At 40.5% G+C, this 72089-nt stretch overlaps 2 protein-coding genes across 2 annotated transcripts; one reads left to right on the top strand and one right to left on the bottom strand.

Moving 5' to 3' along the window:
* The first annotated feature begins 41781 nt into the window (after positions 1-41781).
* On the top strand, positions 41782-44523 carry LOC136668955 (serine protease 1-like). The gene is made up of 5 exons (XM_066646727.1): positions 41782-41903; positions 42085-42277; positions 42923-43164; positions 43670-43815; positions 44005-44523. The coding sequence occupies exons 1-5, from the start codon at positions 41861-41863 to the stop codon at positions 44200-44202; spliced, it is 822 nt and encodes a 273-aa protein (XP_066502824.1). The 5' UTR covers positions 41782-41860; the 3' UTR covers positions 44203-44523.
* Positions 44524-55789: 11266 nt separating this feature from the next.
* On the bottom strand, positions 55790-60240 carry LOC136668823 (kallikrein 1-related peptidase b9-like). Its single transcript, XM_066646542.1, has 6 exons — positions 60171-60240; positions 59442-59504; positions 58453-58657; positions 57419-57663; positions 56744-56865; positions 55790-56217 (listed from the first exon to the last, which is right to left on the bottom strand). Exons 1-6 carry the CDS (start codon positions 60223-60225, stop codon positions 56077-56079), a joined length of 831 nt encoding a protein of 276 aa, XP_066502639.1. The 5' UTR covers positions 60226-60240; the 3' UTR covers positions 55790-56076.
* Positions 60241-72089: the final 11849 nt, after the last annotated feature.

Here is a 72089-nt window from a genome sequence, read left to right as displayed (position 1 = left end):
AGTTTGTCAAACTTTAAACCTTTAACAGGTTCTTCACTCTCACACCTCTTTGATGACATTGGTTTATGATATTGCACTGTCAGTTCTAGTAATAGGTTCTATATAATGTAAACAGTGCCATACATACAAGTCTGAGAACTTGTTACTGATGCTCCATCACAGACAGGTGTCACAAAACACTCATGGAAAATTGATCTTCAAAACCATATTTGTGAAGGATGTGCCAGCAATGTCTTAGTTTCTGGCTCCTCAAAGTGCAAAAGTGCAATACTCTGATATAACATTCACACTCACATCTGTAAACGGATGCATTTATGGACTTTGTAGTTTGTCTGGGACTCAAAGTTGTATTCACTGTTCATCACCAATTTTTGATTCCCTGCTGATTTTATGTAAGGTGCTGTTTCTGCTGAGGAATTTTTTTAATCTCTTGTGGGAATCTCCTGTGTTGTCAACATATATCTGTGGCTTTTATTACACCTCCCCTCACCAGGTTTAATTACAACGCAACCAACACTACACAAAGTTCTCTGACAAACTGAAACCAGGCTGAGTGTTAGTCCAGGACCTGCTTTGATTTGGGCATTGTTGTATTCCATTGACAGGTTAGAAATGACTTTATTTATTATATTTATTATATTATGCTCCGGTTTCCTCCCATGATCCAAAAAAGAAAAAAAAACCAACAAAAAAACACATTTTGGCAGGTGGATTTGTGACCCAGAATTGTCTGTAGGTGAGAGTGTGTCACCTTGTGAAGGACTGGTGCCTCCTCCAGGGTGTGCTCCTGCCTTGTGTCCAGTGATTCTGGGTAGGTTCTGGATCCACTGCGACCCTGAACTGGATATGCGGTTACAGACAATGAATGAATAAATGAAGCCTGTCAAACCATTTTGGGCATCGCTGGGCAAATCTCCGTGCTTCTCGATTATACTGAGCTTCTTCCTTAAACATTAAAGCACGGTGCTTTGGGTCACAGCTTTATCACATTATCTTTAGCTTTGTTGTGGAAGAAATGTTTTACATTTTTAAACTATGAAAAAATTTAAGATTGTGGGTCAAATGACAGAAAGGCAATTCTCTGTAGAAGAGAACCAGAGGCACGTCGTAATGGGAAACGACTCAAATACATTTATTATTGGTTTGAAAGACACCTCGAAATGATTGGGAGTGAATGGAGGGCTACACTTGAATGATGGCACACTTTGGAAGGCAAGTCCTGGGAGCCCGACACAGACAGAGGGAGAAGACCACACTCCTCACAGTCTCATGGTGCTCATTTGGTTTTGGGAGTGTGTTGAAATACAGCAGCTCAGCAGCTAAACTGTCTTGTGAGATCCAATAGTGAAATCAAAACTGCTCTGTCAACGAACAATCCCAGATGAAGATCTTGGGGTTTCTGAGATTTCACAAGCTTTCTCTGATTTTCAGCTGATCACTGCACAACTGACTGAGTACTTCAGGGTCAAAACTGTTTCCATTAGTGTCAAATGGCTTGCGCATCTTACAGTAATAATAATAATAATAATAATAATAATAATAATAATAATTAAAAATTGCATTTCAATTATGAGTTTTACTTCATGAATTATTAATGAATCACCCAGTCGGCATCATCACATTTTCACAGCTGGGTTTTCGTGAGACGTACACACATGCCAACCACAGCCAACAGAAGTGCTGTGTTTCTGTTCCCATGTGAAAATCAGAGAGCATCTTGCCAGAGACGTTTCCCATGGACAACGTTTTAAAAATCTGTTTAAGCATCATTTCCGAAGACAACTAATTAATTAAACAAAAAATATACAGTATTCATTTCTTTAACACTAGTGTATTTTGTACAGTTAATGTATAAAGAGGATGTTTAAAGATGTGATATAGACGTCAAATATGTTATAGATCCAGGCTTTGATACATTGACCAACATTAGGTCATTTTTTTCATTTTCTTTAAGGCCTTGTTGTTAGCATCATGTCTGACTCCCTTGATAGAAGCTGCATTGTTTCTATATATATCGTCACAGTCCAGAGAAATTCATGAGTCTCCATGTTTGTGGATGTTTAGTTTACCACGTCATTTGAACACAGCAGCTGTTTGTCACACTGTGTGAAAATTACATGATGAATGGACCAATAGAAACGCTCAAATTACCAAAATTACAAAAGCTGTAAAACGTTTAATTACATTTAATTACTCAGACACAGTTTAGACTGTTCTGTGCCGACATACATTTTAAAATCTATTTATCTCAGCAGTAAGAATGTATTTACTCTTTAAAGAAAACCCTAATATTAGAATTAAGTCATGATGCTGTGTGTGTGTGTGAATGTGCTGTTTAACCCTTTCCACATCATTCCTTGTGACAGTCCAGTAGTATGAGGTTATCATCCAATCCGTAGTTTTATTCATCTTCTTCTTTTCCGCTTTTCCATTTCAGGGTCACGGTCCCTAGTTTTAGAGGTTATTAAATCAAGTGTGCTGTTAGTTTAACAAATACATACAATCAACACTTTGTTCTTCACACTCACTCACAACACAGCTACTACTGTTTAGAACCAAAATACTTCCACTTTTACGGTGTTTATTGTAATTGCAAAAATATGATACAAGCACCATCCTTAATAATAATTTTTATTTAATTTTAATAATAATAATACACTGTAAAAAATGTCGATGAATTTTACAGTGGAAAACTGTAAAACCATGACAGTAAATGACTGTTAGCTCTAAAAGGTTTGAAAACAGTTTCTGTAACATTGAAATACCGTAAATATTTTTATCAGCCAAAATGCAGTTTTTTACATCTCTTTACTGTAAAATATACATTATTTCTCTGTTAAACACACAAACCATTAGAGACTGTACAAGTGTCCAAGGACTGGGAGGAGCAGAGACTCATTAGGAAGCTCCCAGCATGCTTTGCTTCTCCATATTTTCTGTGATTTTTTAGAGTTTCTTTGTTTTTTTCTGTCTTTGAGACTGATTTTGGGTTGCATTGGGGTGATCACTGTGTGTGTGTGTGTTTCTGTGCATATTATGTCGAGACGTGTATTGGTCAGGAAAGTTCACTATCAGCCTGTGTTCCGCGTGTGGCGCCCAGATACCGAACATTTCTTTAGTCCTTTCAGCAATATCTCCTTTTAAGGGCTGAATACAGGATGCAGTTTGGCTTTATCTAAATACGGCTACATCTCAGTCTCCTTTCTCTAATTTGTCACACAATTTACATGTAAATTTTATGGCAAAACAATGTTTCTTTGTATCTGTTTTTTTTAACAGAAATGTACTGTAAACAAAACAGTCCTTAAATGTAAAACTTATGATTGACAAAAAAGTGACCGTATATTTTACGGTAAAATTCTGGCAACCACAGATTTTTTTTACAGTGTATATAATCTTAAATGACTAGGATTTTTGCACAGTACTGTAGTTTAGTCCTAACCCAGACCCAGATGAGATCTGTTAGATCTAGTTTAGACCTCTTATCTCAGAACGAGATTAGACTAAGAAGTGGTTTGAACTCGTCTTTCCTGGATTACAAAACTTCATGTCCAAATATTCCCATGAATTCAGCTCAGAGTAGTTTTATCCTGTGCCCACGTTTTTGTTGACCACACAGATTCCCCTTTCTCACTTTCTGTTTTTCTTTCACATGGCATCCATACCTACTTAAGGCGGATCTGGATGCTCACAGGCCCAGTTCTCTGCTGTTAGTGCTTGGCTACACCTTGCAAAATGGCACTTGGGGGATTGAGAGAACTACTGAAAGGAAACCCTCTGAGCAGCACCATGCTCATGAACCTCATTCTTGTGATTTTGGAGAAACTGGTGGAGTACGACTTTGTGTGTCCTTGTAGACACACATACACAGAGCTTTACTTTGCTCTGTACTTTACGATGCCCATGGTCATTGCCATCATGTTTGGAATCTTCCTTCTGAAGGAAGAGTTCTGGTCAGATCTGGAACAACGTAGCGTGAAGGGTAGTTTAAAAATATCGATCCTTAAAGGTCTGGCTTTTTTAATTCCACCCATAGTGTGGGTGGCCCTCTTCGTGAGTGATGGGAGATACGTGGCTTGTTTAGAAACGGTGTTGGTGGTCGACCATGCGGACAGCAGCCCACTGCCTCTGTGGGAGTGGTGTACCAAAAATGTAACAAATCTGACAGAGGAAAAAATTAACACACGGAAAGTATTTTACCATTCTAAGGTAAGATATTTCTGCTTGAGTCTGGCTGATGGTAGTGTGTTTAAACAGAGGCAGAGTGTGAGCTTACCCAGGAACATTACAGGATCACAAACACGGCAGCCATTTTGAAGCCTGAATCTCTGTATCTAACTCTAAATTAACTCTACACAGCTATGATTGCAAAATATTTTAGTTAAAATATTGTGAATCTGTAAATAATTTTACACATTTCCTCTAACACTAGAGCTAAATAACTAATATAGGATGATATTTTTTTTTTTTTTTTTTTTTTTTTTAACAGCTTAGCGAAGTGTATAATTGTAATAGAATAGGAAAAGTTCATTTGTAATATATTGTAAGAAATGTTTTGTACATATTACTGATTTTTAATCTGCACAATACAACGAGAAAATGTCATTACATTAATATTTAAATAAAGCAGAAATGAATGAAAGAAAATACACTGAAGTCTTGTGTCCTTGGTTTAGAAGTTTCACTATACAGATACAGTCTGAGGTTAAAACAGAAAAACACAGCCATAACCACACAAGGAGGGAGGTGAAAGGAGGGATGAGAAAGTGAAAGAGAGGCAGGAGCTCCAGTGATAACAGCAGTGAAAGAGAAAGTGAAAGTGTCCCATGATTACGCTCAGTGCTGCCACTAGATTTAGTTGGATTTTTGTTTTTGATGCAAATGGTAAATACCTCAAATAAAACAAAGAACTTGACACAAAGATTAAATCAGAAAAAACAAAAACACACACACAAACACTGCACAGAAACAAAAAAAAAACTGAGAACTAAACATAAAACCAACACAGAGACAAACCAGTAAATGAAGTCAGGATTGAGACAAAGAATAGAAAGTAAATAGGGGACACAGCAAGAATGGACTAACACTTGTAGTGACTTGGGCACAGAAGAAAAATTTGGAAGTTGTTTTCCCTCTAGGATCACATCCAGTGATGTTCTGGTCCACACAGACGCTTATGATCTGTAAAGACACACGCACACACACACAGCCTAAGCAGCACCTTGGGAACAAGGGTAAGGTGCCTTGCTCAGGCCCCTCAGCTGTGGGTGTTGATGCATAAGACAGTACCGTTCCTTTATTCCCTTGCCACAAGTTTCCTCCCAGTCAAGGGGACTGAACCAACAACCTTCTGTTCCCAATGCATGTGCCCATAAATTATTTGTTCAATGCATATAATTCGAACTTGACTATGGTTCTGCTGTTTAAGCATGAAAATCTGGGTATGGACAATGAGGGAAAAACCACCCAGGTACATCACAGAATCACAAACATGACAGCCATTTTGAACCCTGAATTTCTCTGTCTCTAATTGTAAATAAACTCTACATAGCCACGAATGTAAAATCTTTGAGTTAAAATATTGTCATTGTGGGGATCTTGGGGTTACGGGTTCTAGTCCCACAACTAGCACATCATTTAAGGTGAAACTTAAATTCTGAATAAGAAACAGTAATTAGCCAACTACAGCATCGTGGTTGAATGTTGGTTCGATTGGAGACAGAATCGATTGTTTATCCTTTGTATGCAGGATGTGTACTCGTATTTTTTTACTCGTATTTTGGCATCTGAATTTGTCCTATCGAATTTGAGCAACTTCTAAATATATTGTTTGTATTTTTTTAAGCTTGAAATTTTTTTTATCTGAATTTATTAAAGTTGTTCTTGAAAATTCAAGAGTTCAATTAATTAATTGCGAAGCAATTGCGAATTCATAATTGCAAAGCAAAATATTCAGAGGTGGAAGTCTGAAGACATAAATTCAAAAGCAGCAAAATTCAGTTGCATAATTTAAGTGCAAAAAAATGCAGTGTTACAAATTCAGGTGGTAATATTTCAAAATCTGATGAGACATATTTGCTTCCATACATTACATTACACCAAAAACGAGCATTGAGATTGAGAATGTATTTTAACTTACTTAGCTAGTACTTTGTATTCTTAATGTGTTTAAGCATTTTTATTTCTTTTTTTATTTCTAATTCTGAGGGAAGCCGTTCTGTGTGACATAAAACCCCACAATAATGCTCACATCGTCTTGTAACATATGCCATCAAACCACATAATTACTGAAATTAAAATACTCATATAAGAGCAATTGTCATATAATTTAAATGTTTTTTTATGTCAGGGGAAAAAGGAGCTACCTAAAGTTAAACAGATTAACCTAGCTAAAGTTTGTCGTTTGAGAAAAAAAAGATTTAATATTAGCACAGATGTAACATATAGTAATTGATAGAAAAATGTACAAACCGGATTTCAAAAAAGTTGGGACACTAAAATTGTGAATAAAAACTGAATACAATGATGTGGAGATGGCAAATGTCAATATTTTAATCATAATAAAACATAGATGACAGATCAAATGTTTAATCTGAGTAAATGTAACATTTTAAAGGAAAAATATGTTGATTCAAAATTTCACAGTGTCAACAAATCCCAAAAAAGTTGGGACAAGTAGCAATAAGTGGCTGGAAAAAGGAAATTGAGCAGATAACGAACAGCTGGAAGACCAATTAACACTAATTAGGTCAATTGACCACATGATTGAGTATAAAAAGAGCTTCTCAGAGTGTCAGTGTCTCTCTGAAGCCAAGATGGTAAGAGGATCACCAATTCCACCATTGTTGTGCAGAAAGATAGTGCAGCGATACCAGAATGGTGTTACCCAGCGTAAAATAGCAAACACTTTTAAGTTATCATCATCAACCATGCATAACATCATCAAAAGATTCAGAGAATCTGAAACAATTGCTGTGTGTAAGAGTCAAGGCCGTAAAACTGTACTGGATGCTCGTGATCTCCGGGCCCTTAAGTGTCACTGCACCTCAAACAGGAATGCCACTGTCAAGGAAATAACAGAATGGGCTCAGGAATACTTCCAGAAAGCATTGTCAGTGAACACAATCCACCGTGCCATCCGCCGTTGCCAGCTGAAACTCTACAGTGCAAAGAGGAAGCCATTTCTAAGCAAGCTACACAAGCTCAGACGTTTGCACTGGGCCAGGGTTCTTTTAAAATGGAGTCTGGCAAAATGGAAGACTGTTCTGTGGTCAGATGAGTCACGATTTGAAGTACTTTATGGAACACTGGTACGCCATGTCATCCGGACCAGAGAGGACAAGGATAACCCAAGGTGTTATCAATGCTCCGTTCAGAAGCCTGCATCACTGATGGTATGGGGTTACATGAGTGCTTGTGGCATGGGCAGCTTGCATGTCTGGAAAGGCACCATTAATGCAGAGAACTATGTTCAGGTTCTAGAACAACATATGCTCCCATCTAGACGTCATCTCTTTCAGGGAAGACCCTGCATTTTTCAACAAGATAATGCCAGACCACATTCTGCAGCAATCACTACATCATGGCTACGTAGGAGAAGGATCCGGGGACTGAAATGGCAGCCTGCAGTCCAGATCTTTCACCTATAGAGAACATTTGGTGCATCATAAAGAGGAAGGTGCGACAAAGAAGGCCCAAGACGATTGAACAGTTAGAGGCCTGCATTAGACATGAATGGGAGAGCATTCCTTTTTCTAAACTTGAGAAACTGGTCTCCTCTGTCCCCAGACGTCTATTGAGTGCTGTAAGAAGAAGGGGGTGTTGCCACACAGTGGTAAAAAAATGGCCTTGTTCCAACTTTTTTGGGATTTGTTGACGCCATAAAATTTTGAAACATTTTTCCCTTAAAATGATACATTCTCTCAGTTTAATCTTTTGATCTGTGATTTGTCTTCTATTCTGAATAAAATATTGAATGTTGGCACCTCCACATCATTGCATTCAGTTTTTATTCACAATTTGTTTAATGTCCCAACTTTTTTGGAATCCGGTTTGTACATAACATTAACGATGTAAACTACAGTTGGGCGATACAAAAATACTTAAGTATTTAAATTTAACCTTATATTTTTAAATACATATGTGATGAAGCTGTTCCCTGAGGCCGGTGAAAGCTGCTTGTGCACCGCGAACACAGAAAAGAGCACGAATCTTCATCGTCCTCATCCAGAATTAATTAATTTTAAAGTTGTCATTCCAGTCCAGTCATCTTCAATAACAATTTCCTCCCTTCAGCACAACATGTTAACTGCACTGTCTCCATATTAACCGTATTTATCATAATTTCTGTCATTTGTGTCTCAGTCATTACATCAATTTTCTAAAATATTACAATATTAACAAAGCTTACCTATAACTATATGGCATTTAACAAGTTAAAATAATGATTCTGTTTATTTGACATTTTTTACATCGTTTTCCAGACAGTTACAAGCATTGTCTTTTCAGTGTAGTGTGCTAACTGCAATGGCAATCGCCTCGCCAGCCGACAGTGCCAACGTGCAGTCGGAATTGTGCCAGATGCAGGGTGCCGCATTCACGCAAAATCACAGCCAGCCGACAGTACCAAGGTGCAGCCAGAATTGGGCCAGGTTCAGGGTGCCACATTCATATTTGCATTCATATTCATGTTTATTCACATACAATTAATATGAAGTATTTAATAAAATGCTCTGATCAGTTTAGTGTGCTAACTGCAATAGCTATCACCTCGCCAGCCGATAGTGCCAACGTGCAGTCGGAATTGGGCCAGATGCAGGGTACCACATTCATGCAGAGTCATAGCCAGTTGACAGTGCCAATGTGCAGTTGGAATTGGGCCAGATGCAGGGTGAGACGGCACGCTTCACGCTGAGGTGGCAGCCAGCCGACAGCACCGAGCCTGAGCCAGAATCGGCCCAGATCTATCTTGCTAGCTGGGATTATGCCTTCCTACTTGTACTTGTTACTGCAATGTGGATTTAAGTTTTTTTTTTTTTAATGGCTCATACATTTAAAAAAAAAAATTACGTGCAGTTAATAAAGAAGTAAATGTTGTTAATTCAAGCTTATTATATCTTATTAGCGATACAGAACACTTCTTTAACAAATTTCAATCTGTAAGTATAGCAATATAAATATCTGGATTTATAGACATCGATAAAGTAGTTAAGATAGTTTGAGTTGTTACTCAGTATTGGCATATAATTGAACATGAAATACCAGTAATGGATGGGAAAAAGTGGTATTTTTCCCAGTGCATCCCTAGCAACCATTATTTATCTTGGTTGGCAACCACTGATCCATAGGCATTACTTTAATGTGAGCCCACCTTTGCAGCTGTAATGGCTTCAAATCTTCTGGGAAGGCTTTTCACAAGGTTTAGGAGTGCGTTTATGGGACCATTCTACCAGAAGCACATTTGTGAGGTCAGACACAAATCTCTGTTCTAATTCATTCCAAAGGTGTTCTGTCAGGTTGAGATGCAAGCCAATCAATTTCTTCCTCACCAAACTCACTCATCCATATCTTTATGGACCTTGCTTTGTGCACTGGTGCGCAGTCATGTTGGAACAGGAAGGGGCCATCCTCAAACTGTTCCCACAGATTTGGCAACATGAAATTATCAAAAATCTTTTGGTATTCTGAGGAATTAAGTGTTCCTGTTACTGAAACCAAGGGGCAGAGCCCAACTCCTTAGAAACAACCCTACACCATAATCCCCACCAAATTTTACACTTGCCGTCAAACAAGTACCCTTTTCCTGGCAACCGCCAAACCCAGATGGAGAAGTGTGATTCGTCACTTCAGAGAACATGTCTAGCTGGTGGCGGTGTGCTTTATGCCACTGCATCTGACACTTTGTGCTTTGTGATGTAAAGCTTGGATGCAGCTGCTTTGCCATGGAAACACATTCCATGAATCTACATAAAGTTTGAAGGTCTTTAACAATTGACTCTACAGAAATTTGGTGACCTATGCACATAATGCACCTCAGCATCTGCTGACCCCAAATTTTATGTGGCTTATGTCTTAGAGTTGCTGTCATTCCCAGTCACTTCCACGTTGTTATAATACCACTAAAGGTTAACTGTGGAATATTTAGTAGTGAGGAAATTTCATGACGACTTGTTGCACAGGTGGCATCCTATCACTGTACCATGCTGGAATTCACAGAGCTCCTGAGAGTGAACCATTCTTTAAAAAATGCTTGTAGAAGCAGTCTGCATGTCTAGGTGCTTGTTTTTATACACCTGTGGCCAAAGAAGTAAAAGAAAACAGTTCAAAACAAAAACCAGTTATTTGGATGGGTTCAGAATATAGTGCATATAATACTGGGTAATTTTACTCAATATATAAATTAGTCTTAATATTTTTGTCTCATTTGTTTGAATTAGTTTTCTTTATCTGTTTTTAGGACTTCTGATAAATGTGTTTGTGTGTACGTTTTCACCAACGATACCTTCTTTCACATTCACACAACACACTATTAAAAATAGGTTGCAGTGTAGGCGTTAGTTTCAAATTCGATAAAGATAGCTATTCTATTCTATTTCTATTAACCCGTTAGGGGTCCCCAGGTACTGCTGGAGTGATTTTAAGGTGCCTGAATATCGTGCAGTTCTCAGTAGAGCAGCAAGTTCCCCCTGCAAAGTAGGTGGTAGATGACAAAAAAAAGTTGCCTGCCAGGCATATTGTTTCTCTGGCAAAATTAGAAAATGCTTGCATTGTGGCAACATGACCACTCGTGGCTCTCAATAACCTTGATTTTCACAGTGGACAAGCCGATGACAAAAGAATTTTGCTTCTGCTTATTCCTCTTGATCGCTCTGCAAACACTGCAGTGCATTATACCATTGGAATGATTAGGCCTATTCCCATGGCTCCCCAGAATCTTATCTGAGCCACCTCACACTGAATTTACTTATCCTCTTAGCAGTAATAGCTAGCTATCCTTGCTACAGCTAGGCTGAGGCGTAATGATTGTTGCTTCTGGTTCGATAACATTGGTGGTAGCTTACTAATGTTGTCTTCAAATTACACAAAAATGCCTCTTTTTATAATTAATAATGTAATGTGCAATTATTTGTCATTGTACAACGTACAATTAAATGTGTCTTCTGCATTTAACCCATCTGTGGCAGTGAACACACACACGTGTACTAGGGGTTGTAAACTCACCCAGAGGTGGAGCCCAGGGAACATTTTAGGGGTTCAGTGCATTGCTCAAGGGCACTTCAGCCATGGATGTTCCCACCGGTCCTCGGGATCAAACTGGCAACCTTCCAGTACCAAGCCTGGTCTTTTAACCATTAGGCCAAGGCTGTATTATTTCTGCAACAATATGAAAAATGTAGTATCAAACTAACTAAACAACTTTATTATTACCTTCAGTCAGACATTGGTTCAGACTGTGTGTTCATGTTCTGCTTGTTAGCAGGTTTGTTCGTTTGTTCCTGAGGTGCCCAAAAAGCCTCAAGCAGTTTATCCACCCATATTCCATGACGAGGCTCACAGGTTCTATAATAGTGCTGTTTGAAATGGGTGACTCCACAGGAAATTTCCAGTGTTCAGTGTGATGGGAAAATGCAGATTAACACCAATAAGTAATGGTTAATGATAACTAATGATTTATATTAATGACACAATATATTCAGGGAGTACTGGTATTGATTAATCTTGATTAATTCTTACTAAATTATGTAGGCCTTAGTGCTTGTGTGCTTGAAGGGACTTATTTCATTGTGTGGATACGGTGACCTGTGGGAGGAAGGTGTTGAACAGATTAGAAGAAAGGCAGTCAACAACTGAAGGACATCTCTCACCATTTTTCCTGGCAGTAATAAAATTGGAGATAATGAGGCACCAATAAGGGAATGTTTGGGTTGATGGAACGAGACATGATGTAATAATGCCCATGATGGTGTACATAACAGGGGCCCTATATATTGTTTGGCTCTGTTCAATAAAGACGAGAGATAAGAGAGAATTCTTGACTGCATGTCTTTATTCCTCTGGTCTCCCCAAAGAATTCTTTGAGCATCGATCTTCCTTCCTGGTGATACTTAGAGATTTATTAAAAGTAAAATTCTAATTGTGGTAAATAACAAATGTCTTCACAGTTATATTGGAGCAGAGTAAGTACATTATTGTTTGGTGTGTCTGTGTGTGTGTTTGTACTAAGATTGGCTGGGATAACATAAATGCATCTTCATCATCATCATCATCATCTTTTCCGCGTGTCCATTTCAGGATCACCATGGCAACAGGGCGAGAAAAGAAGCCCAGACGTCTCTTTCCCCCGCAACTTATACAAGCTCCTCCTGGTTTCCCAGACATTCCCAGGCCAGCCGGGAGATATAAGTCTACCCTGGGGCCTCCTTCCAGTTAGACGTGTCTAGTATACCTCCAGTGAGAGGTGTCCAGGTGGCATCCTTATCAGATGCCCAAACCACCTCAACTGACTCAACGCAAATGCAGTGACTCTTCTTTGAGCTCCTCCCTAATCACAGAGCTCCTGACTCGATCACGGAGAGTACGCCCAGGAACCCATTGGAGAAAGCTCATTTTGGCCACTTGTATCCGCGATCTCGTTCTATCGGTCATTACCCAGAGCTCATGACCATTGGTGAGAGTGTGTATGTAGACCGACTGGTTAATTGAGAGCTTTGCTTTATGGCTCAGCTCTCTCTTCACCACGACGGTGAATCATTCATTCATTCATTATCTGTAACCGCTTATCCAATTCAGGGTCACGGTGGACCCAGAGCCTACCTGGAATCATTGGGCACAAGTCCTTCACAGGGCAACACAGACACACACACACATTCACTCACACACTCACACGGACACTGTTGAGTCGCCAATCCACCTACCAACGTGTGTTTTTGTACTGTGGGAGGAAACCGGAGCACCCGGAGGAAACCCACGCGGACACGGGGGAGAACACACCAGCTCCTCACAGACAGTCTCCCGGAGCGGGAATCGAACCCTGGAGCTGTGTGACTGCGACACTACCTGCTGCACCACCGTGCCACCCACAAGGCCAGAATCTTGTACAGGGTACACAGGGGCTGGATCAGGGCAACACCTAGAGAGGTCAGGACATCTCAAAGCATGTGAGAGACAGGAGAAAGAAAACCAGACAAAGGGAACAAATAAAAATAGAGGTTAATAGGGTCTTGGTAAAGAATGGGCAAAATTGTCCTGCGAAAAAAGCTTCCACGGGTCAGACAAAAGAACCCAGCAACAGACAGCGTGCTGCCGGTTACCAGAAAGCTAACTAAAAAAGCTGTAGCTATGGTAGTATGACAGGGTTAATACAGAACAGTGATAATATGAAAACCAGCCCGAACACTAATAGAGAAGGAGTAACCTGAAAGTGAATGATTAACCAAAAGCTTGTTTGGAAAGGTAGGTTTTTAATCTAGATTTAAAGATTGAGAGTGTGTCTGAGCCACGAACAGTAACCGGAAGGTTATTGCAGAGTTGAGGAGCTTTGCGAGAAAAGGTCCTTCCTCCTGCAGTGTTTTTCTTAATGCGAGGAACAAAGAGTAGATGGGCATCCTGTGAACAAAGTGTACATGACGGGCGATAAGGTATGAGAAGTTCAGTAAGATACTGCGGGCCTAAACCATTTAGAGATTTATAAGCTAAGAGGAGTATTTTATAGTCAATGTGAAATTTTACGGGTAGCCAATGTAGGGAGGAGAGAACTGGGGTGATATGGTCGAATTTTTTAGCTCTAGTGAGCACCCTGGCTGCTGCATTTTGAACTAACTGAAGCTTGTGTAACGCTTTGCACGAGCTCCCTGCCAGGAGCGCATTGCAGTAGTCTAGTTATAAAAGCATGCACTAGTTTCTCTACATCGCGTAGGTGGAAGAAGGCGGTTTTGACTGTATTGTATATGTGGGTATCAAATGTGAGAGTGGAATCAAGGGCTACCCCTAAGTTTTTAATGATGGTATTGTGTCTTACTGTTGAATTATTAAGATTAATAGCAGCATTTCTGAGTGAATGTTTCTGAGTATCTGTACCTAGTAACAAGACCTCAGTTTTATCAGAATTTTACATCATCCAGCCTTTAATTTCAGTTAGACATGCTATTATTTTACGTAGACAAGCAACATCATTAGGTTTGGCTGATATATACAGTAGGGCGGCACGGTGGTGCAGCAGGTAGTGTCGCAGTCACAGAGCTCCAGGGTCCTGGAGGTTGTGTGTTTGTTTCCTGCTCCGGATGACTGTCTGTGAGGAGTTAGTGTGTTCTCCCCGTGTCCGCATGGGTTTCCTCCGGGTGCTCCAAAAAACACACGTTGGTAGGTGGATTGGCAACTCAAAAGTGTCCGTAGGTGTGAGTGAATGTGTGTGTGTGTCTGTGTTGCCCTGTGAAGGACTGGCGCCCCCTCCAGGGTGTATTCCCACCTTTGTGCCCAATTATTCCAGGTAGGCTCTGGACCCACCGCGACCCTGAACTGGATAAGCAGTTACAGATAATGAATGAATGAATGATATATACAGTTGTGTGTCATCAGCGTAACAGTGGAATTGAATACCATGCTTACAGATTAGTCTACCCAGTGGCAGCATGTAGAGTGTGAACAATACAGGGCCAAGCACTGATCCTTGTGGAAAACCATGTTTAACTTAAGTATGATTACAGGATTAATTATTCAGATAAACATCTAAATAGGACCTGAACCAAGAGAGGGCAGATCCTTTTATTTCTACCTACCAGATTTTCCAGCCTATCAAGAAGCATCACATGATATATGGTATCAAACGCTGCACTAAGGTCAAGCAGCACCAGAACAGAGATATAGCCCTTATGTATAAGGAGTAAGTCATTATTTACTCTTGTTAGAGCCGTTTCTGTGCTGTGATTTGGTCTAAATACAGACTGAAAAATGTCATGAATGTCATTGTTTTGTAGGTAAGAGCACAACTGCTGTGACACGACTTTTTCTAGAATCTTAGCAATAAAAGGGAGGTTTGATATTGGCCTGTAGTTTGCGAGTACAAGAGGGTCAAGATTGGGCTTTTTAATAATTGCTTTGATTACCACTTGTTTCACAGATTTTGGTACATATCCAATGTTGAGGGATGAGTTTATTATTGTGAGCAATGGTCTAATGACTTTAGGTAACATTTGTTCAAATAATTGTGTTGGTACAGGATCCAGTAAGCATGAAGTTGATTTAGATGAGCTAACTAAACTAAGCAAGTCATTTTCATTGACAGAATTGAAGTAGTCTAAGTGCACCTCAGAGCTGGTGGGGGGTTCTTGAGCAAGAGCCGATGTGACTTGGGACTGATTTCGGATTTTGAGGCGAATGCAATCAATTTTATCATTAAAAAACCTCAAAGTCATTACTACAGAAATCAGAGGGGACAATGGGGTTCATTTCCTTTTTGTTGCCAGTTAGATTTGATACAGTGCTAAAAAGGAATCTAGGGTTGTCTTTGTTGATTTCTATAAGAGAAGAGATGTACTGTGATTTGGCTTTAGATAAGGCTTGTTTGTAGTCAGTAAGGCTGTGCTGCCATTCAATTCGGAAACATTCAAGTTTTGTGTGTCTCCATTTACGTTCATGGTTATGAGCAGCCAGTTTTAAGTGCTGTCACTGTACCATGGAGCAAGCCATTTCTCTCTAAATTGGTCTTGTCTGGTGAAACACTATCTAGGTTTGTACAAAGTAAAGTTTGTAGGTTGTTTGTAATGAACTCAAGGTCATTAGGGTGAGTTGGAAAAGAAATGGTGGTAAAGTCTGGAAGGTTATTGATAAAATCACTAACTGTTGAGGATGTTATAGTGCACTTTCTAATATAGCGTGGCTGTGGACAGATATCAAAGTTTAACCGAATTCCATATGTGATTAAATGGTGATCAGAGAAGATCTCATGTAGCAAGAGATTGGATAGATGCTTTATCTCAATGTCCCATGTTAACACTAGGTCCAATGTGTGTTTGCATTGATGAATGGGCCCAGTAACATTCTGAGTGAAAATTGATTCAAATGCAATTTTTTATTCTTCTCAAATTGAATATTGAAATCACTAACAATTAAGGCCTTTTCTGAAACAATTAATACACTTTAGAGAAAATCAGCAATTTCACAAAGAAATTCTGTAGGGCCAGGAGGAAAATAGATTGTGATGAGCATACAAGAGTGCCTCCTTTTTGATGCAGTAACTTTAAGAGTAAGCACTTCAAAGGATTTAGTGTCATAACCAGATTTTTGTGTTGTGTCTATGGTAGGGTCATAAATTGTGGCTACACCACCACCACGACCAGATGTTCATGGGTAACTGAAATAGCTGAAGCCAGGGGGAGTGTACTCATTTAGGGCAATGTATTCATTGGGTTTAGCCCATGTATCGCAGAGACATAATGCATAGAGTTTGTTATCAGTAATACTATCACAGAGAGTGAGTGCTTTAGATGCTAGAGATTGTATATTTAAAAGCCCTAATTTAATGCTGGAAGTGCTGAGATATTGCTTTCGCTGCAGTGCCTTGCTGTTCATTCTAATTAGGCTGTTAAAACTGATTTTTGGGCGTCTGTGATTTGCGGGAAACAGACACAGTTTCAATGCTGAAAAATGTATTAGTATTAATCAGAGTGGGTGATATGGACATGCTACTCATCATACTAACAGCAGATAGATGGTCAGGTAAAACATAAGGAACTTTAATATTACTTGCTCGCTATCCAGTCCACCTACCTGACTGATGTGACTGGGAATGACCAGTCAGTTCCGGTGCAGAACCACCTCAAATGTTCTCAGAGAAAACTACAGATCCTAGATAGCTCGGATGAATCCCATCCCAACGATACGGGCCGGACGCTCACGAAAGCACTCCCAGTTGTCGACGTAGTCCACGCCGATAGTGCCGCACCAATCCAGGAGCGGAGCCCGAAGAGCCTGCTAAATGCCTCGCCTCCTTGACGATAGGTGTGCAGGGGGCCAGAGACGATGATACTAGTGTCCGTCTTTTTCCAAGTGGTGTCCAGAAGCGAACGGTAGTGCTCCTTCAGGACCTCGCTGCGGCGGGCAGAGATGTCATTACCACGTGGAGAACGATGCTGCCGAAGTCCTCACGCTGCCGAAGCGCTGAGGGAAGCTGCCTGGCAAAGTCCAGGACACGTGTGCCTGGGAGCCAAGACACAGTTGCATTACTCTTTATGCCTGGCACTTTTAAATATCTAACTATTGAATCTACAGTCAATCTCAATATCCCTCTTCCCATCACTCGTAAATAAGAACCCAAGATACTTAAACTCCTTCATTTGGTGCAGGTTCTCACTCCCTATCCAAAGGGAGCATGCCATATGTTTCCAGGAGATAACCATGGCCTCAGGCTTGAAGGTGCTGATCCGCATACACTCTGATACAAACTGCTCAAATTAATGATGGAGGCAAAAGAACAACATCATCTGCAAACAGCAGAGATGCCACCTCCAGAACCCCCTTGACAGAAGCCTTCCTGACCCAGGCTATGCCTTGCCACCCTGTCCATGAATATCAGGAATAAGAGTGGAGACGAGGCACAGCCCTGACAGAGTCCAATGCCCACATTGAACAAGCTTGACTTACTGCAGAGGATGTGAACACAACTCAAACTGAGAGTACAAGGACCGTAAAGCTCACCAGAGCGACCCTGGCACCCCATACTCACAAAGCACCTCCCACATTATCTCTTGGGGAACACGGTCATACATCTTCTCCAAATCCACAAAGCATATGTAGAATGGAGTAGCAAACTCCCATGCCCCCTCAATCATTTGTGAAAAAGTAAAGAGTTGATCCATAGTTCAACATCCATGATGAAATCCACCCAGACAGAGTCCTCTGCCAGCTTTTTCCAGCACACCCTCACTACAACGTTTGGGCCTAACCAGGTCTTTCTGGCAGCTTTCCCCACCATCGGATCGAACTCACCACCAGATGGTGATCAGTGGACAGCTTAGCCCATCTCTTTACCCGAGTGTCCAAAACATACAGCCTCAGATCAGAAGACATGACCACCTTTCACCTTTGGCCCATGGTGCTCTGCTACCAAGTACACATACCTTGTGTTCGAACATGGTGTTCATTATGGACAAACCATAACTAGCACAGAAATCCAATAACACCACACCGCTTGGGTTTGGATCAGGCAGGCCAAATCACTCCTCTCCAGGTTTCTCATTCATTGCCAATGTGAGCATTGAAGCCCCCAGCAAAACAATTAGTCATGTAATCCTCCCTAGAACTCCACTCCCTACCTCCAAGAAGGATGAATACTCTGTTCTGCTGTTCGGTGCATATGCACACACAACAAAGTTTTCCTTTCTGCAAGCCAGAGCCGCATTGAGGTGACCCACTCATTTACTGGCACAAACTCCAACTGTACAGCCGCTAGCCAGGGACTTGAATATACCAACACCCGTCTGGCACCTCTCACTCTGTACAACTCCTGAGTAGTAGAGAGACCAACCACTATCAAGAAGTTTGGTTCCGAAGCCCACACTGTGTGTAGAGGTGAGCCCAACTATATCTAGCTGGTATCTCTCAACCTCCCACACCAGGTCTGGCTCTTTCCCCTCCAGTGAAGTTACGTTCCATTTGCCAAGAACCAGATTCTGTTGCCAAGCTCCATAATTCCAGGGGACCATTCACCCCCACTCTGTGCATCTATAAATGCATCTTGTTAAGGAAAAAATGCAATGTCTTGTGTTTTGAACAAAGACAGATTAATTTCAAACTAGATATATCCATGTAAAGGTACAAATGTAATTTTTTATTGTTAACATTACGGATTTAATTATGCTACATTTACGTCTGTTCAGATTTATTTTTTTCAGTGAGGGGGACAGCTGCGACCTACTGGTAAAGGAAGTGGGATTGACACTGGAAGGTTGTTGGATCAAGCCCTGCTTTTGTTTTGCTAATGAACTTTGAATTAATTTAGGGGTGTTTTACTCACTCTGAGACACTAAGGTATGCTATTCTGTGTTGAATTTACTGATAGCTGTGGAATCAGTGGGAGAGGCACTGAAACTAAACCACTCTAACATTACCAACACATCGAGAAAATCCTGAATTAATCTTGATATATTAAAGATTATGTACACATTAATTAATTTCAGGGTCAGTAATACTTTACAATAATGTTTGGTAGTTAATAGATAAGTATACAGGAACTAATGATTAGTGCTGCATTAACACCCAAATCACTCATATTTACAACCCAGGAGTACCTCATGTTTTTACTCATGTAACAAGTGGATGTTGATGGCAGTATTCTGTGTTCCTTAGCTCTGTGTAACTGGGTAAACTGGTGTTATTATAAAGCTATTCTGATTGTTTCAGGACATATTTTTTTCCACTGATATGCAGCTGCAAACAATCCCCAGCAACACCTTTCCAGTTTGCTGGGGTGTGAACAGGAAGTGTCAAGCATCTCTACATGTTCAAAACCACAGATTGAGCTGAGTCATCACTATTCCCTTCAGATGCCCCCGAGAGTTTAGAGCTGAGCGCAGCTTTAGCCCACATTAATTTTATGCTCTGTGTCTGACAGCTTCCACTGATCTTCAGCACACAAAGGGATATAATTTTAAGAACGACTGCTTCAGGAGTCTTGCATGCAAGTTTGAGATAGTTCATACTTTAATTAACAGTGAGCTTTGAATTCTTTATGAAAAAATTTATTTCTCAATTTCAGTTAAAATTATGTATCCCCTGTGATGCACTGGTGCCTGGTCCTGGGTGTATTCCCACCTTGCACCCAGTGCTACTGGGGAGGCTCTGGACTTACAGCAACCCTGTACTGGATAAGTGGTTACAGAATATGAATTAATGAATGAATTTCTGCAATAATGCAACAGCTGTGTCAAAATGATAATCAAAATGTTATTCACCTAATGCATTAGCAGTGAAGTGACATTTCATTTGAAACATAATTTTCAAGCACAACACCATGCTAGAAAAATGGCAAAATTCTCAAGTTAAAACATTACAGCCTTGCCTGCTAAGCATGCTGCTGGCCTGCCCTGATTGGCCAATTGATAAGAAAGGCTGTGAAAATGAAAATGTAATCTGCTCAGTGTGCATTTTCACAAGCATTTTGCCACAATGAGCACAGTGGGGCTGGTAATGTAAATGAAAATTGGAAGTAATTTTCATTTTGCTACTGATATATTTCCATAATAATGCCTTTAAACGGTCTGATAATATTCATTCTTTCAATTAAAAAAAGATAACGCTAAACAATACTTGTGCACAAACAGGCATTATTATACCTAACAAATGATTTCTTCATTGTGAATTAATATATACAATAATTAAGCAATATATCAGGAAATAGTGAAGCCCATACATTAATGACCAAGGCTGTGTCTGAAATAGCAGACTCCCATACTAGTTTACCAAATACCATGTATTGTGTCCGAATACCTAGAATGTATCGGGTAGTATGCGAAAGGTTCCCAGATGTCATACTCAGACGGGAGAAATTAGCTAGTATGTTCCCTCAGAACACTATCCGAGCCTGAAATATCCCATGATTCACCTGGAGCAGTGGAGGAGAGCAACGAGGAGTAATGGTGGACACACAGGAGCAGACTGTGTAAAAGTGTGAGTAAAATGAAAGGAAATATAACTCTGTGGTGTGCTGAAAGCTGATTTTACGTGGTACAAAGAGACAGAGAGAGTTTATGGTCATTAGTGTAAGAGGTAACATGTATTTACAAAATAATTTTTAGGTTTATCGCATGAAAAAAAAATTCACCACAAATTAGGGCCTATACCCACCCAGCCCATTCTTCACACCCTAACCCTAATTGGAAAGTAACCCTAAGCTTTTATGACAAACTGTGCATTACTCAAAGACATAATCATTAAAAATAGTTGTTATGGTTTACCTTTGTTTGCTGGTCGGTAATTTTCCAATCAGCGTAAGATTGGTGCACCCTCACTGACGTAGTGGGTGTGCAGAATCTGCTGGGTAGGCGGGGCTTAACTTCAGCAGCCAGTGACTGTCTAGATCCTGACCCCCTTTAAAAGTCAAAAGCAAGAAACTTAAGGAGGCGAAAGCGAGACGGAGAGAATCACAACTGACAAAACGTGGAATGACAGCAAAAACGGATTCTTCAAGAATATTAAACTCAAAACAGACGATTATATACAAAAAATATTCTGTTTACCAACCTGTTTTTATAACTCTTAATATTAATGAGTGTTTTCTCAATTATAATGACATTTATTGTTATGGATTCTGTATTTTTGGTTCTCAGAACTTTAGAACCTATTTTGACGCCATACTTTACAAACTGAAGCTGTACATCACGTTAAATTTAGTTAACACCAAAGAACATGGTCATAAATGTTCCTTGATGAAGTGAGCTTTAGTTTCAGTTCCAACAGGAGAGACTGTAATGCTTAACTACACTGAGGCCAGACTTGGTGCTGTACTCTGAAAGTAAACGGATGGTTTATTTCATAGAAGTAATGGTTCAATTTGAGGATGCAGTAGATGAAGCATTTGAAAGAAAGAAGCTGAAGTATGCAAACTTGGAGGCTTAGTCACCAGGGAGGCCAGTGTGAATTTATGGTTATTGATGTTAAAGGGTAAGGAAGGACTGGAAAGCTGGCGTGGAGGGGTGTGTGTCTGGTTTGCCAGACATTACTGTTGAGCCTTCTGGAGGTGTTGTGGGCTTAATTCAGTGAAACACCAATGAGAGGAGGGGCCTGCCTGATAACCCCTGTGAAGAGCTAGTGATACAGTGGCTGGTTTGGGTACTCATGGGCTGGGCTTAATGAGTAACCATAGTTGATAAGGATAGCATGTTGCTGATCGGACCATAAACGGCCACAGCAACCTTAGTGTTAAGGTGTAGGATTCAAAGTGTAGGAAGAGAGTGGTGGGCCCAATATGAAGTTCTAATGAATTGGCATGGGATATTTTATATCTTGTGTATAATTATAATTTAGCAAGCAAACAAAACCATTCAATCCTTGATTCAGACAAAACAATTTGAGACTTAATTCCAAATTTTATTTATTTAAATATATATATATATATATATATATATATATCATTGAGAATCATTGAGATCATTGAGAATCTGTATGTAACTCACACAGCATCCAAATATATTCTGCATTATGCCAAGGATCTTAATATGTCAAATCATAGAGTTAATTAAAAATCTAGACAACAAGATGTTGATACTTTATGTATTTAAAAAATCTTGGTCATTAAATGTTTATTAATATGCTTCATTATGTTCTGATCATTACTTTTTAGATTCATTTACAATGAACAAATCATTATTTGCATATTAACATGCTTATTTGTGCACTAGTATTGTGAACTGTTACTAAAAGTGTTAAGTTGATTCACAAAGGACCAGTGCATTGCTTAGAAGCAGCCAATCAAAAATGAATATTCTGCTTGTGTCAGATCTGCTGTGAAATCTGATATCACTAAGGCAGTCCATTCAGATTTCATCACTTCTGAACTACACATCTACCACATCCTCATCTACCTACATCGTCCTCATTTGCTAGAAATGTGTATTGTAAAATTGGGTGATTTTTTACCGAGTCAACCTTGGAGTATTTACCTTTGAGTTGAACCTCGTTCTTGTTGTTATTGAAAAGCTTGTAGAGCATGACTTTGAGTGCCCGTGTACAAACCGGATTCCAAAAAACTTGGGACACTAAACAAATTGTGAATAAAAACTGAATGCAATGATGTGGAGGCGCCAACATCTAATATTTTATTCAGAATAGAACACAAATCAAAAGTTTAAATTGAGAGAATGTATCATTTTAAGGGAAAAATGTTGTTTCAAAATTTCATGGCGTCAACAAATCCCAAAGAGGTTGGGACAAGGCCATATTTTATTTTATTCTATTTTATCACTGTGTTGCATCCCCCCTTCTTCTTACAACACTCAACAGACATCTGGGGACAGAGGAGACCAGTTTCTCAAGTTTAGAAATAGGAATGCTCTCCCATTCATGTCTAATACAGGCCTCTAACTGTTCAATCATATTGGGCCTTCTTTGTCGCACCTTCCTCTTTATGATGCGCCAAATGTTCTCTATAGGTGAAAGATCTGGACTGCAGGCTGCCATTTCAGTCCCCGGATCATTCTCCTACGTAGCCATGATGTTGTGTTGGCTGCAGAATGTGGTCTGGCATTATCTTGTTGAGAAATGGCTACCTGTAAAATTTCGCATTGACTATAAAATACTCCTCTTAGCTTATAAATCTCTAAATGGTTTAGGCCCGCAGTATCTTACTGAACTTCTCATACCTTATCGCCCGTCACGTACACTTCGTTCACAGGATGCCCATCTACTCTTTGTTCCTCGCATTAAGAAAAACACAGCAGGAGGAAGAGCCTTTTCTCACAAAGCTCCTCAACTTTGGAATAGCCTTCCGGTTACTGTTCGGGGCTCAGACACACTCTCAATCTTTAAATCTAGATTAAAAACCTACCTTTTCAAACAAGCTTTTGGTTAATCACTCACCTTCAGGTTACTCCTTCTATATTGGTGTTCGGGCTGGTTTTCATATTATCACTGTTCTATATTAATCCTGTCATATCACCATAGCTACAGCATTCTTAGTTAGCTTTGTAGTAACCGCCAACACGCTGTCTGTCGCTGGGTTCTCTTGCCTGACCAGTGGAAGCTTTTTTCGCAGGACAAATTTCCCCGTTCTTTACCATGACCCTACTAACCTCTGTGTTTTTATTTGTTCCCTTTGTCTGGCTTTCTTTCTCCTGTCTCTCTCTCATGCTTTGAGATGTCCTGCTGCTCTCCAGGTGTGGCCCTGATCCAGCCCGTGTCCTGTACAAGATCCTGGCCTTGTCTCATCTACACTAGCATGCTTGGCCATGCTGTTTTATCTCAGATTAACTCTGCACCTAATTTTAACTCGCACAGAATCACTGACCACCTCCTCCTTCCTCAGACTCATACATCACTAATATCATCATCCTCACCATCTTCATTTCTGCTTCTCCATCATCACTAATATACTACATTTATATTACTATAACCCCTTCATCGGTCATTTCACTTTTACTTCTGTTCTCTGTTGTGTCTCCGGGGTCGACCCGAGGAGGATGGGTTCCCCGTATGAGTCTTGGTTCCTTCCTCGTGTGCTGAGGGAGTTTTTCCTTGCCACTGTTGCCCCTGGCTTGCTCATAGGAGGCTTGGACCCGGATCTCTGTAAAGCTGCTTTGTGACGACTTTTTGTTGTGAAAAGCGCTATATAAATAAAATTTGATTGATTGATTGATTGAAATGCAGGGTCTTCCCTGAAAGAGATGACGTCTAGATGGGAGCATACGTTGTTCTAGAACCTGAACATAGTTCTCTGCATTAATGGTGCCTTTCCAGACATTCAAGCTGCCCATGCCACAAGCACTCATGCAACCCCATACCATCAGTGATGCAGGCTTCTGAATGGAGCGTTGATAACAACTTGGCTTATCCTTGTCCTCTCTGGTCCGGATGACATGGTGTCCCAGTGTTCCATAAAGAACTTCAAATCGTGACTCATCTGACCACAGAACAGTCTTCCATTTTGCCACACTCCATTTTAAAAGAACCCAGGCCCAGTGCAAATGTTTGAGCTTGTGAAGCTTGCTTAGAAATGGCTTCCTCTTTGCACTGTAGAGTTTGAGCTGGCAACAGCGAATGGCACGGTGGATTGTGTTCACTGACAATGCTTTCTGGAAGTATTCCTGAGCCCATTCTGTTATTTCCTTGACAGTGGCATTCCTGTTTGAGGTGCAGTGACACTTAAGGGCCCGGAGATCACGAGCATCCAGTGGTGTTTTACGGCCTTGACCCTTACGCACAGCAATTGTTCCAGATTCTCTGAATCTTTTGATGATGTTATGCACGGTTGATGATGATAGTTTAAAAGTCTTTGCTATTTTACGCTGGGTAACACCATTCTGGTATTGCTGCACTATCTTTCTGTGCAACAATGGTGGAATTGGTGATCCTCTCACCATTTTGGCTTCAGAGAGACACTGACACTCTTAGAAGCTCTTTTTATACCCAATCATGTTGTCAATTGACCTAATTAGTGTTAATTGGTCTTCCAGCTGTTCGTTATATGCTCGATTTCCTTTTTCCAGCCACTTATTGCTACTTGTCCCAAATTTTTGGGATTTGTTGACACTGAAATTTTGAATCAACATATTTTTCCTTTAAAATGTTACATTTACGCAGATTAAACTTTTGATCTGTCATCTATGTTCTATTACAAATAAAATATTGGCATTTGCCATCTCCACCATCATTGCATTCAGTTTTTATTCACAATTTGTTTAGTGTCCCAACTTTTTTGGAATCCCGGTTGTAGTAATAATTTTAACTGGGCATTTTTCTTCTTGTACCTGCTGATGCCTTTGCTTGTGGCTATTAACGTCAGTGTTTATGTTTGGCAGTCAAATCTCTGGCCATATTCAACAAAGCATACTTGCTTCTGTACTTGCTGGAAAGTTCTGTACTGTTCTGTACCATATATTTTTGGTTTGATGACTGAAAAAAAACAACAAAAAATACTAAAAGTAGTGAAGAGCCATGGCCATGGTGTAAAAATACAATATTGGCCAAAGACGAGGACCTGGACCCTGTAAAGAAATCAATTTATATTGCTAAGTTAAGCTATATTTTATTCCAATTGAAATACTGTTTAGATCTATGACTGTAAAATTTTAAACTCGAGTGTGTAGCCTTTAATTATTAATTACTGAGTTAGTTTGACACACTATGTCCATCCGCAGCAAAAAGACCTGCTATGCCTTTGTGTTTGCATTTTTATCCATATTCTATTGTCCAAAACTCAGAGACTCATGAGATAAAACCACTATGAGAAGAACAGTACAACACTGTGGGTCTGAAAGAATGTGGAACTGTCAATGCAAAAATAAACTAATAATCTACACTGCAGTGTTACTGCACTGTAAAACTCATTAAATGCAACTATCTTTTCTTTCAGATCACAATATTTGGTTTCATCTCTGCCATCTTTTTAGTAGTTCTGCTTTACCAGTTTATTAAAAGAACCAATTGCTGTAAAAAAAACTGTGATAAATGCAAAGACTGCCAGAAACAGGTCAGTTCTTCAGTGACTTTTTTGTTTACCATATTTACATAAACAATATACGACTTTATTAAATTACTAATAAAGGCATGGAAAGATAAACATATTAGATGATCTCAGATCATCTGCTGATAAAAACCTCAAAACTGTCTCAAATATTTTCTATTGTTTATTGTAATGATATTATTTTATTCTTTACTGCGATTTTCTTTTTTAGTGGGTTGGATAACTATGTCACTGGTTTATATTATATTCATAGAGTAACCATAATTAGCATAATAATAAAATGAGGGGAGCGGGGTTGGGAGTCTGACAAATAATTAGACCTTTGTATTTATTACACATGGTCCCCTAAGCCTCATAAAAACATAGAGCAGAAATTCTAAGAAACTAAACCTATGGACATTTCAGCAAATTTTCAACAACCCCAAACATACAGCAAGAGTAAATTGAGATTTTAATTTTCTTTTTGTGTGGCTTGTCCAGTCTCATGACCCTAATCTCACTGATGTATGAGTGATTATCTGCCTGCCATCATAAAGACATTTTTTTTAACCTTAAACGACTGAAAATGTTTTGCTAGAAGGATTGGGCTTCTTATTCTCATTTCTGTGTTCTGTCTGTGTTGCACAGTGTATTTGTGTGTGTGTGAAATGCTGTGGTTTCCCTGTGTTTGCAGCATACATGCTGCTCTGACTACAGCAAAAAGTGCAGCTCTGACCACTGCAGTGTTTGCTGTTCAAGGCACACAACCACATGTGCCATCCACCAAGACCACACTGAAACCACCAAAGAATCCACACGTGGTGACAGACCTGGTACTGGTATTACACCTAGTGAACAAACCATTATATTGCAGCCTGATTCCTGCTCCCGTTCCTGTCATCAAACTTGTCGTTGTCCATGTCACAGATCTTAACTTACACTGTTGTGATTTAGCAATTAGCAGAAGAGCTAAACACTGTTGTAAAAATACAGGTGCTGGTCATATAATTAGAATATAATGAAAAAATTGATTTATTTCAGTAATTCCATTCAAAATGAATTTTAACATGAAACTTATGTATTATACTCATTCATTACACACAGACTGATATATTTCAAAGTGTTTATTTCTTTTAATTTGATGATTATAACTGACAATGAATGAGTTGTCTTATTATTTAATGACACATAATGACACATAATTGCAGCCCAGTGCTAGAAGAACAAATACGTTTTGATATTTTGAGTTTTCTCCGCAGAATTTACATGTAAGTGTTGTTTATCAATTCAGTATTCCATCTATTGATCAATTAATATGTTTTCAGCTTCATTTACTATTAAATTAATTTTTTAATGGAGTCTTAGATAAAAAAAAAAAAAATTCTTTCTTGCTCATTTTTGTTTAATACTTTCTAATTCCCTATTACTTAACCGATACACCATTATTCTGCACACCAATTTAATATCCATTTTCAGTTTGTTGTCTGCTGTTTACATTTAATTTACATCGTGGTTGTTTTTGCAGTTAGTTTTACCTTAAATGTTATATCTCTGAGAACATATTAGTGTATGGAATGTGCTGTAATAAAGCTATTATTTCTAAAACATTTTTGGTTTTGTTCTGTTTTGTATTTGCTATCAGTGTTAAATCCATACACCAACTGCATCCTGTCATAAGAGTGCAGAGTTTGCCTAGCTTCCTGTCAAAGCTGCTTAGTGTAATATATTCAAGGTTTCTCAAACTGTTTCTTAAAGAATCACTGCCTGTAACTTATATAATAGTCTTACTGTAAACACATGTTCATAGAATAATCATGTGAAGTGCTGGCTTGGCAGCAGAGGTGTGTCCAATGTTCTAAACCTATCCTCTAACAAACGTATTGCTACATGGGCTGACAAAAACAAGTGAGCAGATCTATTAGAAGTAGAAATTCAAAAAGGCTGTAATCTACAGTAACTACCTGTACATGAAATATTAACTGCATATAAAATATGTACATGAACCATACATTAAAAGTACAAGACCATATGAATCGGCGGCGCAGCAGGTAGTGTCGCAGTCACACAGCTCCAGGGGCCTGGAGGTTGTGGGTTCGATTCCCGCTCCCGGTGACTGTCTGTGAGGAGTTGATGTGTTCTCCCCGTGTCCGTGTGGGTTTCCTCCGGGTGTTCCGGTTTCCTCCCACAGTCCAAAAACACACGTTGCAGGTGGATTGGTGACTCGAAAGTGTCCGTAGGTGTGAGTGTGTGAGTGAATGTGTGTGTGTGTGTGTGTCTGTGTTGCCCTGTGAAGGACTGGCGTCCCCTCCAGGGTGTATTCCCGCCTTGCGCCCAATGATTCCAGGTAGGCTCTGGACCCCCCGCGACCCTAAATTGGATAAGCGGTTACAGATAATGGATGGATGGATGGACCATATGAATCATTAAGTGTGCCCATAATCGAGAAATAAATTACAACTACTTCTTAAAAACACATTTTTTTCACATTTTACTATACATAACACTGTGAAAGATTAAAAAAACTCTGTCTAGGACAAGGCTGGACACCACTGAATCTGTGACCTTCTAGCCTAGTTAAAGATTATAGAATATAGACTGTGTTCTTATTGGTCTATTCATAATAAAATGTTGGCAATAACCATTGCAATAACACTGTGAAAGATAAAAAAAAAAACTCAGTCTGTGTAGGACAAGGCTGAACACCACTGAATGTGTGTGACCTTCTAGCCCTCAGATGGCTCTGCAGGAGAAACCATTAAGCTACTGTGATAAATACAGCAACGTGGGCTTCAGAAAATCACAGTCACAGAACAAAAATCTGCCTCTGCATCGAGAAATGCAACTTGAAACTCTTATACTGGTGAACACCGAACATTTACCACAGAGATTTCTGGGCTCAAACTAATCTCCGATAGTTTGAAAGACAGTGGAAATGTGGTGAACACATCTCCCAGTTTTTGTAATGTTGCTTGCAAACATGCAGTTTGAGAAGAGGTCTAATAAACACTACACAGTCAGCAGTCTACAAAATCTACAATTAAAATACAATTTTTGTCCTAATTAAAGGGGGCTATTATGTACGACAGGTTCCCACCACAATGACAGTCCTTCTGAGAGTGTAAACAGTGACAGTAATTTTTACAGGGTGTCAGAGTTCTGGATTGGGCTGGAGTAGAGTCTGGGTGTTTTGAATGTCGTTAAAGACCAAATTTAATCTCACCTTAGAGCTGTGGAAGGAAGGCTGAGGACAGTAGCCGACATATCTGAACATCTACAGGTAACAAAGCAGTCCCTCACGTGCAGAGATAACGGAACCAGATCAGCTTCTTATCTTCATAACGTGGTTAATGGCAGGGCAGGATCCTCCATTCTTCAGGGCTAATGTAGTCAAATGATAGAAAGAGCATTAATTTCCATAATGAGAGTGAGCGTTAATATCTCTCATCTTTAATACTGTCCTTTACCTCCTCTGTGGACTCAGGCATATGCTCTGAATATTAATCAATATAGTTTAATATAGAATATATATACAATATAGAATACACCAATCAGACAATACATACAATTTCATTATACGTATGTATAATCACATTAAAGATTCATATTATAAAACATTTGAATTACCTCATAATAATACTTATAATTCTTATCATCTTTTAAATATTATCATAATTACATTCACCTATAAACTGCCATAGCCCATTTTTTCTTTGTTCCTCTGATCTGGGATCAGTTTGTTTATCTGCATCACACACTGTGACACACTCAGAGAAAGTGTAAACTGGTTTCAGAGCAGTTCCTCAGCAGACGGCTCAGTGAGAGAAGAGCTGATGAGCTACTGCGTGGTGTGGAGAGGTGGGGAGGGTGGAGACAGCGGGGAGGTGGGGGCAGTGGAGTGATGGTGCGGAGCATCTTTAAAAGTCTGGATATTTTGGATGTCGAGACTAAATCCAGACACTGAAGGAGCTGGAGACTCATCATGAAGAATGCGGTTCTCCTGTTCCTCTCTCTGCTGACTGTGGGTAAGACTTCTCTGTACTATCTGGTGAGAACCTGATATTGTCACTAATGCAGTAGTAACACACTGTAATCAGAGAGTTTAGGTTTAAATTCTTCATCGCAACTTTTGGAACAAAATCTTGTCTCTCATTTAGTGGAGGTCAGTTACAGATTGTAGAATATAGACTGTGTTCCTATTGGTTCATTTCAAATGATGTCAAATCAGAAACAACAAACAAGGAGATACAAGGTTTGGTTATCAATAGAGAACCAGAAACTTATAAACTTATAGACATCTTTTATTCAGACAGCAAAATATATTTTCACATGAATGCTACATATCAACAGGTTGCCACTAGATACTATTTGGATAGTGTCATATATTTCCAGGTGAATGCTACATAGTATCAAGTGGGCACTAGATACTGTTGGGATATTTTCAGGGGAACCTGACCAGAAGTGAACAAAGTGTTATCAGCATCTAGGTCACATCTGAAAATTCCCAAACTTATACTGTGTACTCACCTGATGATATTTGGTGGCCACTTTACAATAGCATGCACTGCCTAAAAGCAATAAACAGTTTATTTAAAGCAGTTCCCAGCCAGCGTGGGCAATGTTGGCCTCACAACAGTGGCGGATGCTGGTCTTTCAAGGAGGGGAAGCTCAATTTTGGCCTACATCATAAAATGTGTCAGTTTATTTATACGTAAATTCTACCCTCCGTTCCTTTTCAAGAAAATGATCTGTGACCCTGTTGTACCAACAAGGCGTCTTTTCCAGGGACTTGACTAGTGTTCTCTCAATGGCCAGCAGAGCTAGGCTGCTTAAACGGCCTTGGCCCATGTGAAGTGTGTCCGCCTGTTAGTGCTTTGTGACGGTGGAGGGGCTCAGCAGCACCTGCTAGAAACTGCGATAGAAGTCAGAAAGAGTGATAGAAGTCAGTCTCCAAACAAAAGCAGCTACAAAAACCCCACCAGAAATAGAAGCTCGATTTGTCGCTAGTCAATTTTAACAAATAAAATGCCGCTAAGAGGACTTAGAAAGTCTCCGGTTCAACTCAGGACAGAATGAAAATGTAATGCTCCCACGGATCTTTACACCAAAGAATCGCTGATTCGCTCATTTCGCTGTCAATCAAAAAGAAATTCAGCCTCAGACAGATCATCCAATCATTATGCAGAAGCTGAGCGTCCGGGCCAGCCGAGGCCAGCCCACTGCCCCATAGACCCACAGAGATGCTGAGCGTCCGATGGGCGGGACAAAGCCTAGCATTTATCCAATGACTTGTCTCGTTTCGCTGCACTTCGCTGCTTCGCTACTGAACTCTGTGGACGCTCAGCGTCCTCACTGTTTAAAGCACTGTGAAGCTGCGGGAATGATTGAGAGGAAAGCTGCATCTTTACCAGTGATAAGAAGCTGATTCTGAACAAAAGTTGAGCGCGTTGTAGTGCATATTTATTCAATGACATGTACACACAACAGTATATATTTGATCACTTATTTTTTGACATTTTAGGGGAAGCTGAGCTTCCCTTGCAGTCTTAGAGCAATCGCCTCTGCCTTACAATGTATATAGACCCTGTACTTGAGTTAAAGCAGTGAGATCAGGGTAATATAACTTTAGGGCTAATTAATGCTAAGTGTAATCTTCATGTTTACTATTAAACAATCTGCTCTATGTCCTCAGAGTTTCAAGCTTCTGTTATCATATTTTCTTTTTTCTCTCGACCTCCATCAGAAAATTGAAAGTGGAGCTCGGTGGGCATCACAAGATGGCTGTAAAACAGCAGCTGATGGTCTCAGTCATCAGGGTTTATCCCTAAGAGCTTGACAGAGGAGACCGTCATGTTGATAAACCTTCCAGAATCAGCCAAAGTTGCTATTGCTGCGCTGCCGACAGGAGCCTGCATCACTCCGAGTGACAGGGACGAACTGCAGGTCTCTGGACAAGGAACTAACTAACAGTAAAGCTAAAGCCTCTTTTTCAATTGTAGAATAGTTTAACTGGTGTTTGTTAAACTTGTGTGAATAATAACATATAGGATTATCTATACCTTTATCATCCTCCTGTAACAGAACTGACCCAGCACCCACTGCACTTGCATCCACCTCCAATTTAAAAGGTCTAGAAAAATCAGGAGCAGCCAGAATCGGAGCATCACTTAAAAGCACTTTGACGCTACCAAAAGCATGAACACACTCAGATGACCACGAAAAAGGAACAGAAGGACTAAGTAACTTAGTCAGGGGCTCAACCACAGTGGAAAAGTTTTTACAAAATCCACGATAATATCCAGCCATACCTAGAAATCTACATAATTCTCGACGTGTTACTGGGATGGGGAAGTTTACAATAGCAGCCACTTTAGCAGCTAAAGGACGAACTTGCCCACTTCTTACTTCTTTTCCCAAATATGTAACTGTTGCTTGGGCAAATTCACATTTTGCCAGGTTTAAGGTCAAGGAAGCATTTTCTAAACGCTTTAAGATGATATGCAAAGTCTGTACATGACTGGTCCAGTCAGATGTATATACTACCAGATCATCCAGGTAGGCAGAACAATGAGACACATCACCCAACACTGTATTAATTAGCCTCTGAAATGTGGCAGGTGCATTTTTAAGACCAAAAGGCATGACTGTATATTGCATAAAATCATCTGGTGTAACAAAAGCTGATATCTTTGAGGCCTCAGGGGTCAAAGGAACTTGCCAATATCCCTTTAATAAATCAAATTTGCTTACAAAACAAGCTGCACCAATATTATCTACACAATCATCCAGACGTGGCAATGGATAGGAGTCAGAAACAGTAATTGTATTAATTTTTCTATAATCAGTACAGAATCTAAAAGTACCATCCACTGGTTTGGGAACTAACAAGCAGGGTGAACTCCATGGACTTTTACTAGGCTTCGCAAAGCCATGTTCCACCAAGTAATTAACTTCGTGTTTCATAAAACCTCTTTTTGTGGCATTAACAAGATAAGGATGCTGCTTAATTGGACGACTACTAGCCACAACTTTAATATCATGCTGTAACACATTAGTCTGAGAGGGAACATCACCAAATATTGTACGAAAGTTATCAACCAAGTCAATGATATCCTTTTTCTGCATTTTCGTTAAATGACTAAGCTGAGAAGATTTAACAACGCTTTAGAATTTGGCACTGACTAAGGGACTGACTATAGAATTTTAAACCGTCCATGTCCTCCTCTGACCTTTGTGTGTCAGGTAAAATTGTAACCACTCCCACAGGAACTGAACTTAACATAGGGTCATCCCTGCACTCTAAAAAGAACCAACTTAATTGAATTGCTTCAATTGGTAACAAGTAATTCAATTAAGTATATCCAACTTAATTTTTTAAGTTTTTGAAGGTTGAACTTAAAAAATTAAGTTGGATAAACTTAATTGAATTACTTGTTACCAATTGAAGCAATTCAATTAATTTGGATCAACTCTTCTCTTTTTAGAGTGTGGAATGATAAAGTTTTAACATGTTAATATGACAGACACGGGACTTTTTTCTACACTCAGGAGTTCTGATGATATAATCTGTGTCACTTAGATTTTTCTCAACAACATAAGAAAAACAAGCTGCTAAAGATGAACCAGGCACAGACAATAAAGCTAAAACCTGATCTCCAGGAGTAAATCTACGATAGACTGCCTTCTTATCAAAAATCTCCTTCATATTTGTCTGTGCTGACTTTAGAATTTCCCATGCCTTGTGTTATCGCTCACGAAATGCACTGACATAGTCTAAAATATATGTTGAGGTTTCTGTGCAGCATTAGTGCACAGAAAGGACTCTTTTAAAAGCTTTAAAGGTCCCCGTACTGAATGACCAAACACCAGTTCTGCTGGGCTGAAAGAGAGCGATTCCTGAACAGCTTCTCGGGCCGCGAACAAAACAAGAGGTACTCCCTCATCCCAATCTTTCCCTGTTTCAAGGCAAAATTTACGAAGCATTGATTTTAAAGACTGATGGAAACGTTCCAAAGCTCCTTGGGATTCTGGGTGATATGGGCTAGAAACTGTATGTTTAATGTTCAGACCCTCCAAAACCTGGGCAAAGAGTTTGGACAAAAAATTTGTACCTTGGTCAGTTTGTATCACTTTTGGCAAACCAAATGTGGAAAAAAACTTCACTAACGCCCGAGTTATAATTGGGGTTGTTATCCTGCATAAAGGTATTGCCTCAGGAAATCGTGTGGCTGCACACACAATAGTTAGCAAGAACTGGTTCCCTGACTTTGATTTTGGAAATGGTCCAACACAGTCCACCAGCACTCGCTCAAAGGTTCTCCAGTCACTGGGATAGGACATAATGGAGCTGGAGGAACAGTCTGGTTAGGCTTACCAGCTCTCTGACAAACATGATAAGTACGACAATAATTAGTGATATCTTTCTTCATTGCAGACCAAAAGAAGTGATTTAAAATATGACGATAGGTTTTAGTAACTCCTAAGTGACCTGACCAAGGACTGTCATGAGCAAGACTTAAGACATGCTGCCGATATGCTGCAGGTACTACAATTTGATAGGCAGTATTCAGCTCTGGATTAACAAACGGACTCCACTTACGCATCAAAACCCCAGCTTCAAGGAAATATGTTACTTGTTTATCAGCTACAGCACCATTACCACTTAATATAGAAAAATACTTAAGTAAACTACTGTCTGCTTTTTGTGCTGCTATAAGCTGATCACGTCCCACTATACAGTCAAATTGCAAGTCCCCAACTCCATCAAGCTTACTCTGCTTCCTCATGTTAACAGTGGTAGACTCCAACTTCCTATCTGAGTCAACACATAAGAAGGAATCAGATATATCTATCACGTCTTTCAGTTTTTGTGACTGGGCCCGTGTAAGTACACAAGTGGCGGCACAGTGGCTTAGTGGTTAGCACGTTCGCCTCCCAGGGCTGGGATCTTGGGTTCAAGTCCCATCTGGGTGGAGTTTCCATGTTCTCCCCGTGTCTGCGTGGGTTTCCTCCGGGGTCTCCGGTTTCCTCCCACAGTCCAAAAACATGGAGGGTAGGTGAATTGGCTTCTCTAATAACTGTCCTGGTGTGTGAATGAGTGTCTGTATGTGTGAGCCCAGATATGGATTGGTGCTCTATCCTGGGTTAAAACCCTAGTGCCCGATGTAGTCCTCCAGGTGGACGGTCGTTCCTGGTCGAGAGTACGCTGTGCGCGTTTGGCTGCCGCTTCTCACCAGTGTGTGGATTGAGTGTTCTGAGCATTCTGAACAGTGTGGATTGTAAAGCGTCCTTGGGTGTCTAGAAAGGCGTTATAAAAGTGTAAAGATACATACAAGTAGGATAAACGTCTTTACTCTCATCTGTTGCAGCAATAGCAAGAGGGGTATCTAAAAACCTCTAAAATAGGCAACACCTTTCCACCTGCAATATCATTACCCAGAAGAAGATGAATCCCACTGACCGGTAGTTGGTCACAAATAGCTACTTTAAATTCACCTGAGAGCAATTCACTGTTCAACTGAATGAGATTTAAAGGTGCTTTAATGTATCCCATTTCAAGCCCCTGACAGATGGCATGTGAACCACAATATGACTTATCTGAAAATGGTAATACATCCACTAAAATTAAAATTGGAGGTGGAAGCCCCAGTATCCCTTAACATTTTAACAGATATAAATTCATCAGCATCTGACAAGCGAACAAAACCATCCAACACAAAAGGCTGGTACGACGGGTCTAGATTGGTCTCTCTTGGGGACATATGAGAATGCAATGATCCTACCAGAGCTACTCCTTTAGAAGGTGGCTTATTAGAGCTTACACCTTGATTAGTCTGCCTTTCCAGCTTTTTCTTAAGCACCAAACAATTCACTACAATGTGCCCAGGCTGATGACAATAGTAACACTCCTTTTTCTCTTGAGACTGGAGGTGAGCGGTTATGCTGTAATTTAGACCTGCCTTCAGACACACGCTCTACATTTGACCTAAAGACCTGCTTATGAGTGAGAACAAATTCATCTGCCCAAACTGCTGCTTGTGAGGCAGTACTAACCGCTCGCTCATTTAAATATACAGCGACACGCTCAGGAAGACAGTTTAACTCCTCAAGCAACGTAAGTTCTCTGATAGATTCAAAATCATTAGCTTTACTAGCACTGCACCACTTATCAAACATGATAGACTTTTCCCTCTGAAATTCTACATAAGTCTGAGTAGGTGACTTACGGTGACCTCTAAAATGTTGCCTATATGCCTCTGGGACACGTTCATATGCTCGCAATATAGTAGCCTTTACAACCTTGTACTGTGAGCTATCGATAAGTGATAAGGCAGAACAAACCTCTTGTGCCTTCCCCACCAACTTGCACTGTACTAAAACAGCCCAGATCTCCTCTGGCCAATGCAATGTAGTAGCAAGTTTCTAAAAAAACACTAAAATAAGTAAGTATCTACCTCATTTTCCCTAAAAGGAGGGACCACAGACATGTATTTACTGATATCAATTATATTACTGGTAGCATTGTGCACGGCTGATTCTGTGGACATATTAAGACTCGCCACATGGATACTAGTTTGCGCCAACTCGGGTGCATTAGGGGGAGAAGTGGGGGCCAGGGAAACCAGCGGTGAAGGAGGAAAGGCAAACGCCTTTGCCTTAAGCTCCAACTCACGCATACGTATTTCCTTTTCACATTCCAACTCCATCCTACGAACAGCCAGTTTAAACTCAAACTGCCGTGCCTCCGCCCTGTCTCTTGCCTCCAAAATACCTTAATCATTCTTCATTCACTGTCCATTTATTAGCTCCACTGACCACACAGTGTAGAAACAAGGAGGTGGCTTTAATGTTATGACTGATCAGTTTGTTTATAATGAAATAAAACTATGACTCTCTCCTGATGTTTTTTTTTTTCATACTTTTCTGATACCCCTCTCCCTCTCTCTAGACCATAGCGAGTTGCTGTTTTCATCTCAGGGCGAGAGTCTCAGTTTGAGGATTAGGTCAGATCTACAGTTTTCCTTTGTGGTTGTTTAGCTTTTTGCTTAAATTTAAATTAAACTGTTGACAGCAACAATTAAAGTGTCTCCTGTTTCTTTTACGCCAGAATTTAGACTCCACACCCAGTATGAGATCTGCATTGCTGCCGTGCTGTGGTAACATTTCTAGGGCCATTCAATCATTCATTTTCTGCAGATATTTGCAAAGTATTTCCAAAAAACATTTAAAATTTTGTCCTGACAGAAACATTGTATTCAAGTCCTGTGTGTGCTGTGGTCAAACTCTGTGATGACAGGACAGTGGCTGTGATTCTGTTTCTATTCTGCAGCAGAGAGACACTGGACATTGTTAACACTTTACTGGACAGTGCAGTGGTCTGGCTCTGTTTTTATTCCTGTCAAATGGCTCACAGCTGATGGTTCCATCAACAGGATGTTACCTTATTACTCTTTGGGTGTGATTCCACACTTCAGCTCCTAGATGGCGATGTTTGATTATTAACAGGAACAGGAACACAGGTTTCCGTAGTGTTCAAGTGTGATAAGTGATTAAAGCTCCCAACATTTAGAAATGCAGCAGTTAAACTCTCTCTCTCACACACACACACACACACACCTGTGGACAGTTTCACACAGTCATTTCACATACCAAAGTGTGTTGGGGCTGAAAGTGGAGCACCTGGAGGAAACCCACTTAGAAACATGGAGAACGCACCACGCTCCTCACAGACAGTGATATGATAAAGATCTCTCTGTGTATGTAGTGTACACATCCATTTTTCTTTTGCAATCCAGTAAGTTTGGAATCCTCCTGCAGAATCTTTGCTGCTGGGAGATTATGCTGGTCCTTCAGAGGAAAATGTATGGTAGTGAAATTTTTAAGCACAAGCAAACTAAATTCAAGTCTGCTTTTGGCTGACTCTGAACACTTCTACTAACCTTTATATCTTGAAGCCACTTTACTATAAGGCATGCTGTATGTGATCAGCAACCTAGAAAGTGATTGATGGTAACATTTTAAATGCAGAACTGTCAGAATTTGTTACCTTAAAATAAAAACTTGTTAGGCTACTTAGTATGGTGTTCATCCAATTTAAATGTTCATGTGTTGAAAGAACTTGCATGCGTCGCTGTGTATCAGTATGGATGTATAACAGATTCTGTATTCAGCACATTATGACTTACTTCAGAGCCATCATCAGTAATAAAAAAACAGTTATTAGCAACAGTATCATGTAGGCTAATATGTTATCTCGTGTATTAGCCTAGCAGTTTATCGCACACGTTCAGCTAGTTCTGTGCAGACTTTCTACATTACATTCATCTGACCTCTCATGGCAATAAAGGTGGAGTATTTAAATAAAACGGCACTGCACTGCTTATTGTGAAGTGTTATCTTGATAATTCAACCAGGTTAATACGAAATCTGCTAGTCTACCATTCATTAGTATGGTGTAATGGCACCAAGATAAGGTCAGTAAAGAACTGAGTCACTAATTGTCTGCCATTTTTCTCTCTCTTAGCTTTCTGCTGGTTCTCCACGCGTGTTTGGTAACCGGATTTCATAGTTCACCTCACCACATGCTCAGCGATGGCTCACGTGTGTACCTATGTAGCTAGCGCTCACGTTAGATCAACTGACAGCTGACCAGAGCATTCCCAGAGCATACACATTTCACGTGTCCTGCTCTGCCAGAAACAGACCGAACCATTCAATAAAGAGAGAGAGGGATGAAACAACAAGATAAGTCATTTGAGAGAAATTTTATAGCAAATAGTAACCATGTTTATTCTGCTTATTTTAACAGATGATATTTATTTCAAAAGCCTACAAAAGACAATACTATTAAAATAATATTAATAGCCTTCAAAGGGCCCCCGTCAGTGCCAGACATTTCTTCCCCTGGCAGCGCCACTGTTCAGAGGGAAGGCCAGTGTGTATGTACGTGTGTGTGTGTGTGTAATGACTAGATATCTCCTCAGAGTCCTGTTCTGAAGAAGTGAAGTCTATGCAAATAAACCTCACTGCATGGACATTGTTCTTGTGGTGGATGATTTCAATGCTCCAGTCTTTCTAACGTAATGTAGAACTGTCTCTGGAGCGAACTCTCCACCAGTGTGAGTGGCTGAGTGTGTGGTGCTCTATTCAGGCTTCACGTCTTCCTCAGGCTTTGGACACACTGTGCCCCTGAAAACGATGAAGCAGTTACAGAAGATAAATTAATGAACTGAACCTTAGACTCAGACAGACAAAGAGATGCTTGGTTAGTGTGATGTACAGATTATGGCTGCAGGGTCCCTATTCGGCTTGACTCTACTCATCTTTTCTGCTACTCCATCAAATAAATTTGGTCCTGGAACAGGGTTTTTTTTTTTAGTCCCTCTTCTCTCGTGGTTCAGAGTGAGCCAAGCAGGGACTTAACCGTGGTGTGTAAATCTTGCAGAGCACCAATTGTCCAGAGTGAGTCCTCACTCTATGTCATGCAATGCAGTCCTCCATCTGTGATGTAGCTGGTAACATTTCAGGGCCTAATTGTTGCAGTGGCAAACCAACCAGGGACCAAAAAGTGAGTAGAGCTGTGGAGAGTAGGTACCATGCAGTGGAAGACAGCATTAGAGAGAGACACTCACTGTTCGCTCTATTCATTCTCATCAGTTATTTTACTGTGACTAGGAGAGTTCTATTTTTCTGAGTTCTCTACATGTAGAGGAAACCTCAGAGAACAACCCCATCCCCCTCTCCTTCCACAAACAAGATGGGAAAGAAATACAAAAGAATCAGATAGGCTAAAGAAGCCAGGAGATAGACCTGAGCAGTTACACAAAGAAATTATTCACAGTTCCAGATAACAGAGTCAAACTCACCTCCTCATCTTCAGGATGCGATTCACTGTAGGACAGGATGCACACCAGTGTCTGAAGGTTCCTGTAGTACATTTTCATAAAACAAATAAACGTTATCTTCAACACCATGTATTGTTCTTCACAGACTCTTGACTGAAGCAAATTCTCTGATTTGAATATGCTGGAAGACTCAAGATTAAGTAAACACACCCTCCCCATTCTTCTCCTCAGTGGAACCCAGTGCTGGTTCTTAATGAAATGTTTATGACCTGCTTTGTTTAAACCCCACAAGCCCCACAGAAGCATTCTCCCCCTGTTCAGAACGCCTGCTTTCAGCGCCTGTTCCAGTGAGAAACGAGAAGAATTAGTCTGGTTTTTAGCCGTTTTCGCTTGGTTATCTTTTTTCTCCATTCTTGTTTTCTTTGCTTTCACTCTATGCTCTTATTTTTCCACTCTAGTTGTGTCTGTTGTGCTGCGTTTAACCCTAATGTCTTTGCGCTTTTACAAAAACGCAGGTCCAGTGCTGTGATTGGACAGATTCAGACGAGGAGGCTCATTTTATCTTGTGTTTTCTGATAAAGGCAGCAAAGAAACCTTGTTTCTGTGTGGGAGTCGTGTTTCACAATGTGGGAGAAATGAGTTGTGGAACAGTGAAACCATGTTATCTGGAGTGATGGAGTTCCTCTGGTGTGTGGAACAGTGGAACTGTGTTCTCAGGAGTAATGGAGTTCCTCTGGGATGAGTTGAAGTGTATAGTTTTCCCAGACGATTAGAGACTCAGTGCAGTGCAGAGGACTAGTCTTTCATTTCAGAGAATGATCCCATATGGCGTACATATTCCCTGGGTGCATTTTGGATGATGCATTTTAAGATTAATAAAAGATTTTCATGCCCAGTTCCAGGCTTAAACTGTAGTGATTTTGGGAAACACACAGCAGTGATGGTGGGTTTTTAGGGGGATTTAGGAATCCCATTTTCTTTGCTGCTTTTGGGGCAGTTATAATTCAAGAGAAATTAAATTAATTCACTTCAAATATTAAAGCAGAAATGTGTTAAAACATTAAAATCGTGTGTTCACAATCCCAAAATATACACAGATGAGCCAAAACATTATCACCACACCCTTGTTTTTACACCCACTCTCCATTCCACAAAGGAGCAGTTTGTAGTTACAGTAAAATTGTACAATAAAGCTATGGTTCATCGGTGTAAAAATAATTCATCACTGTCCAATGAAAAGCCTGTCTCCATGTTTGAGGAGGTTTAGTTTACTACATCATTTGAACACAGCAGCTGTCCCTTAACACTGTGTGAAAATCTCATGAAGAATGGACCAATAGAAGAGTTCCAAAATTACTCTGTATATAATACTTTCACACTGACTGAAAGTTAAGTTTTGTTCCCCCTTCTGTAAAGTTACTGTTTTGGGAGATATGTGTTTTTAATTGGACAGTGATGAAAGAGCATATAATGCATGTCTATTTGCATTGCAAGTTTTTTATTGGACAGTGGCGATTTAAACATTAATGTATACAACATAATATATGACAATGCATTAAATTTAATGTTATTTTCAGCTTTTTAAACAACATTACAATTTAAATGTTGCATTATATATTTATCGCAAAAATAGGAAAGAAAATTAAATTTAAAATAAAACCTTTAAAATCAAACTCATTTAAGGAGGCGTCTACTGACCTTTAGATATGTAAGTTTGGCTGATGTTCTGCAGTGTGGTGTGAGTGGTGGAGAACTGGGAGTGTGTGTGTGTGTGTGTGTGTGTGTGTGTGTCTGAGGGACAGGTTTAAAAGTAGGAGTTTCAGACATCAGGAGTAAATCCACAAGCTGAGGGAGCTGAAGACTCATCATCATGTGGAACGCTGGCCTCCTACTCCTCTCTCTGCTCACAGTAGGTAAGACTCAGACTTTAATTCATCTTTGTACCACTGAGAAAACACCAGATAAGAAAACACTAATTTTAGAGCAAGGCGCGGTTCAAACCGACTTGGAAAAGCAGACTGCAGTAAAAATATAACACTTGGTACAGTCCAACTGGGAGAGTTCTTTAAGCTCAGCTCCCCCGTCTCTGCTCAGGTGTGGGACCCTCTGATGCTGAGGATGTTGAGAAGCGTTTGGTGACATCAATCACATGTCCTGATACTGAGAGGCTCCATCACGTCCGAGTGGTGAATGAATTTCATGATGGGACCAGGGCGATCTGTGGAGGGACTCTCATCCATGACCAGTGGGTCATCAGTGCCTCACACTGCTATGCTGGAAGAGACAGGTGAGTGTGTTTGGTAGCAGATTCTCTTATCCAGAGCGTCTTTAATCAAGTTACAGGGTTAGAAGCCCCATCCAATCTGCCACACGGAGCAACATGTAGGAGAACCTAAACATAGGGGCAGACCGAGCAAATCGAACCAAAGAGAAAAACGCCGTGTCTGTGGTTTGGACACGTTTTGACTTTAGAAAAGACAACACTGAACATAAAGAAGTCAAATGTAAACACTGAGGAAAAACTGTTTCATGCTAAAGTTAATCAACCAGTCTGCTTCACACTGAACAGAGCATGCCTCAAAAACAGACGGAGCTTCCAGCAACTTTAGAAACCAATATACTACCATTAATACTGGAGCATATTTACTGTACAAGCCTTGTCACTGAACTATGAGGCAACAAACAACAACAAAAAAATTAATTAATTGTAAGAGGTAAAATATTCTATTAATCTTGATATCGGTTTATGCTCACCCAGCATTAATCAAATGAGCAGACATCGGTATTAAGTCACTAAGGTTAGAGTTAGTGCACATTCTCTAATTAAAGATATGAATACATTCCATTGGGGATACCACCACAGTGACAGTTTTGCTGACAGTGCATGTGTTATTTAATTTATGTTGTTTTTACTTTGTTCTCCTACCTCCAGCACATTGAAAGTGGAGCTGGGCGGCCACCCAAAGATGGCTGTGAAAAAACAACTGCGCATTGGGTCTAAAGACATCAGGATTTATGCCAAGAGCGCAAAAGAGGAGCCCATCATGATGCTGAAGCTTCCAGAGCGGGTGAAAAACATCTCTCCGGCAATGGTGAAGACTGGAGACTGCTTGGCCCCGAGTGACGGAGAGGAACTGCAGGTTTCTGGACGTGGGGCCACCACTGCAGAAGGAGGTGAGAAGCAGCTGCAGTGCAGTCGGAGGAGTTATAGAGCAGTTGTATTTTTTTGTACCATCAGCATCAACAGTAAAATAATTTTTTTTTCTAAAAAGTAGTAGCTGTGTTGTGAATGAATGTGAAGAACAAAGTGTGTTTCCAAGTGTTCTCGATTGTATGGATTTGTTGCACCCTTGGTTTAACATAATGAAGTATTTATTAACTGCTGAAACTATGAGGAGAGATGTGGAAAGGGTTAAACAATCACTGGAATAATAGGTCTAGGTTTGTTCAGATATTAGGGGGATTTTAAGTAAGTTACTTTTTTATTTTACATCTCATGTTCTCAGGTGTCTAAATACTTTGTACAGTACTGCAAGTATGTGAAGATGTTGTAGTAATACGTTTTGCACTGATAAATGCCATTAGTACTGCTCAGGAGAAAAATTCCGGGAAGAAGAACTCATCCAGATTGTGGTGCCATGGACATGGGAACATTTAATTAACACAAAACCTGTTGCAGGACCGGGTGTGAAGGACCTGATGTGTCTGGAGGTCAAGACCCTCAGTAAGAACCACTGTCCAGACCTGTCTGGAACTGGTTATGAGAACCACAAATACATCTACTGTGGTGGAGGAGTAGATGGAGCAGAAATCAAAGCCTGTAAGGTAAGAGTCTGGGTCTGCTCTGGACCCACCCCATCCCTGATCAGAACAGAGCAGATACAGAAGATGAATGAACGAATGAAATACTGAATCAGCATATGATGTAAAACATGTTCAGATAAACTAGTCAGTTTTCTTGAGTCTGTTTAAAACACTTCTGCACATTTCTTTCCTTCCTGTCCCTCCAAACAGGGCGACTCTGGGTCTGGTCTCCTGAAGAAAGAGATGACCTCCAAGTCACATTTCTTTTTCTGGACCAAGGAGGTGAAGGTGGACGTCCTGTACGGAGTTCTCATCAGTGGACACGGAGACGAGTGTGAAGACAAATTTGTCTTTGTCGACATCTGCGCCAAACCAATCAAGAAGTGGATCGACAAACTGCTGTCATAGATACTGAAGAGAGGCTGCAGAGTTTCCAAAAGTCTGTAGACATGTTCTTATTCGGCACTGATCAGGACTGTGTTTCTCTTCACTGCAGTAATGTTATGAAGTCTTCCTAGTAGAGTTTCGAAATGATGGTTGAACATTTAATGGCTTTCAGTCTTCAAATAAACATTACTCAACACTAATTATAAAGTGTGTCTACAAACATTTGGAATAAAAATAAAAGTATAGTTCTTGACAGAGGCAGAGGTCTCATATCAGCAAGAAAAAAGTCTCATGTCCTGTAATCTCTTAACATAAAAAGTTTAAAAATGTGGCTTAAACTTTAGCTTCCTGTTTGTATTAATTTTGCCGTCTGCTTTTTTCCCCCCCCTCTCTCAAAAATCTTTTCACATCCTGAACTCTATTATAAATAAAAGTGCTGTACAGGGTTCTTTGACCGATGCCATAGAGGAAGCAAATTTGGTTCCATAAATAACCATTTTTGCTAATAACTTTGTTAAAGTTTGTCAAACTTTAAACCTTTAACAGGTTCTTCACTTTCACGACATCAATTTATGATATTGCATCAGTAGGTTTTAGATAATGTAAACAGTGCCATACATACAAGTCTGAGAACTTGTTACTGATGCTCCATCAGAGGCAGAGGCCACAAAACACTCACAGAAAATTGATCTTCAAAACCATATTGGTGAAGGATGTGCCAGCAATGTCTCAGCATCTGGCTCCTCAAAGTGCAATACCTCTGATACAACAAACACACTCACATCTGTTGGCACATCTGTAAACGGATGCATTTATGTAATCTGTAGTTTATCTGGAACTCAAAGTTGTATTCTCTGTTCATCACAGGGTGACAACTTTTGATTCTGTGCTGATTTTATGTAAGGTGCTGTTTCTCCTGAGGAATTATTTTAGGGGAATCTCTTGTGTCGTCAACATATACCTGTGGCTTTTATTACACCTCCCCTCAACTTGTTGTATTCCATTGACAGGTTAGAAATTAATGTATTTATTATATTTACTCCAGGTGCTCTGGTTTCCTCCCACGGTCCAAAAAAACAAACACATGTTGGCAGGTGGATTCGTGACTCAGAAGTGTCCGTAGGTGTGAGTGAATGTGTGAGTTTGTCACCTTATGAATGACTGGCGTCCCCTCCAGGGTGTGTTCCTGCCTTGCGCCTTGTGATTCCGGGTAGGCTCTGGACCCACCGTCACCCAGAGCTGGATAAGCGCTTACAAATAATGAAAGAATGAAGCCTGTCAAAACATTTTGGGCAGCACTGGGCAAATCTCTGTGCTTCTTCCTTAAACATTACAGCACAGTGGTTTTTTGTCACAGCTTTATCACATTACTTTTACAAACCAGATTCCAAAAAAGTTGGGACATTAAATTTGTGAATAAAAACTGAATGCAATGATGTGGAGGTGCCAACATCTAATATTTTATTCAGAATAGAACACAAATCACAGATCAAAAGTTTAAACTGAGAGAATGTATCATTTTAAGGGAAAAATATGTTGTTTCAAAATTTCATGGCGTGAACAAATCCCAAAAAAGTTGGGACAAGGCCATTTTTTATACCACTGTGTGGCATCCCCCCTTCTTACAACACTCAACAGACGTCTGGGGACAGAGGAGACCAGTTTCTCAAGTTTAGAAATAGGAAAGCTCTCCCATTCATGTCTAATACAGGCCTCTAACTGTTCAATCATCTTGGGCCTTCTTTGTCGCACCTTCCTCTTTATGATGCTCCAAATGTTCTCTACAGGTGAAAGATCTGGACTGCAGGCTGCCATTTCAGTCCCCGGATCCTTCTCCTACGTAGCCATGATGTTGTGATTGCTGCAGAATGTGGTGTGGCATTATCTTGTTGAAAAATGCAGGGTCTTCCCTGAAAGAGATGACATCTAAATGGGAGCATATGTTGTTCTAGAACCTGAACATAGTTCTCTGCGTTAATGGTGCCTTTCCAGACATGCAAGCTGCTCATGCCACAAGCACTCATGCAACCCCATACCATCAGTGATGCAGGCTTCTGAACGGAGCGTTGATAACAACTCGGGTTATCCTTAAGAATGTGACAATGATAGACAAGAAATTATTTTGTCTTATTGCCAAGCAATTACATACAATATATGTATTAGGATACATATATTGTAACATTTATCCCAATATACACTCATGTATAATATCAAGGCCCTAGCCCTGCAGTCTGGCCTTTTCAACATAGTGAAATTTCTTCCCTCCTAGATATTCTACCATCAGCTGCGAGTGGTGTTACTGAAAAGTGATAGTGCTTAATAATCACAGTACTAAGGAGTGCTGAGGAACATAGTGCAGAAAAGTGTCCAATGCTCTATTGACCTAATAATGCAGAGCTCCACACCTGCTATTACAACTGTAAAGACCAGTTCCATATTGTTGACTATGGGTTTAGAATGGGATGGCATAAAATCTGTGTGCAGGTGTCCCAATATTTTTTTACATATAGTTTGGCAGCATTGAGGAAGAAAATCCCTAACTTTCAGTCTTCCACAATGGATCTTGGAGGTATGCACGCATAGAGACTTGCATGTTGTGGCGGATCAATTAGCAAACATTTTCCTTTGAACATTGTCACATCAAATAACTGTTTCCTGCCCCGCAATACTCTCTTCACACCAACCACATTTTCAGTATTAATCAATGTACTGTGTGATTGGTCATACTGCTGTCCCAGAGCAAAACATTTTCTGTTGCCTTGTTGCTCTACTATAATGTAATAGTAAACTGTGATTATGTGCCCATTTTGCATCAGAACAATAAAGCTGGTCCTTTACACTACTTCAGTGAACTCTTGTGAGTAATAGTTGTCCTTTAACTAGAACTCTTCTGAATATTTGCACAGCTGTATTCATAGTTGTAACGGGATGGCTATCTACAGGGGAGAGTCTGTTACAGTAGTCCCATAAAGTTTACCAAGAGGAAAGATTCAAGTGCAGATAAGAGTGCTTTGCACACGGTGGGAATGAAACCAGGGTTGGTTGGGTGCAGGGGCAGTGTGTACTAGTGTACTATGTAGGAGGTAGTAGTGACTGACAGTAAGTTTTACATCTAGAGGAGACAAACTCCAAAAATAATATACAAAATTGGATTTGGGAACAAAAGTCAAAAGGGAACAAACTGGGATGACAAAAGATGAAAAGTAGTGAGCCCAATAAAGATGGTAAAAAAAAAAACAACAAAGAAAAAAGAAAGACAGTGAGACCAAAGTCCCAGCAGGAAAGCTCTCTCCAGACTGCTGGAGAAACGAGAGAAAAAGAGGCCCATGAGTTGATTCAACTCAAAGCCTAGATAATTCAAAAGGAACCAGAAAGATTCCTTTTGGAGGAAAATACCAAATTACCATCATGGTCTGGTTCAGAACAAACTCAAGACTCCGCACTGAGAGAGCAGCATGGAGGTCTTATGAAGTGTCAGCACCAGCTGTTCTCACTTGAGCTAATTACTAGGAATCATGGAGCATGGTCTCCCTCTGGAGGTGGGATGACCACGGTGCAGGCGGTCCCTTACAACAGTGGCTGAAAGTTGCTCTCTCATGGCCAGTATCTCTTTAATATTACGTTTTCTTGAATAATGCAAACCAAGGGTAACAACCTGATCTGCCACTCTTTCAAATTGCTTTAGTCTTTTTGATTACTTAAATGGTTAAACAGGTGGATGCATTCAGGCACAACATTTTTCAGTGCATCATTCCTCAAAAGAGGCAATACTTGTCTATATGTGAATTGTTTCATTATCTGTAAAGGAACACAGCCATGAAACATTTTTAGTATTTCTCCATTAAATGACTCAAAAGTATATCCTGAATGTGCTCACAGAGGTCCCCAGTTCTTTACAGATTCAGGTAAATGAAGACATAAATGTACATTAAATGACACATTCTGCTTCCCATACAGTGTTTCAAATTGTTTGACAAAATCTATAACCAGTTTTTCACATCTTTTCAACTCCTCTGTGGTAATAATGTCCTTACATAGTTTGAACATGAATGTGACAAGGACTAACCAGTGCTGGTAAAATACATTAGCACAAAGATACTATAAAACAGCAACCAGTTCTGCCATTCACTAGCCTTCCAAAACCTCCTTTGTTGAAGAGATCGTGGCGCTCTTGTCACGTTACAAGGGGCTTAATTAACAAGAGTTGCTGATCAAGTTCAGCCACTCTGGTCCCAATGTAATATGGTTTCTCATGGTTTTCACTGTACAGCCACATGCTTGTCATTTGCCGAACTAGACCAAGATGAACATTGTGCATATGGTCAGGAGGCATGCCAGATATGATGTCAAAGTATGGAACGTTTATAAGACATGTAGGCCCTTTAACACTATTCACAGATTTTGTGTTACACAGAGCTTCCCTGGCATCACTTACAGTTGAAGCATGGTCCCTTTTTGGAATATCTTTTTATGGGTATACTCTAACAGTACCATTTGCCTTTTGAACTTGTTCACCAGGATGTAGACAGAGACTGCACCCTTACTGCCCATTAAACTGGGTCATGTTTTGTAATATGGGCCTGGCAAGTGAATCACACATCATAAGAGCTGCCACAACTCTACATTGTTGCCAAATGCTGTTTTGTTTTAACTTAAACCCCACAGTTGACAACTTCTGACACTCTTGAGGGAATGGCTTTAAAAATGTATTAACGTTTGGCTTTTTACTGCCAAACCACAAGCCAAAAAGTAGGACATTTTTCCTGCTCACAGGGTAAGGAAGCTCATTTACAATCACTTGTAATGACCAAACACTATACAGTGATGATTTAAACACAGGCACGCCGTCGCAGTTGAGTGTACCCATGAGAACAATCAAGTGGCCCTCCATTTGTGTTCAGATTATGGTACATTTCACCACTATGTATATCATCATAATTTTCAGAATTACAAACACCATTTCCTGACTTGAGACAACTTGTAATTTCTTCTCTTTGAAGAAGATGTTCCAACTGTGTTTGGGTTGGTAAGTATATGAAGAAGTTTCCATTCTTCAGTGAGCTGTGTTTATCCCACATTGTGCTGCATACATTACACTGACCTTCGCTAACATTATCAACAGTGTAATATTCACAGTTTGGACAGTATATATGACATTGTAGGTTACCTTGTATTGGCTTAAGCCCTTTTAAGAAAAGATGCTTAGAGGCTGACGTGGTTTTGTCTGGACAGTGAATATTAATCAAATCTAGAATGTCAGAGAGGGCAACACCAGTGAGTCCATGTCTCAAAACATATGAGAATATAAGAAAAACCTCTGAGATTTGGTAAGTGGTGAACCAGTATAAAGTGGCTCTTCATTTACTTGAAGAAGCTGTTCATTATTGATCTCTCCCTCATTTACTGACTCATCAATGCTGTCGTCATGTACAAGGGTAAATGGTTCTCCACTGCTCAGAATGGATTCAGTCAGCAAAAGACTGCCTTGTTTCAAACACACTCATACCAACACAGTCATCCAAGCTATCAGGGTTGACGTTTTCTGTAGATGACCCTGAATACAGCCTCAACTATGGTAGATCACACGTTATGGAACATTCATCCATAAACAAAAGTGGTGATGTAGGATATCTGGGTGAAGAATCACCACAGTCACTATGCAGGCTCTGTAATAGAAAAAAAGAGAAGCAAATTCTGATCAGAAATTTTATAAAGAAATTAAACCAGACAATAAGGAAAGAAATGCATTCAAAATGACCAATTTTGTTATTTTACAAATAAATTTATTTTGTAACTTAGTAAATTAAAGTTACAGACCTCCCTGGAGCTGTGTGACTGCGACACCTACCTGCTGCGCCACCGTGCCGCCCTTGAATGCTTGGATATTTGTGGATATTTAAACTATTGGACATTGACAATGATCCTGAAAATCAATGACCCAAAAAAGCATTTTCATGAAACCCTGTGCAGTCTCTACATAGCTTCTGTGTGATTTGATGAGGTTTACATTTGCCACAGTTTCTATGGGTACGATAACTGACAATGTGATGCCTTTAAAGACGTTGCACTGGGAATAACAGCAAATTGCATCTATCCACCCCCTAATTCCTAGTTGTTGAGCACAGATATATAGAGTTTGCTGCACTTCAGCAGAAAGTATCCGTCCAAACTTGCAACGTACAAGTGCTGTGGATTACATCAGCTATCCATGCCAATATGCTGGTGGTGAGTTTTGATACTGTTAAATCTACTTCAAATGTTAAGGAACAGTATTAACGAACAGTTCCAGACATGGGAGTGAATCGATAATGACAAATCTTTCACTTTTGGGTGAACTGTTTATCTAAAGCTTGATTGTTTGGAAATTGGTTGAACTTGCATACAACACTGGGTTAAACTTAATGTGCTGAAATAAATAATTACTTAAATAGTACAGCACCTATTAAATAACCCATTCATATGTTTATACCTACAGTGGTGTGCTGAGCTTCATGAGTGTCTTCAGAGAAGTTTTTAGTGGTATGATTAGAATCATCATAATGCATCAAGTTCTGTTGTGCAAGAACAAATATCAGGTCTTTACTAATTTTCCAGTTACATACATTCACACATTCACAGCAAAAGCATACTTTGATAATATACACACATATTAACTGGTACCTACAGAGACTTCCTCTGCTGAAAGACCCTGCTGTCCACTGAGAGGTGTCCAATCTTCAGAGAGATCATCAGATATTCTCTACACAATCATTAAAAACAAACAATTAAAAATCAAACAATTTAAAAATAAATGCTTGTTACTCTACATAGGTTACAAAAAAAACAGTACAAAGCAAAGATCACCTGTGGCACAGAAATCAGATTCTAGTGATGTCAAAGTTTTGACAAATATGTACTGCTTGAAATGACGCACTAGACATGTACAACCCCATATCAGAAAAAGTTGGGACTATGGAAAATGCAAATAAAACAAAAATGCAGTTTTTATAACATTAACTTTGACTTTTATTTTACTGAAGACTTATGAATTTACAAGAGATTTCCTATTTTGTCTGATCAACTTAATTTAATTTATTAATATACATCCATTCCTCCATTCCTGCATTTCAGGCTTGCAACACACACACACACACACAGATATATATATATATAAAACATGGTTAGTTTTAAAGGGATTTTTTATGACAAAACCTTACATAGAAATTGTCAATTTACTCACTGCAACTGGTGACATCATGTGCATCTTCAGAGCCACTGTCAGAAGTGTAGTCTGACGAATCATGCTTCAAGTCCTGTTAAGAGATCATAAGTCCAATGTTAACTTGACTTAATGTATTTAAGGGAACACAGTGGAATATTCATAAATCAAAATAGAGACACTATTGAGCTATTATATTACTATTTCACACACTATCCAATAGGTTGATATTGTCAAAATGTGTAATACACACACACACACACACACATACACACACACATATATATATATATATATATATATATATATATATATATATATACAAATGCACATAGTGGATATAAAGTGGACATAGATCAGCCTGGGATGGCTACTGGCAAAATAAATCACACAGTGCAACATGTCTATAAAAGTTTTATTTTTACATTTTCTCATAACTCACCTGTATTGACTGATGCATCTCAGTGTTGTTGGCCTCTGTAAGTGCTTTCCTTATATATATATATATATATATAAATTAATTGTGTAATGAATACAATTATTTATGTATTGCATGAAAATGTGTCTTTCTTTGGAAAAGATGGACGTTTGCGTATCCAAAATGTGTGTTACTGTATGTGATAAATATGCTTGCCTTGTCTGAAACCTTCAAATTTTTCAAGTATGATGTGTCTAAAATAAGAGAGCTTCAGTTTTGTTACCTGGGTTTTGTATCTGACTCTTGTAAGGTAAAATTTTTGATTATTGTACATATTAATTAGTAGCAAGTACTGTACCCCTAAAGAATATTGAACTGCTTGAATCTTTCTACAAACCGGATTCCAAAAAAGTTGGGACACTAAACAAATTGTGAATAAAAACTGAATGCAATGATTAAGGCACCATTAATGCAGAGAACTCTGTTCATGTTCTAGAACAACATATGCTCCCATCTAGACGTCATCTCTTTCTGCATTTTTCAACAAGATAATGCCAGACCACATTCTGCAGCAATCACAACATCATGGCTACGTAGGAGAAGGATCCGGGGACTGAAATGACCAGCCTGCAGTCCAGATCTTTCACCTATAGAGAACATTTGGCGCATCATAAAGAGGAAGGTGCGACAAAGAAGGCCCAAGACGACTGAACAGTTAGAGGCCTGTATTAGACATGAATGGGAGAGCATTCCTATTTCTAAACTTGAGAAACTGGTCTCCTCTGTCCCCAGACGTCTGTTGAGTGTTGTAAGAAGAAGGGGGGATGCCACACAGTGATAAAAAATGGCCTTGTCCCAACTTTTTTGGGATTTGTTGACGCCATGAAATTTTGAAACAACATATTTTTCCCTTAAAATGATACATTCTCTCAGTTTAAACTGTTGATCTTTGGTTTGTGTTCTATTCTGAATAAAATATTAGATGTTGGCACCTCCACATCATTGCATTCAGTTTTTATTCACAATTTGTTTAGTGTCCCAACTTTTTTGGAATCCGTTTTGTAATTAACCAGTAAATCATGAAAATAAATAATTTCATATATTAATTGTTAATATATTGGGACATATATTTTCTTTGCGTAAGGGAGAACACTCCTCACAGTCTCATGGCCCTCATCTGATTGTGGGAGTGTGGTGAAATACAGCAGCTAAACTGTCTTATGAGATCCAAAAATAGCAAAATCAATACCATTCTGTTGCAGCACAGAACACTCCCAGATGAAGCTCTTGTGGTTTCTGAGATTTCACAAGCTTTCTCTGATTTTCAGCTGATCACTGCAAAACTGACTGGGTTCTTCAGAGTCAAAACTGTTTCCATTAGTGTCAAACGGCTTTCAGTAATAATAATAATAATAATAATAATAATAATAATAATTAAAAATTGCATTTGCTATGAGCTTTTACTTCATGAATCCTTAAATGAATCACCCAGTCAGCATCATCACATTTTCACAGCTGGATTTTCATCAGACGTACACACATGCCAACCACAGCCGACAGAAGTGCTGTGTTCCCATGTTAAAATCAGAGAGCACCCAGAGACTTTCCTATGGACAGGTTTTTAAAAATCTGTTTAAGCATCATTTCCGAAGACCACTAATTAAATAACTAAAAATATACAGTGAAATATGTTATAGATCCAGGCTTTGATACTTTGACCAACATTTGGTCATTTTTTTCATTTTCTTTAAGGCCTTGCTGTTAACATCATGCCTGACTCCCTTGATAGAAGCTGCATTGTTTCTATATATCGTCACAGTCCAGAGAAAATCATGAGTTTCCATGTTTGTGGATGTTTGTGGACACTTTGTTCTTCACACTCGCTCACAACACAGCTACTATTGTTTAGAACCAAAATACTTCTACTTTTACGGTGTTTATTGTAATTGCAAAAAAATTTATACAAGCACCAAGGCTAGAAATCCATATCACTATTCGTGGTGTTGTGAAAGCTGGCAATGAGAGTGCTGTCAGTGTGTGGATAAAGCGTTTGATATAAATGTTTCGTATGGTAAAATAAAATCAGACTACACAGCTATGGGAGGGTTGGTGTTATGACAATGCTAATGCTAACAACATTTCCTCAGACTCATTATTACCCTGTGGGTGTAAAAAATGGTCAGTGTGAACAGTAAAGTGTTTAGTCTGAGGGTTTTTTTTTCACTTTTGCAGTTGGCAGGTTTTTGTCTCCTACTCCTCATTTTACTACTAGTGCCGGGGTATCAAATCTGGAAACAGTTATTTGTGTTCTGCAGACAACAACAGGTCAGTTACCTCCTATTAATAAGTCAATAAACTCAGACTTTCTTTCTTGCTGTGAAAGTGATGTCTGTGTTGGTGGTGTCCAGACATTCCTCCTGTAATAATTTCTATTTAGTATTTTTGTCTATAAATCGCATTATTTGTGTTTTTCAGATCACCTGCTGCTCCAAGTACGAAGGAACCTGCCAATCAGGCCACTTTCAATCCTGTTGTTGGAAACACAAAGACCACACTGAGCCCACCCATTCTCTGGGCACACTTGTAGAGACCTGTGATGTTGCTGTTCAGACTTGCCCGTCCCTGCCACAATTCTGCCGACAAAACCCACCCCAGCATAACTCTCCAAACCTACGCTTGTCCCTGCCATAGTTCTGCCGACAAAACCCACCCCAGCATAACTCTCCAAACCTGCCCCTGTCCCTGCCACAGTTCCGCCGATAAAACCCACCCCAGCATAACTCTCCAAACCTGCCCCTGTGACTGACATAAATCTTTTTAATATTAATGCCCTTACCCCTGTCACTAACAGCTTAGTGAAGCATAAAATTGTAATATACAGTATCCATCCATCCATCCATTATCTGTAACCGCTTATCCAATTTAGGGTCGCGGGGGGTCCAGAGCCTACCTGGAATCATTGGGCGCAAGGCAGGAATACACCCTGGAGGGGATGCCAGTCCTTCACAGGGCAACACAGACACACACACATTCACTCACACACACGGACACTTTCGAGTCGCCAATCCACCTGCAACGTGTGTTTTTGGACTGTGGGAGGAAACCGGAGCACCCGGAGGAAACCCACGCGGACACGGGGAGAACACACCAACTCCTCACAGACAGTCACCCGGAGCGGGAATCGAACCCACAACCTCCAGGAGCTGTGTGACTGCGACACCTACCTGCTGTGCCACCGTGCCGAATTTTTGTTTTATGGTGTTTTTATTTGTATAGGAAATGTGTGATAATACATTTACAACACTGTCACTGTGGCGTTACAGTTAAATTTCTGCAGAATTTTTTATCTGCACCTCTGAGACCCACTGAGGTGACGAGAAATCATCAATTTTCTGAAATCTTACATTGATATTAAAATAAAGCAGAAATGAATGAAAGAAAATACACAGAAGTCTTGTGTCCGTGGTTTAGAAGTTTCCCTAGGAGATACAGTCTGAGGTTAAAACAGAAAAACACAGCTGTAACCACACAACAAGGGGGGAGAAAGGAGGGATGAGAAAGTGAAAGAGAAGTAGGAGCTCAAGTGACGACAGCAGTGAAACAGAAAGTGAAAGTGTCCCGTGATTACGCTCAGGGCTGCCACTTGATTTAGTTGGATTTTGATGCTGTGCGACAAATGATAAATACCTCAAATAAAACCAAGAACTTGACACAAAGATTAAATCGGAAAAAACAAAAACACATCCACAAACACTGCACAGAAACAAAAAGAAACTAAAGAAAACTAAACATTAAATTAACACAAAGACAAACCAGGAAATGAAGTTAGGATTGAGACAAAGACTCAACAAAAACTAACTGACTCAAACCGACAGGAAGAGGAGATGCACCTGTGAGTTAGGGTCACATGACAAAGGGGGTGTGGCAAGAACACCTGGGAAGCACATAGCTAGGAGCAGATGTGACAAAACAGAGGCAAGTGTTACACCATGAATATTTTTATTTATTATTTTTACAATTCCTCTGTGAACTCATTGCAACTCAAAGAATTAAACTGCTTTACTGTATCTGAAAAAGTATGTTTATGATCTATAGAGGGGGTCCTCCACATGGGGGTGGTCATGTTTGAAACAGAGATAGTACAGAATCTCTGAGAGGCCCAGAAGGTCCCTTAGTGTCAGTGTAAAGACAGAGAAACAGACAACTCTTAAGGCTTAATAAGAGTGCTATAGCGCCTCTACAGGCCGTCTTGGTCTGGGGCGATATGTTTGCAGATGATTCACTGCTGGTTGATGGTGTGATTAATCCACATCCTGATGGGCTCAGAACAAACATCCATGAACTTGTAGCTTGAGATTTTAACGCCGTACACAACATCAGAATCACCTTCTCTCCTCAGAATCGCTCCACCAGTATCAGTCTTCATGTAAGAGAGAGAGAGAGAGAGAGAGAGAGAGAATAAGAAAATGTTTAACAGGTCTCATGAGTATTTTTGCTATAATCTATATATAAAAATCTCAAGCTACACTTTCCACTGCGTAAATCCAGACAGTATTTTACAGCTCTCATTTCACTAAAAATAATAACACCGTCAAAAACTTCACTCCTCGGGGCCTTAAATAACCTGAACCTGCTGAGAAACGTCATTACATCAACAAATCTCAGCCTTAAAGAAACATTAGGTGATACTTTTACCTTACAAACAGCTACAAAATTATGATTCTGAGCTGAAACAAGGAAAATATTGCCTCTGTTGATGGTACTGTGAGCTCACTGCACTATGGAACTGTGGAGGTGGGTAGGAAACAACCTACACACCCCAAACGTACATAATGTTCCTTTAAACTCAGCAGTGAGCCACAGCAGGGCTGATTTGTGGAAATATATTGGAGAATATGGGTGGGGTGTGGTAGCTAAGTGCTGTAGAAAGTAAATAGGGGACATACTGGACACGGCAGGAATGGACTAACACTTGTAGTGACTTGGGCACAGAAGAAAAGTGAGGAAGTTTTCCCTCTAGGGTCACATTCAGTGATGTTCTGCTCCACACAGTACAGACGCTTATGATCTGAAAAGAATGACACACACACACACACCAGTGAGTACACACATACAGCTTAAGTAGCACCTTGGGAACAGTTAAGGGTAAGATGCCTTGCTCAGGCCCCTCAGATGTGAGTGTTGATGGCTAAGACAGCACTGTTCCTTTATTTCCTTGCCACAAGTGTACTCCCAATCAAGGGGACTGAACCAAAAACCTTCTGCTCCCAACCCATGTGCCCATAAATTATTTGTTCAATGCATATAATTAGAACATCATGGTAAAATCTATGAGGGAAAAAACATCCAGGAACATCACAGAATCACAAACATGGCAGCCATTTTGACGCTACATAGCTACAGATGCAAAATATTTGGGTTAAAATATTGTCATTCTGGGAATCTGGAGGTTGTGGGTTCAAGTCCCATTTCTGCTGACAGTAGATCTCAGTAACAAATGTCTCAGTAACAAATAAAAATGAACCTGGAACAGAAAAGCTGAAGAGTTATTACATCAGAAGTGTTGTGTATTAATTATAGAGAAGAGTTGTGTGCTGATCAGAGTAAATGCGGTCTCTCACTCGAGTCAAACGTAGTGTAGTGGTAATTGAGGGCCAGGAGGGTCTCGCCGATGTTGGGACGGGTGCAGAATAACGCAGGAAGTCGGGCAGTGATGATGTCACTGAGAGGTTCAGGGAGTTTAACCAGCATGAGACTATCACCATCCGAATCATTGCTGAACCTCCTGATGTCGTGGTGGGGAATGACGTGATTGTCAGTAGAGGAGCCCTCAGGACGGAAGCTTAATTTCACTATTAATGGATACCTAAAGAGATAAAGGCAAAGTGTGTCAAACACTAAATACTCATTCTGTTTTAATTCTAATGATTGTGCATAGGTTTCAAAATCACGTTTCTGTTAATGTAAGATACAATTAATATACAAGATAAGATTGTATTTATTTTTGTTATTATGTTTCAGTAATTATGCTGTAACATTTGAGGATGTGTAGTGTGTTCAATGTTATAACTGCGATACAGTTTCTATTTTCCTGTATTATGGTTCCTATGGATCTGTTCCCTAAAGTGACTTTTAAGTTTGGGGGCGACGGCTAGAGAGAGAGGTGCTGCGTCCGAATCTGTGTCATATATAGTGCACTATATTGGTATTTTGTTCCGCTTTTTTGTAGTAGTGTCTGAAAATAGTGGACCTTTTTAGTGCACTCAAACAATCCCACAATGCACTGCAAAAGGTATAACCAATGTAAACTATCTGACACTAGCCGATAGAGGATGCCCACAATGCACCGCGCTCCTTGGTAAAAAACCTGCATAGTGTCCAAAATCGTTCACTGCCCTCCTGAATTCAGTTCCCTAAAATAGTGCACTGTATAATGAGTAATATGGGGAATAGTGAATAGGGAGCCATTTCAGACACAGCAAGGGAGGGAGGGGAGAAGAGTGTGTGTTTGGTTAATATAGGAGTTAAAAGCTAACCATTGTCTGTAAATACCCTTCATTTTTGTTTAAGAGAAATTCCGGTCAGACCTGGAGCTCTTTACATTCTCATGACTCCCATTCCAGAATAACCTCATGACGTCAGAGGGATATAATACCTGAGCTCTGTGTCATAGTAACAGTCTCCAGCCGTCAGAACCCATTGCCGGTGTATTAACGTCCCGCTGCAGATGCGGAACGGGTCAATGAGCCCAAATAACGCTATTGGATCGTCCACCAACTGCTGGACCAAACGGACGTGATAGGGATGGTCCTCTGTGCTGCATTTCTCTCCAAAGTGTTTACAAATATACGACACGGCTCCTGGAAAACAGTACAGCATCTGGCAGAGGTCTCAGATATCTGTGAGAAACATCTAAACTAAAACGCGCTTTGTGTTTTTCCATTTTAACACAGTTTAAAAAAATAAAAATAAAAAAGCTGCCCTTTATGCTACATTTAACACCAACAACAATGTTTTTTTCCCCTCTCTTTTTTCTATTGGGAAGTTACCATTTCAGAGATTGAAAGTTTATTTTTCTGTTTTTAACAAACACACAGTTCCTTATTTAACAAAATTAAAATAAGTCATGTAAAAAACAAAACAAGAAACCATAAATATAAATGATATTTTCAACTCTGCAAATAAATAAACCATGCACAAAATTTACAGAAATGTATACCATTAAAATAATAATAATAATAATAATAATAATAATAATAAAAAAAAATAATAATAATAATAATAAACCCAAATTGATATAAACTACAGTAAAGAGCCAAATCTGTATCCTTCATCAAATTTAAACTGAATAACAAATTATTAATTCAATGTCATTAATTAAATCCTTAAAAAAAGTAGTAGAGTTTTAGTGCATATCTGTTTTTCAGAAAAACAAGTCAAACAAAGTGAACAAAATGGAAGAAAAGTCATGTTCCATAAGCTTTCAAACAACAGAATCTAATTGGTTTAATACAGTGTTTAGCAAATATTAAACTCTACAAAACAACAGCAGCACCCCATTAAAATGAAAAACATTAAACCCATCATAAGAAAACCTCCGTGACCCTGTGATTAGAGCCTGTTCTGAACAGCAGCATATCTCACCTGTGACCAGGAGCAGAAGATAGAGAAAAGTGAGCGTCTCCATTTCCCTCTGCTTGTGTTTCACTGAAGGAAGGAGAAGAACTGAGTTACTGCTTGATGAAAAACAAGTTTCATCATGACTAATCTCTCCTCAACCCACGTGAAGCTTAAGGAGGTAGATGTTTTTGTGTTTAATTTTCCCAATGCAATGGACACTGTCCATGCTGAGGTCATGAGAGAGTTCAGGTCCAGTTGGGTGTTGTGTAACAATTCTAATCTCATTTTATCCTCATGAGAGGTTTTGGTCCAATGCCCATTCCACAGAAAATTCACCAAGAACATCTAAACAACACACTGAACAAACATGAATCTCAAAAGGAAACATATCCCCCTCTTGTTGAGCCAATAACAAAACAATGTAATTTTCATTGTTGGAAGGCACCAACAGATTTGAGTGCTATTAGCACCCCCTTTTGGACACTACAGCCTGCTAAATGTGAATGAATGTGTGCCAAGCCAGCTGCATGAAATGCTTTTTATCTGCAACATTGCTGACAGTTTCTAGACTGATGGGAACTGTTGTAAAATCTGGATCTGATTCAGATTTAGCACAAGACTGAGTGGAGTGTAATCTGTTTTTTATAAGCAATGTTATGTAAGAGAATGGGTGTGGGGCTAGATTAGTGGACATTTAAGGCGAATGACTGGAGTTGGGTTTAAAAGGTGTTTTCGTGAGAAGATAAACAGAACCTGAGAAACGGGAACATGTATTTATAATCAGCGCAGCGAGACACCAGACTTGCATTCTACTGCTGCACCACCAGGAGGCAAAAGCACCAAGCGGTCTTTATTTTTTGCTTTTCTCTCTTTTTTTAAAACTCTTTTTGTGTTCTCTGTTTACTGAAACAATAATGTGAGATCCCATACCAGTCACCCCTCTACAAAGGTGCAACACTGAGCTGCTGTTTCTTTGGCCTTAAATACAGCAGGTGTGTTGAATCAGCGCTGATTACCCTGAAGGATTCTGGGAAATGGAGTTCACACAACTTACATTGCCTGCTGTTCTGCTCCAGAACCGAGGCCACCTGCTGGTTACCAGTGGTGCAGCCTGGGCCCTTACACATGATTGTGATTTTATTAGACAAGGTTTAGCTCTGAGCTAAATCCCTTGGCAGGGAGACAGAGCTGCTGGTGTGTTATGATTTACTGGAGCAAAGGCTGCTGTGTGTAAAATGGATTTGGTTTAGTCACCGATTCCATGTTTGCTCACTGCCTGAGGTCAGTCTGAGCTCTGATTTCTCTTAAAGCAATGTTTGTGAGCAGATTTTCTGCTGAACAAATATTTAAGTATTATATTTCCTTGTTTTCCTGGAGTAAACGGAAAGGTTAGATGAACTAATTCCTACCGATTAAAAGTATTCAGTGCTCCACCAAAATGGTTTTCAAGTTTATTTACAAGTAAAAGGAGTAGTGCAGATATTCCTAACATTCTCCTATGTTTTGAATCTGTTCTGATTAGCGGTTATTATATAAATATTAAGTGAGCTCCTGTCCACTGGTGGCATCCTTTCACTAAATCCACACAATTCCTGTTATTAACTCATCACAGAAACAGAGCTGATTGGTGGGAGAATGTTACACATGAGACAATCCTGCAGCTCCTGACCTACTGGTGATTAGAGTTAGAATTAGGTTTAGAGTTAAGGTTAGGATTATGTTTAGTTTTATGGTTATGGTTAGATGGTTGCTGCCGCAGTAGCGCTGCCTCCATGTGGCTCAGACAGTACAGAGAGAGTCAGAGGACACACTTATGCCAAAGTTCACCAATATCGAACTTGAGGCAAAACTTACAGGTGAAACATATTCACCTGAAAGTCTTGTATGCTACATCCACCTGTTGTGGCGAATCTCATTTAAATAAATGGAATTTAGAATATTAAAAATTAGCTGAAAAAACCCAGTGTGAACATGGCCTAATGCTGACTTATTCATTCTAACATCCACAATTTGTAAACTACACTTTGTACACATTGTATGAACCATGTTGGTTTGAATCAAGTAAGATTACATTGAGACCAGAGATGTGCCCGAAACTGTGCCCTATTCACTACATAGTGCGCTATTGTGGGGTTCATTCATTCATTCATTCACTATCTGTAAGCGTTTATCCAGTTCAGGGCCGCGGTGGGTCCAGAGCCTACCTGGAATCATTGGGCACAAGGCGGGAATACACCCTGGAGGGGGCACCAGTCATACACAGGGCAACACAGACACACACACACATTCATTCACACACTCTCACCTATGGACACTTTGAGTCGCCAATCCACCTCCCAACGTGTGTTTTTGGACTGTGGGAGGAAACCGGAGCACCCGGAGGAAACCCACGCGGACACAGGGAGAACACACCAACTCCTCACAGTCACCCGGAGTTGGAATCAAACCCACAACCTCCAGGTCCCTGGAGCTGTGTGACTGCAACGCTACCTGCTGAGCCACCGTGCCGCCCATTGTGGGGTTCACCATTTTGTATTTGTTTCCAAAAAAAACAAAGGACAATTTTCAATTCTCCCGAAAACAGATGGCATGCTCTCTTCAGGTAAGGGGTGAGAACCTGCCCCAAGTGAAGGAGTGCAAGTATCTCAGGTTCACGAGTGATGGGAAGAGGGATAGTGAGATTGACCGTAGGATAGTAATGCGGTCACTGTACCGCACAGTTGTGGTGAAGAGAGAGCTGAGCCATAAAGCAAAGCTCTGTCAGTCTACATCCCCACTCACACCTATGGTCATGAGCTCTGGGTAATGACCGAAAGAACGAGATCGCGGATACAAGCAGCCAAAATGAACTTTCTCCGAGGGGTTGCTGGGCGTACTCTCTGTGATCGGGTGAGGAGCTCAGTGACTAGGGAGGAGCTCGGAGTAGAATCGCTGCTCCTTTGCGTTGAGAGGAGTCAGTTGAGGTGGTTCGGGCATCTGATCAGGATGCCTCCTGGACGCCTCCCACTGGAGGTATACCAGGCACGTCCAACTGGAAGGAGGCCCCTGTGTAGACCCAGGACACGCTGGAGGGATTAAATCTCCCGGCTGGCCTGGGAACGCCTTGGGATCCCCCAGGAGGAATTGGTGGATGTTGCGAGGGACAGAGACATCTGGGCTATTTTGCTCGCCCTGTTGCCACCGCGACCCTGAAATGGAAAAGCGGAAAAGAAGATGATGATGATGATGAATTTTCAGTGCACTTAATCTCAGAGTGCCCTTCGAAAAGTAGTGTAAAACTATGTACACTAGCAGATAACAGATTACCCATAATCCACTGCACTGTTTGGGGAAAAAAAATAAAATAAAGATAATAATAAACATAAGTCAGTATCCAAAATCATTCACTACCTTCCTGAATCTAGTTCCTTATAACAGTGCACTATATAGTAAATAATGTAGGGAACAATGAAGAGGGAGCCATTTTAGACACAGCACAGGTGGAATCTGCAGCGTTCTTGAAAGGAAACTAAACGGTACGTTAGGTTAAAACATTTAATTAATTGTTTTTGTATTTCTATATTTTTTCAAAATTCCCAGAAAAGTCCTAAACGACAGTGAGCCTCTGTAGAGAACGTGTCACATATTTTCGCTCAGAAATGCAACAGCATTAGATTACACACAGCCTTCTGGGTCCTCTCCACTAGGTGTCAGCACAGCTCCATTTAAAACCCTCGGGTATGAAAGGCACACCCTGAAACACTTACCACCACAGTAGCAAACACACTTTGCAGATGTTTTGACTTTCCCCAAATATATAACACACCTGAGTATGATAGTGAAGTGTTTGTAAAGTCTTATGAGTGGGATCAGGTGTGTCTGGGGAGGGAAAGTTGGGGGGAGATGCTGAGGTCTAAAAGAATGGGTTTCAGTGATTGGAATAAGGAATATTTCAGACTGGAGGTTCATTCAAATGTGCAATCAGTCACAGATTCCTCCTCATGTTTTGAAACAGTAGACACCCACTGACCTGGAGATGTCAGAGATTTTGTATTAAACCTTTTTTTTCTTTAAACACATTCTATTGGGAATAAACCAGTTCATTCAGAGGCTACAGAGCAGTTTGTCTTTTTGGCTCATTTAAGTAGCGCCCTGTAGAACAGTGGCTCTAAATCCTGGTCCTGTCCGGACTCTGCTCTGGACATTTTAGAAATTCCTTCGCTCCCAACACACCTGACACCACTAACGAGTTCATTAACATCACTTCCGAAGTTGGAGTGTGATGAAGTGAGGAGAAAATTTCACCATGAAGATCAGAGGCCCCCCAGGACCAGGACTGAAAACCGCTGTAGTAGAATGATATTTTAGCACTTTATTTGATTATTCTTTATGGACTTATGTAGATAAAAAAATGGATTATACTTAATAAAAAATGAAACAAGTTATTAGTTGTTGATGCTTTGATGCTTTGATTGGCTTTAGCTCTCTCTCTCTTTCTCTTTCTTTCTGTCGTTCTCTGAAGGACTGAGAGTGTGTGTTTGGGGTTGGGTCTGTTTGAGAGATTAGGGGCCCCGGAATGAAATCTGACCCCCGTGTACACACACACACACCTAGGGCTCAGAAGCTTTGTTTTTGTCTGTTCTCACAGCTCCTGATCCCTGAGAACGAGTCCAAAATGTGCCTCAATATATTAATCTTATTCTAAGCCTTAGCTTAGCTTTGCAGATACACTGAACAACATTTTCAGGAGGATCCAATAAATATTTATAAACTATCCAATATATAAACTATCCAATAATAGTTTATGAAGAGACGGTTTAATTGGCTATAATTTAGTTTGTGAAGCTATCGACCAATCATGCTACACTTCCATTCTATACACCATATCTCTGGTTTTAGGAGTCTTCTTCATGCTAGCTAACTGTAATGTTAGCTTGCATTACAGTATATTATACTACTTTTAATGTAGATGTTGTGTCTGATGAGCTGGATCAGACACAGCAGTGCTGCTGGAGTTTTTAAACATTTTCCATGCACTGTCCGCCCTGTAAGACACTGAGGAGTTTAAAGTCTGTTCCACTCACACCAGCACAAGACACACACTAGCATGACGCCACCATGTCAGTGTCACTGCAGCGCTGAGAATGATCGACCACCAAAATCATACCTGATCTGTGGGTTCCTGAGCATTGAAGAACAGAGGGAAAGGCAGGTAATACACTATGCAGAGCCACATATGGACTACAGTCAGTAATCAGATCTGATATAATGGACAGTGTGTGTAGAAACATGGATGTTTGAAAGTCTTGGCTGAGCGCTGTGTGTTTGGACAAAGCGTGGGGTCATGTGGCAGGCAGTTGCAGGCTTTGTTTAGTTCCTGACTGTATGAACGCCGTTGTTGTTTGTTAGAAGTTGCAGCTCCTCCAAATGAGTGTTCGGATCAGTGAAGCGCTGTTTGTCCTGGTTTGGGGGCACCATGCCGAGCACTGGCCTTCTGAGCCCAGAACTGTAAATCTGGTTGTATTTTACAGCATCGGTTGATTTATAAAATTCAGTGCGATGTGTTTGAGCAAAAAAACCAAACCCAAAAACTAAGAGTACAGCGTTTCTGACATCGCAATCTGTTCCACATCTACCTCAGCAGAGCTGAGAACACGGGCGAAAACACCCGGCCAACAGCTATACGTCACCGCCACATGTGTGTGAGTCACACTGAAAAATGATACACGCTTGATGTGTGTGTGTAAGGTCAAGTGTGTTTTAAAACTGTTTAAAAGAGGGCAGAAGAGGTTTTCATAGGAAAAGGGAGTCATTTTGGAGGGAAGAATAGAGATAAATTGGGGTCTCTGTGTCTTTGGCTTCATATACGATTGTGGACAAATCTTTGGGCCTGGTCAAACCCCGGTCGGCACATCTTAGTGCAGCCCACATGAGCTAAACATGGGCTAGTAGTGGGACCCAGGTGGTCTGCCTGTAGGTATAAATGTGAGCAGCACCGTAACGCTCTGTTTAAATAGTCCACATGGGCTCAGCATTAGCCCTTGTCCACCAATGTGGAACTAGTTGAGTTCCCAAGAACCAAATTTGGATCCTTTTGATTTGTTTCCACAGACATAAACAGGTTTCCAAACCAGAAAAGAACAGTGGGTTCTTCACCAGGAACCATGGCGGCATTTGTGGGAGAGTCGAGATGAAGAAGCTCCAGAAAGAGCTCATTGACTCAAGGGCGTTTTCACACCTGCACTTTGCAGTTTGACTGAATCTGACTCTGGTTCATTTACACCTTTAGTGTGATTCATTTGTGCAGGTGTGAACACGGTAATAGCACTTGGATTTGGACCAAAACTAGCGCACTGAGAACCTTCAGAGGAGGAGGTGGTCTCAGTCCATCCCCGAATATCAGGTCAGCTCCTCAAGTTTGAGCAAAATGGCTTAAACTGCACAGAAACATGCATGACTCCACAACACAGGAGCTTATTCCTGTATGAACCTTCTTGCTCCCGCCCCATACAGGTCTGACCTATAAGGGAAGAAAACATTCACACATGGTTTGTGGTGACACATTTTGGTGTGCTTTGATTTATCGCTGTGTGAAAACAAACTCTTTCCTTTTATTTCTGGCTCTGGAGCTGAATTCAGACACCTGATGCTGGAACTCAGCCCCACAGCCCCCCCGCTGATGACATATCCTTGGTTCCCATCAAAACTGGTGGAAACATGGATGGGCCGTTTCACTGAATAGAACCAAGGTTCTAAGAATCCTGAATGGAACTAGGTCAAGAACCGCTGTCCTTATTTATAGAGGTGGTGTCTTTGTCTGTCCTATGTTTACCTCTTTCCTGGTCCCGTCACTGAACCTAGAGGGCATCCATATGTGGGGCTGATAGTTAAACCATGGACAGTACTGGCTGGTTTCCAGGAGGGCGGCGCTTTTGTGCCTCACATGGCTGTGCTGGCTGGGAATATTTTAGTGTGCTGTCAGCTTAGGATGTGTTAATTTGTTTGTACTTACTCATTTGACCAGGGCTGTGAAAACACAACTGACACACAGTTAAATGGAATATGTGTATGTCTATGTGTGTGTGTGTGTGTGTGAGAAGGGGGTACTTAGGTGCCTGAGGTTTGCATAAACTCTCAATTATCACTTTCACCTCAACCTATCCACCTCCGCCTCTACCCGCCTCTCTGCACTCTCTCATTTACTACAGCTAATTAGAGAGAGTGAGAGAGAGAGAGAGACATGGGAGACATTACACTCATCTGCTAGATCATTGTCATGCTCATCTCTGTATGAAAGCAGGAAACAAGGTCACTCTTTAGTTCCACACTTACACACTCTAGTCCATCTTTTGCTCTGAATACTGGGTTATGGGGTTTGTCCACTGCATGGTCCCTATTCAACTGGACTCAGCTGATTTTTTCTGCTTCTCTAAAAGGTAAATGTATTCACGATCCTGGAACCGGGTTCTTTTTGGTCTCTGTTCTCCTGTGGTTTAAAGCAAGCAGAGTAGGGACTAAACTGTGACGTGTAAACCTTACAGAGCACTGATTGTCCAGAGAGTGTCGTCACTCTATCGCCACCCAGTGCAGACATCCAGCACTAACTCTGTATCTGTACAAACTCCAGCTACAGCAGTGATCACATTTGTTTTTATCTGACTCATGATGGCAGCTTGTAAAATTATGCTGTGGTCTTTTGAAGATCTTGGATCTGTGGCTAAAGAAAGAATCCAGTGAGAGCTTGATGCTGCAATAACTTCTATATCAGACTCTACTGATCTGTCTGAACTGATGACGGAGCTATGTTCAATCCCAAACAACAACAACACACCAATACAAGATGAGTAATCAATGCTTAACATTTACTTAACGTTCCAAAACCGCTTTCCCCCCATTCTTCAATGGTCATGACCCCCACAGAGCAGGTATGATTTGGGTGGTGGATCATCCTCAGTGCTACAGTGACACTGGTGTGGTGGTGGTGTGTTAGTTTGTGTTGTGATGGCATGCGTGGATCAGACACAGCAGGGAAACCAGAGTTTCTAGAAGGTTTTTAAAATATCATACACATTTTAAAAAGTTAAAACTAAAGTAAACTACCATAGGAAGTAAATCCTTGGATTGTGCTGATTCTGATAAATGGCTCACGCTGAAATTGAGACTGATTTTAACTCCGCGGCAAGTTGCAGAAAGCTTGTAAACGTACAGGAAGTGATGTAAAGACATATTACGCTGACAAAGCTTCCATTGTGCACTGGTCTGGCTCTTTGTTCCATAGATTTTTGGACATGTGAAATGTTTTCCACAAGACGTGTGTGTGTGTGTGTGTGTGTGTGTGTGTGTGTGTGTGTGAGTGTGAGAGAGAGAGAGAGAGAGAGAGAGAGAGAGAGAGAGAGAGAGAGAGAGAGAGAGAGAATAAGGATGAGGACTAATTTTCCACTGTATTTTTTTTTCTTGACATTTTCTCCAGGACTCTGTGCCAAACACAAGACAAAATGGACGCCCTCCATCTCCCCATCACAGACTGAGACACTGATGAGTGTCCAGCAAATACCAGCATACTTTCAGCAAAGTAGACGAAGCTAAATAATTGTAGTGGACACTGGGCAGAACTGGTGATGTCACCTCCGGATAACGATGGAACAGTGACCTAAGGATAGGGTTCAGTTTTACAGCTGTGAGAGGGGGTTTATGGGTTTATAGGTGGAGCTGGGGACAGGGAACAAATTGGAATTAATATTTCTGTGATATATGTCACACTTTACAACATGGTTAGATTGACCCATTAGTACCATGTGTTATGGTGCCTTCAACCACAACCACTAACATCTTAATGCTGACTCTTACCCTCACTTTAACCCTGTTGCCTCTATTCCCATTGCCTTTAACTGGTCTGTATAATGAAAATGAAGAGAAGTCCCCTAAAACCCACCCTCCCAACACACACACACTTTTATTCTTGTGTCCTGACAGTGAGAATGCCTGAGCCAGTCACGCCGCCTGCTAAAGTGTTTTGACATGAATTTATACAATTCACAATAATCAAATATTTCAGAGTTTGGAGCGGGGCTCAGCAGCAGAAGGCAGTCATTATTCTCCAACAGTTTGGATTCGGATACTGGGCTTTATGGAATGTCAACTGTATTCTGTGATTGGGTGAGTGACTGGGTGAGTGTGTGAAACTGTCCACAGGTATGATTGTGTGAGTGTGTGAGACTTTCCTCAAGTGTGAGTGTGTGAAGCTGTCCACTGGTGTGAGTGACTGGGTGAGTGTGCAGGACTGATTGAGTGTGTGAAACTGTCCTCAGGTGTGAGTGTGTGAGTGACTGGGTGAGTGTGTGAAACTGTCCTCAGGTGTGAGTGTGTGAAACTGTCCACAGGTGTGAGTGTGTGAGTGTGCAGGACTGAGTGAGTGTGTGTAACTGTCCTCAGGTGTGAGTGTGTGAAACTGTCCACAGGTGTGAGTGTGTGAGTGTGCAGGACTGAGTGAGTGTGTGTAACTGTCCTCAGGTGTGAGTGTGTGAAACTGTCCTCAGATGTGAGTGACTGGGTGAGTGTGCAGGACTGAGTGAGTGTGTGAAACTGTCCACAGGTGTGAGTGTGTGAGTGTGCAGGACTGAGTGAGTGTGTGTAACTGTCCTCAGGTGTGAGTGTGTGAGTGACTGGGTGAGTGTGTGAAACTGTCCTCAGGTGTGAGTGACTGGGTGAGTGTGCAGGACTGAGTGAGTGTGTGAAACTGTCCTCAGGTGTGAGTGACTGGGTGAGTGTGTGAGTGACTGGGTGAGTGTGCAGGACTGAGTGAGTGTGTGAAACTGTCCTCAGGTGTGAGTGTGTGAGTGACTGGGGGAGTGTGTGAGTGACTGGGTGAGTGTGTGAAACTGTCCTCAGGTATGAGTGACTGGGTGAGTGTGTGAAACTGTCCTCAGGTCTGTGTGTGTGAATGTGTGAGACTTTCCTCAAGTGGGAGTGACTGGGTGAGTGTGTGAAGCTGTCCACTGGTGTGAGTGACTGGGTGAGTGTGAGTGACTGGGTGAGTGTGGTTCAGACAGGTATTGACAATAGAATGAGATGCAATGTTGGCCAAAAAGAGTATGCACCTTAATTACACCTTAATTTCCCAGAACAAACCTGTCCTGTGTTTACTGTCTGTCCGATGCGTGGACATTTCCTCTCACAGAAACGGACTAATCCCAGCCATTTCATAACGCTTCTGTCTGCCTCTGGTGTTCAGGAAAGTGTGAGGCAAAGTTCCAGAAATCTCTCTCTCTCTCCCTTCCTCCTTCCTTCCCTCATTCGCTCTCCCTCCTCACCCTTTCCCCAGCCCTTCATCTGTTCATCTGTGAAAATGGTGCCTGTCCCTGACCACAACACTGGGATCAGCTCTTCAAACGGAGACAGCAAAACCACCTTCAACATACCATTCAATCCAGACTCCTGACGATGACTCTCTCTCTCTCTCTCTCTCTCTCTCTCTCTCTTTCCCGCTCTCTGATGGGGTGGTGGATGGAAAGCGTGTGTATCACACTCTATCTCTTTAATTCTGAAGATGTACTCCTTCCTTCCTGAGACTCCTCCTTAATGTACACGTGGAACTGCTCCCTCTCACTCTCCCTCTTTCGAACAAGCTGTAATTCTCCCTCACTCTCTAATTCTCCAATCTTCCTGCTTTGTCCTCTCTTCGCTCCCCTCTCATTCTCGTACTCGTACTGAATACTGAATTAAAACAGAGGAGTTTTGAACATTTTACATGGTGCTCCACACTGTTGTTTAGAAAAAAGAACAAACGCTGCTGAGCTTTCAGCATCAGACATTTTAAAAGCTCTGTAAAAAAGGAAAAAACATAGAATAGCGAGATCGGCAACAACTTAATATTAGAAAAACAACAAGTGCGCTAGTTGAAATTAATATATATTTTTTTCTCACTCTTTGGGACAGTTTTTTATTTATTATCACTTTCTCTCTCTCTCTCTGTAGAAACAATCTAAGATAGCATTGGTTTAGAATGAATAGCTACAGCCGCACAAACACGGGGCAAGTATACACAGCAAAAACAAAGCGTTCTAGGTGTGTTCCTCAAGTCCGGAGAACCGGAGCCAGTTCTGGAGAGCAGTTTCCCATAAATTCAATGGATTTGACAATTCTGAAGAATTGCAGGTGATGTTGCAACTTGCTGAATCTGGCAACACACACACACATATACACACACACGTCTTCAGAGGAGCTGCACAGCTGTTACAGGCCAGCTGCTGAAACAGTGCAGTTTGATGATGGTGTCAGTGGTTTAATCTGTTCATGTGAAATGACAAGAGAAGGAACATCTCATTTCTGTTTCACCAACAAACATCAAATTCTCCTCCCTCTTCTACAGTTTGTACCACTCTCACGTGCCATTTCATTTGTCCTAGGAGTTATTTCACCAGGATTATGGAGAACAAGTGCTTCACTTCTGTGCTCTTATCGCTTAAAGGCGTAGTTTGCGACTGTAATAAAAAAAAAAAAAATCTGTTTACAAATTCCTGAGAATGTTTCCTCAACATTTGCTGCTCCCAAGTCGGTTTGCTCTGGAAACCAGTCTAATGTGTAAACAAAGCCCTGGTGTCTGTAAATGAGTAAAAAATCTCAGTCCTGTATGCTAGGCTTTCTCTCTCTCTGCTCTTGGCAGAGAAACAGCACCTGGAGGTTTTTAGACAATGGAGAGACTCCAAACACTGAAAAGCAGGAACCAAGATGAGGGTGTTGCTCTATTCCTGCTCCATAAGTGGTTAACACTGACTTATTTTTGCTGTTTCAGATCACTTAAGGTGGAAATGTTTACGAACTGGGGAGACGGCTTACCCACATCCATTTATACATTCATTGGGTGCAAAGTGGAATACACCCTGGAGGGGGCGCCAGTCCTTCGCAGAGCAACACACACTCACTCATTTAGCAGCACACATCTATGGGCACTTTTTGAGTAGCCAATCCACCTACCAACGTGTGTTTTTTGGACCATCGGAGGAAACCCACACAGGCACAGGGAGAACACACCAAACTGCTCCCAGGCTTGATCCCACAACCCCAGGACCCTGGAGTTATATTGCACTCTATTGTAATGACTCTCTTAAATAAGAGAACCCTTCAAGCCTTCTTTATGAAAGGTAATAAATGGTTTTATGTAGAAGCATGTACAGAAAGTTCTTGGTTCTTCAAGGTGATGCAGAATGGGTTGTTGATATTTTTGTGTAGCACCAAAATGGCTATACAATCGTGAACACGTTCTGGTCCTGTAAACATTAACAAAAACATGCTAAATATAGAACCATGTTCTATATTTAAACCATTTCTCCATCAATGTGAAGAAACATTTCACCATGCTAATTAATTTATAAAGAACCATCTCTTGTCCTAAAATACCTTATAAATCAAATATAGACACACACCTTATATATCAAACTACAATGGATTTGAGCAATACGTCAAATCCAAGTCGATAGCATATAATTTAAAGGTGCATTAGGCAGTTTCTCCACAACACCTGTCTGTTATTGTAGTTCTCCTACCCAGCCACCAGATGCCGCAAGACTTGAAACCTGACATTGCACTAGTGCATTAGTCAAGGTGACCTCCAGTGGTTAAGAAGGACAACTACAAAAACACAGAACGCACAAACGCATTTCCCATATACAAGAGTCCCATTCTTTCTTTTGGATT

Source organism: Hoplias malabaricus, chromosome 15, assembly GCF_029633855.1.
Source record: "Hoplias malabaricus isolate fHopMal1 chromosome 15, fHopMal1.hap1, whole genome shotgun sequence".
In the NCBI taxonomy this organism is placed as follows: domain Eukaryota; kingdom Metazoa; phylum Chordata; class Actinopteri; order Characiformes; family Erythrinidae; genus Hoplias; species Hoplias malabaricus.
Note: the sequence above shows the minus strand (reverse complement) of the source record. Positions and strands in the feature narration are given on the sequence as shown.

What these genes read in the sequence shown, in the direction of transcription:
- LOC136668823 (XM_066646542.1), bottom strand. Translation starts at nt 60,225, where the DNA reads ATGCAAGTCTGGTGTCTCGCTGCGCTGATTATAAATACATGTTCCCGT. An exon ending in TACATGTTCCCGTTTCTCAG is followed by an intron (nt 59,505 to 60,170) that starts GTTCTGTTTATC and finishes TCCTTCCTTCAG; the next exon opens with TGAAACACAAGCAGAGGGAA. An exon ending in CTACACTACGTTTGACTCGA is followed by an intron (nt 56,866 to 57,418) that starts GTGAGAGACCGC and finishes CATTCTTTTCAG; the next exon opens with ATCATAAGCGTCTGTACTGT.
- LOC136668955 (XM_066646727.1), top strand. Translation starts at nt 41,861, where the DNA reads ATGTGGAACGCTGGCCTCCTACTCCTCTCTCTGCTCACAGTAG. An exon ending in CCTCTCTCTGCTCACAGTAG is followed by an intron (nt 41,904 to 42,084) that starts GTAAGACTCAGA and finishes GTCTCTGCTCAG; the next exon opens with GTGTGGGACCCTCTGATGCT. An exon ending in CAGAAATCAAAGCCTGTAAG is followed by an intron (nt 43,816 to 44,004) that starts GTAAGAGTCTGG and finishes CCCTCCAAACAG; the next exon opens with GGCGACTCTGGGTCTGGTCT.